This window comes from Carassius carassius, chromosome 11 (genome assembly GCF_963082965.1).
Source record: "Carassius carassius chromosome 11, fCarCar2.1, whole genome shotgun sequence".
Classification (NCBI taxonomy): Eukaryota; Metazoa; Chordata; class Actinopteri; order Cypriniformes; family Cyprinidae; genus Carassius; species Carassius carassius.
This window is the reverse complement of record NC_081765.1, coordinates 6955159-7016106: the sequence shown is the minus strand read 5'-3', so window position 1 is coordinate 7016106 and position 60948 is coordinate 6955159. Positions and strand designations below refer to the sequence as shown.

General features: G+C 44.5%; 23 non-coding genes across 23 annotated transcripts; 7 read left to right on the top strand and 16 right to left on the bottom strand.

The window, feature by feature from the left end:
• Nucleotides 1-318: 318 nt before the first annotated feature.
• trnar-ccu (transfer RNA arginine (anticodon CCU)) lies at nucleotides 319-391 on the bottom strand. The gene has a single exon. It is a non-coding gene; the product is annotated as a tRNA-Arg (tRNA).
• Nucleotides 392-2393: 2002 nt separating this feature from the next.
• On the bottom strand, nucleotides 2394-2466 carry trnak-cuu (transfer RNA lysine (anticodon CUU)). The gene has a single exon. It is a non-coding gene; the product is annotated as a tRNA-Lys (tRNA).
• A 10068-nt stretch (nucleotides 2467-12534) lies between these two features.
• On the top strand, nucleotides 12535-12606 carry trnag-ucc (transfer RNA glycine (anticodon UCC)). Its single transcript has one exon. It is a non-coding gene; the product is annotated as a tRNA-Gly (tRNA).
• A 1405-nt stretch (nucleotides 12607-14011) lies between these two features.
• Nucleotides 14012-14083, top strand: trnag-ucc (transfer RNA glycine (anticodon UCC)). The gene has a single exon. It is a non-coding gene; the product is annotated as a tRNA-Gly (tRNA).
• A 103-nt stretch (nucleotides 14084-14186) lies between these two features.
• Nucleotides 14187-14258, bottom strand: trnad-guc (transfer RNA aspartic acid (anticodon GUC)). The gene has a single exon. It is a non-coding gene; the product is annotated as a tRNA-Asp (tRNA).
• Nucleotides 14259-15469: 1211 nt separating this feature from the next.
• trnag-ucc (transfer RNA glycine (anticodon UCC)) lies at nucleotides 15470-15541 on the top strand. Its single transcript has one exon. It is a non-coding gene; the product is annotated as a tRNA-Gly (tRNA).
• Nucleotides 15542-15644: 103 nt separating this feature from the next.
• trnad-guc (transfer RNA aspartic acid (anticodon GUC)) lies at nucleotides 15645-15716 on the bottom strand. Its single transcript has one exon. It is a non-coding gene; the product is annotated as a tRNA-Asp (tRNA).
• Nucleotides 15717-16934: 1218 nt separating this feature from the next.
• Nucleotides 16935-17006, top strand: trnag-ucc (transfer RNA glycine (anticodon UCC)). The gene has a single exon. It is a non-coding gene; the product is annotated as a tRNA-Gly (tRNA).
• A 103-nt stretch (nucleotides 17007-17109) lies between these two features.
• trnad-guc (transfer RNA aspartic acid (anticodon GUC)) lies at nucleotides 17110-17181 on the bottom strand. Its single transcript has one exon. It is a non-coding gene; the product is annotated as a tRNA-Asp (tRNA).
• Nucleotides 17182-18411: 1230 nt separating this feature from the next.
• On the top strand, nucleotides 18412-18483 carry trnag-ucc (transfer RNA glycine (anticodon UCC)). The gene has a single exon. It is a non-coding gene; the product is annotated as a tRNA-Gly (tRNA).
• A 103-nt stretch (nucleotides 18484-18586) lies between these two features.
• Nucleotides 18587-18658, bottom strand: trnad-guc (transfer RNA aspartic acid (anticodon GUC)). The gene has a single exon. It is a non-coding gene; the product is annotated as a tRNA-Asp (tRNA).
• Nucleotides 18659-20063: 1405 nt separating this feature from the next.
• Nucleotides 20064-20135, bottom strand: trnad-guc (transfer RNA aspartic acid (anticodon GUC)). Its single transcript has one exon. It is a non-coding gene; the product is annotated as a tRNA-Asp (tRNA).
• A 1232-nt stretch (nucleotides 20136-21367) lies between these two features.
• Nucleotides 21368-21439, top strand: trnag-ucc (transfer RNA glycine (anticodon UCC)). Its single transcript has one exon. It is a non-coding gene; the product is annotated as a tRNA-Gly (tRNA).
• Nucleotides 21440-22842: 1403 nt separating this feature from the next.
• On the top strand, nucleotides 22843-22914 carry trnag-ucc (transfer RNA glycine (anticodon UCC)). The gene has a single exon. It is a non-coding gene; the product is annotated as a tRNA-Gly (tRNA).
• Nucleotides 22915-33625: 10711 nt separating this feature from the next.
• On the bottom strand, nucleotides 33626-33698 carry trnar-ccu (transfer RNA arginine (anticodon CCU)). Its single transcript has one exon. It is a non-coding gene; the product is annotated as a tRNA-Arg (tRNA).
• Nucleotides 33699-35037: 1339 nt separating this feature from the next.
• Nucleotides 35038-35110, bottom strand: trnar-ccu (transfer RNA arginine (anticodon CCU)). The gene has a single exon. It is a non-coding gene; the product is annotated as a tRNA-Arg (tRNA).
• An 801-nt stretch (nucleotides 35111-35911) lies between these two features.
• On the bottom strand, nucleotides 35912-35984 carry trnar-ccu (transfer RNA arginine (anticodon CCU)). Its single transcript has one exon. It is a non-coding gene; the product is annotated as a tRNA-Arg (tRNA).
• A 1076-nt stretch (nucleotides 35985-37060) lies between these two features.
• On the bottom strand, nucleotides 37061-37133 carry trnar-ccu (transfer RNA arginine (anticodon CCU)). The gene has a single exon. It is a non-coding gene; the product is annotated as a tRNA-Arg (tRNA).
• A 2619-nt stretch (nucleotides 37134-39752) lies between these two features.
• trnar-ccu (transfer RNA arginine (anticodon CCU)) lies at nucleotides 39753-39825 on the bottom strand. Its single transcript has one exon. It is a non-coding gene; the product is annotated as a tRNA-Arg (tRNA).
• Nucleotides 39826-49276: 9451 nt separating this feature from the next.
• Nucleotides 49277-49349, bottom strand: trnar-ccu (transfer RNA arginine (anticodon CCU)). The gene has a single exon. It is a non-coding gene; the product is annotated as a tRNA-Arg (tRNA).
• A 3764-nt stretch (nucleotides 49350-53113) lies between these two features.
• trnar-ccu (transfer RNA arginine (anticodon CCU)) lies at nucleotides 53114-53186 on the bottom strand. The gene has a single exon. It is a non-coding gene; the product is annotated as a tRNA-Arg (tRNA).
• A 2899-nt stretch (nucleotides 53187-56085) lies between these two features.
• Nucleotides 56086-56158, bottom strand: trnar-ccu (transfer RNA arginine (anticodon CCU)). The gene has a single exon. It is a non-coding gene; the product is annotated as a tRNA-Arg (tRNA).
• Nucleotides 56159-57973: 1815 nt separating this feature from the next.
• trnar-ccu (transfer RNA arginine (anticodon CCU)) lies at nucleotides 57974-58046 on the bottom strand. Its single transcript has one exon. It is a non-coding gene; the product is annotated as a tRNA-Arg (tRNA).
• Between the last annotated feature and the right edge of the window lie 2902 nt (nucleotides 58047-60948).

Below are 60948 nucleotides of genomic sequence, written 5' to 3'. Positions count from 1 at the left end.
GTAAAAGCCTCTTGAATAATATTGAGATTTAAAAAGACTTAGCAGAGGATGGTTTCAATCCATCGACCTCTGGGTTATGGGCCCAGCACGCTTCCGCTGCGCCACTCTGCTGTAATCAATCTTGATAGATCCGAAAACACAATCTCTGTCTGAGGAGTCTAGTGCCTCTGGAGTGTCTATGAGTTAATTCTTTGTAAGTATAGTAAAAGCCTCCTGAATAAGATTGAGATTTAAAAAGACTTAGCGGAGGATGGTTTCGATCCATCGACCTCTGGGTTATGGGCCCAGCACGCTTCCGCTGCGCCACTCTGCTGTTATCACCCCAGATGGGACTCGAACCCACAATCCCTGGCTTAGGAGGCCAGTGCCTTATTCATTAGGCCACTGGGGCATTAATGCAGTTACTAACTTGCCCTTTTAAATCTCAATCTTAATCAGGAGTCCTTTACTATACACAGAAAGAGTCTTCTAGATGAATGAGTATTATGAGAGGTGAAAGTGGCATCAGCTTTTCATGACCAACCTGTGGTTGTTGCCCATTTTTAGGGATTCAAGAGTGTCTTGAAGGTAAAAGGTCTTAGCAGAGGATGGTTTCGATCCATCGACCTCTGGGTTATGGGCCCAGCAAGCTTCTGCTGCGCCACTCTGCTGTAATCAATCTTGACAGGACTTGAAACCACAATCTCTGTCTGAGAAGGCCAGTGCCTCTGGAGTGTCTATGAGGTAATTATTAGTGTTTATAGAAAAAGCCTCCTGAACAAGATTGAGATTTAAAAAGACTTAGCAGAGGATGGTTTTGAGCCATTGACCTCTGGGCACAATGATCCCACTGCACCACTCTGCTGTAAGCACCCCAGATGGGACTCGAGCCCACAATTCCTGGCTTAAGAGACCAGTGCCTTATCCATTAGGCCACTGGGGCTTTAATGCATTTGCTAACTTGCCCTTTTAAATCTCAATCTTAATCAGGAGTCCTTTACAATACACACAAAGAGCCTTCTAGATGAATTACTATTATGAGAGGTGAAAGTGGCCTCAGCTTTTCATGACCATCCTGTGGTTGTTGCCCATTTTTAGGAATTCAAGAGTGTCTAGAAGGTAAAAGGTCTTAGCAGAGGATGGTTTCGATCCATCGACTTCTGGGTTATGGGCCCAGCACGCCTCCACTGCGCCACTCTGCTGTAATCACCCCAGATGGGACTGGAACCCACAATCCCTGGATTAGGAGGCCAGTGCCTCTGGAGTTTCTAGGAGTTAACTCTTTGTGTGTATTGTAAAAGCCTCCTGAATAAGATTGAGATTTAAAAAGACTTTACAGAGGATGGTTTCGATCCATCGACCTCTGGGTTATGGGCCCAGCACGCTTCCGCAGCGCCACTCTGCTGTAATCACCCAAGATGGGAATCGAACCCACAATCCCTGGCTTAGGAGTCCAGTGCCTCTGGAGTTTCTAGGAGTTAACTTTTTGTGTGTATTGTAAAAGCCTCCTCAATAAGATTGAGATTTAAAAAGACTTAGCGGAGGATGGTTTCGATCCATCGACCTCTGGGTTATGGGCCCAGCACGCTTCCGCTGCGCCACTCTGCTGTTATCACCCCAGATGGGACTTGAAACCACAATCTCTGTCTGAGGAGGCCAGTGCCTCTGGAGTGTCTATGAGGTAATTATTAGTGTGTATAGTAAAAGCCTCCTGATCAAGATTGAGATTTAAAAAGACTTAGCAGAGGATGGTTTCGATCCATCGACCTCTGGGTTATGGGCCCAGCACGCTTCCGCTGCGCCACTCTGCTGTAATCTATCTTGATATGATCCGAAACCACAATCTCTGTCTGAGGAGTCTAGTGCCTCTGGAGTGTCTATGAGTTAATTCTTTGTGTGTATAGTAAAAGACTCCTGAATAAGATTGAGATTTAAAAAGACTTAGTAGAGGATGGTTTCGATCCATCGACCTCTGGGTTATGGGCCCAGCACGCTTCCGCTGCTGTAATCAATCTTGACAGGACTTGAAACCACAATCTCTGTCTGAGGAGGCCAGTGCCTCTGGAGTGTCTATGAGGTAATTATTAGTGTGTATAGTAAAAGCCTCTTGAATAATATTGAAATTTAAAAAGACTTAGCAGAGGATGGTTTCAATCCATCGACCTCTGGGTTATGGGCCCAGCACGCTTCCGCTGCGCCACTCTGCTGTAACCAATCTTGATAGATCCGAAAACACAATCTCTGTCTGAGGAGTCTAGTGCCTCTGGAGTGTCTATGAGTTAATTCTTTGTAAGTATAGTAAAAGCCTCCTGAATAAGATTGAGATTTAAAAAGACTTAGCGGAGGATGGTTTCGATCCATCGACCTCTGGGTTATGGGCCCAGCACGCTTCCGCTGCGCCACTCTGCTGTAAGCACCCCAGATGGGACTCGAGCCCACAATCCCTGGATTAAGAGACCAGTGCCTTATCCATTAGGCCACTGGGGCTTTAATGCATTTGCTAACTTGCCCTTTTAAATCTCAATCTTAATCAGGAGTCCTTTACAATACACACAAAGAGCCTTCTAGATGAATTACTATTATGAGAGGTGAAAGTGGCCTCAGCTTTTCATGACCATCCTGTGGTTGTTGCCCATTTTTAGGAATTCAAGAGTGTCTAGAAGGTAAAAGGTCTTAGCAGAGGATGGTTTCGATCCATCGACTTCTGGGTTATGGGCCCAGCAAGCTTCTGCTGCGCCACTCTGCTGTAATCAATCTTGACAGGACTTGAAACCACAATCTCTGTCTGAGGAGGCCAGTGCCTCTGGAGTGTCTATGAGGTAATTATTAGTGTTTATAGAAAAAGCCTCCTGAATAAGATTGAGATTTAAAAAGACTTTACAGAGGATGGTTTCGATCCATCGACCTCTGGGTTATGGGCCCAGCACGCTTCCGCAGCGCCACTCTGCTGTAATCACCCAAGATGGGACTCGAACCCACAATCCCTGGCTTAGGAGTCCAGTGCCTCTGGAGTTTCTAGGAGTTAACTCTTTGTGTGTATTGTAAAAGCCTCCTCAATAAGATTGAGATTTAAAAAGACTTAGCAGAGGATGGTTTCGATCCATCGACCTCTGGGTTATGGGCCCAGCACGCTTCCGCTGGGCCACTCTGCTGTAATCACCCCAGATGGGACTCTAACCCACAATCCCTGGCTTAGGAGTCCAGTGCCTCTGGAGTTTCTAGGAGTTAACTTTTTGTGTGTATTGTAAAAGCCTCCTCAATAAGATTGAGATTTAAAAAGACTTAGCAAAGGAGGGTTTCGATCCATCGACCTCTGGGTTATGGGCCCAGCACGCTTCCGCTGCGCCACTCTGCTGTAATCTATCTTGACAGGGCTTGAAACCACAATCTCTGTCTGAGGAGGCCAGTGCCTCTGGAGTGTCTATGAGGTAATTATTAGTGTGTATAGTAAAAGCCTCTTGAATAATATTGAGATTTAAAAAGACTTAGCAGAGGATGGTTTCAATCCATCGACCTCTGGGTTATGGGCCCAGCACGCTTCCGCTGCGCCACTCTGCTGTAATCAATCTTGATAGATCCGAAAACACAATCTCTGTCTGAGGAGTCTAGTGCCTCTGGAGTGTCTATGAGTTAATTCTTTGTGTGTATAGTAAAAGCCTCCTGAATAAGATTGAGATTTAAAAAGACTTAGCGGAGGATGGTTTCGATCCATCGACCTCTGGGTTATGGGCCCAGCACGCTTCCGCTGCGCCACTCTGCTGTTATCACCCCAGATGGGACTTGAAACCACAATCTCTGTCTGAGGAGGCCAGTGCCTCTGGAGTGTCTATGAGGTAATTATTAGTGTGTATAGTAAAAGCCTCCTGATCAAGATTGAGATTTAAAAAGACTTAGCAGAGGATGGTTTCGATCCATCGACCTCTGGGTTATGGGCCCAGCACGCTTCCGCTGCGCCACTCTGCTGTAATCTATCTTGATATGATCCGAAACCACAATCTCTGTCTGAGGAGTCTAGTGCCTCTGGAGTGTCTATGAGTTAATTCTTTGTGTGTATAGTAAAAGACTCCTGAATAAGATTGAGATTTAAAAAGACTTAGCAGAGGATGGTTTCGATCCATCGACCTCTGGGTTATGGGCCCAGCACGCTTCCGCTGCTGTAATCAATCTTGACAGGACTTGAAACCACAATCTCTGTCTGAGGAGGCCAGTGCCTCTGGAGTGTCTATGAGGTAATTATTAGTGTGTATAGTAAAAGCCTCTTGAATAATATTGAAATTTAAAAAGACTTAGCAGAGGATGGTTTCAATCCATCGACCTCTGGGTTATGGGCCCAGCACGCTTCCGCTGCGCCACTCTGCTGTAACCAATCTTGATAGATCCGAAAACACAATCTCTGTCTGAGGAGTCTAGTGCCTCTGGAGTGTCTATGAGTTAATTCTTTGTAAGTATAGTAAAAGCCTCCTGAATAAGATTGAGATTTAAAAAGACTTAGCGGAGGATGGTTTCGATCCATCGACCTCTGGGTTATGGGCCCAGCACGCTTCCGCTGCGCCACTCTGCTGTAAACACCCCAGATGGGACTCGAGCCCACAATCCCTGGCTTAAGAGACCAGTGCCTTATCCATTAGGCCACTGGGGCTTTAATGCATTTGCTAACTTGCCCTTTTAAATCTCAATCTTAATCAGGAGTCCTTTACAATACACACAAAGAGCCTTCTAGATGAATTACTATTATGAGAGGTGAAAGTGGCCTCAGCTTTTCATGACCATCCTGTGGTTGTTGCCCATTTTTAGGAATTCAAGAGTGTCTAGAAGGTAAAAGGTCTTAGCAGAGGATGGTTTTGATCCATCGACTTCTGGGTTATGGGCCCAGCAAGCTTCTGCTGCGCCACTCTGCTGTAATCAATCTTGACAGGACTTGAAACCACAATCTCTGTCTGAGGAGGCCAGTGCCTCTGGAGTGTCTATGAGGTAATTATTAGTGTTTATAGAAAAAGCCTCCTGAATAAGATTGAGATTTAAAAAGACTTTACAGAGGATGGTTTCGATCCATCGACCTCTGGGTTATGGGCCCAGCACGCTTCCGCAGCGCCACTCTGCTGTAATCACCCAAGATGGGACTCGAACCCACAATCCCTGGCTTAGGAGTCCAGTGCCTCTGGAGTTTCTAGGAGTTAACTCTTTGTGTGTATTGTAAAAGCCTCCTCAATAAGATTGAGATTTAAAAAGACTTAGCAGAGGATGGTTTCGATCCATCGACCTCTGGGTTATGGGCCCAGCACGCTTCCGCTGGGCCACTCTGCTGTAATCACCCCAGATGGGACTCTAACCCACAATCCCTGGCTTAGGAGTCCAGTGCCTCTGGAGTTTCTAGGAGTTAACTTTTTGTGTGTATTGTAAAAGCCTCCTCAATAAGATTGAGATTTAAAAAGACTTAGCAGAGGAGGGTTTCGATCCATCGACCTCTGGGTTATTGGCCCAGCACGCTTCCGCTGCGCCACTCTGCTGTAATCTATCTTGACAGGGCTTGAAACCACAATCTCTGTCTGAGGAGGCCAGTGCCTCTGGAGTGTCTATGAGGTAATTATTAGTGTGTATAGTAAAAGCCTCTTGAATAATATTGAGATTTAAAAAGACTTAGCAGAGGATGGTTTCAATCCATCGACCTCTGGGTTATGGGCCCAGCACGCTTCCGCTGCGCCACTCTGCTGTAATCAATCTTGATATATCCGAAAACACAATCTCTGTCTGAGGAGTCTAGTGCCTCTGGAGTGTCTATGAGTTAATTCTTTGTGTGTATAGTAAAAGCCTCCTGAATAAGATTGAGATTTAAAAAGACTTAGCGGAGGATGGTTTCGATCCATCGACCTCTGGGTTATGGGCCCAGCACGCTTCCGCTGCGCCACTCTGCTGTTATCACCCCAGATGGGACTTGAAACCACAATCTCTGTCTGAGGAGGCCAGTGCCTCTGGAGTGTCTATGAGGTAATTATTAGTGTGTATAGTAAAAGCCTCCTGATCAAGATTGAGATTTAAAAAGACTTAGCAGAGGATGGTTTCGATCCATCGACCTCTGGGTTATGGGCCCAGCACGCTTCCGCTGCGCCACTCTGCTGTAATCTATCTTGATATGATCCGAAACCACAATCTCTGTCTGAGGAGTCTAGTGCCTCTGGAGTGTCTATGAGTTAATTCTTTGTGTGTATAGTAAAAGACTCCTGAATAAGATTGAGATTTAAAAAGACTTAGCAGAGGATGGTTTCGATCCATCGACCTCTGGGTTATGGGCCCAGCACGCTTCCGCTGCTGTAATCAATCTTGACAGGACTTGAAACCACAATCTCTGTCTGAGGAGGCCAGTGCCTCTGGAGTGTCTATGAGGTAATTATTAGTGTGTATAGTAAAAGCCTCTTGAATAATATTGAAATTTAAAAAGACTTAGCAGAGGATGGTTTCAATCCATCGACCTCTGGGTTATGGGCCCAGCACGCTTCCGCTGCGCCACTCTGCTGTAACCAATCTTGATAGATCCGAAAACACAATCTCTGTCTGAGGAGTCTAGTGCCTCTGGAGTGTCTATGAGTTAATTCTTTGTAAGTATAGTAAAAGCCTCCTGAATAAGATTGAGATTTAAAAAGACTTAGCGGAGGATGGTTTCGATCCATCGACCTCTGGGTTATGGGCCCAGCACGCTTCCGCTGCGCCACTCTGCTGTAAACACCCCAGATGGGACTCGAGCCCACAATCCCTGGCTTAAGAGACCAGTGCCTTATCCATTAGGCCACTGGGGCTTTAATGCATTTGCTAACTTGCCCTTTTAAATCTCAATCTTAATCAGGAGTCCTTTACAATACACACAAAGAGCCTTCTAGATGAATTACTATTATGAGAGGTGAAAGTGGCCTCAGCTTTTCATGACCATCCTGTGGTTGTTGCCCATTTTTAGGAATTCAAGAGTGTCTAGAAGGTAAAAGGTCTTAGCAGAGGATGGTTTTGATCCATCGACTTCTGGGTTATGGGCCCAGCAAGCTTCTGCTGCGCCACTCTGCTGTAATCAATCTTGACAGGACTTGAAACCACAATCTCTGTCTGAGGAGGCCAGTGCCTCTGGAGTGTCTATGAGGTAATTATTAGTGTTTATAGAAAAAGCCTCCTGAATAAGATTGAGATTTAAAAAGACTTTACAGAGGATGGTTTCGATCCATCGACCTCTGGGTTATGGGCCCAGCACGCTTCCGCAGCGCCACTCTGCTGTAATCACCCAAGATGGGACTCGAACCCACAATCCCTGGCTTAGGAGTCCAGTGCCTCTGGAGTTTCTAGGAGTTAACTCTTTGTGTGTATTGTAAAAGCCTCCTCAATAAGATTGAGATTTAAAAAGACTTAGCAGAGGATGGTTTCGATCCATCGACCTCTGGGTTATGGGCCCAGCACGCTTCCGCTGGGCCACTCTGCTGTAATCACCCCAGATGGGACTCTAACCCACAATCCCTGGCTTAGGAGTCCAGTGCCTCTGGAGTTTCTAGGAGTTAACTTTTTGTGTGTATTGTAAAAGCCTCCTCAATAAGATTGAGATTTAAAAAGACTTAGCAGAGGAGGGTTTCGATCCATCGACCTCTGGGTTATTGGCCCAGCACGCTTCCGCTGCGCCACTCTGCTGTAATCTATCTTGACAGGGCTTGAAACCACAATCTCTGTCTGAGGAGGCCAGTGCCTCTGGAGTGTCTATGAGGTAATTATTAGTGTGTATAGTAAAAGCCTCTTGAATAATATTGAGATTTAAAAAGACTTAGCAGAGGATGGTTTCAATCCATCGACCTCTGGGTTATGGGCCCAGCACGCTTCCGCTGCGCCACTCTGCTGTAATCAATCTTGATATATCCGAAAACACAATCTCTGTCTGAGGAGTCTAGTGCCTCTGGAGTGTCTATGAGTTAATTCTTTGTGTGTATAGTAAAAGCCTCCTGAATAAGATTGAGATTTAAAAAGACTTAGCGGAGGATGGTTTCGATCCATCGACCTCTGGGTTATGGGCCCAGCACGCTTCCGCTGCGCCACTCTGCTGTTATCACCCCAGATGGGACTTGAAACCACAATCTCTGTCTGAGGAGGCCAGTGCCTCTGGAGTGTCTATGAGGTAATTATTAGTGTGTATAGTAAAAGCCTCCTGATCAAGATTGAGATTTAAAAAGACTTAGCAGAGGATGGTTTCGATCCATCGACCTCTGGGTTATGGGCCCAGCACGCTTCCGCTGCGCCACTCTGCTGTAATCTATCTTGATATGATCCGAAACCACAATCTCTGTCTGAGGAGTCTAGTGCCTCTGGAGTGTCTATGAGTTAATTCTTTGTGTGTATAGTAAAAGACTCCTGAATAAGATTGAGATTTAAAAAGACTTAGCAGAGGATGGTTTCGATCCATCGACCTCTGGGTTATGGGCCCAGCACGCTTCCGCTGCTGTAATCAATCTTGACAGGACTTGAAACCACAATCTCTGTCTGAGGAGGCCAGTGCCTCTGGAGTGTCTATGAGGTAATTATTAGTGTGTATAGTAAAAGCCTCTTGAATAATATTGAAATTTAAAAAGACTTAGCAGAGGATGGTTTCAATCCATCGACCTCTGGGTTATGGGCCCAGCACGCTTCCGCTGCGCCACTCTGCTGTAACCAATCTTGATAGATCCGAAAACACAACCTCTGTCTGAGGAGTCTAGTGCCTCTGGAGTGTCTATGAGTTAATTCTTTGTAAGTATAGTAAAAGCCTCCTGAATAAGATTGAGATTTAAAAAGACTTAGCGGAGGATGGTTTCGATCCATCGACCTCTGGGTTATGGGCCCAGCACGCTTCCGCTGCGCCACTCTGCTGTAAGCACCCCAGATGGGACTCGAGCCCACAATCCCTGGCTTAAGAGACCAGTGCCTTATCCATTAGGCCACTGGGGCTTTAATGCATTTGCTAACTTGCCCTTTTAAATCTCAATCTTAATCAGGAGTCCTTTACAATACACACAAAGAGCCTTCTAGATGAATTACTATTATGAGAGGTGAAAGTGGCCTCAGCTTTTCATGACCATCCTGTGGTTGTTGCCCATTTTTAGGAATTCAAGAGTGTCTAGAAGGTAAAAGGTCTTAGCAGAGGATGGTTTTGATCCATCGACTTCTGGGTTATGGGCCCAGCAAGCTTCTGCTGCGCCACTCTGCTGTAATCAATCTTGACAGGACTTGAAACCACAATCTCTGTCTGAGGAGGCCAGTGCCTCTGGAGTGTCTATGAGGTAATTATTAGTGTTTATAGAAAAAGCCTCCTGAATAAGATTGAGATTTAAAAAGACTTTACAGAGGATGGTTTTGATCCATCGACCTCTGGGTTATGGGCCCAGCACGCTTCCGCAGCGCCACTCTGCTGTAATCACCCAAGATGGGACTCGAACCCACAATCCCTGGCTTAGGAGTCCAGTGCCTCTGGAGTTTCTAGGAGTTAACTCTTTGTGTGTATTGTAAAAGCCTCCTCAATAAGATTGAGATTTAAAAAGACTTAGCAGAGGATGGTTTCGATCCATCGACCTCTGGGTTATGGGCCCAGCACGCTTCCGCTGGGCCACTCTGCTGTAATCACCCCAGATGGGACTCGAACCCACAATCCCTGGCTTAGGAGTCCAGTGCCTCTGGAGTTTCTAGGAGTTAACTTTTTGTTTGTATTGTAAAATCCTCCTGAATAAGATTGAGATTTAAAAAGACTTCGCATAGGATGGTTTCGATCCATCGACCTATGGGTTATGGGCCCAGCACGCTTCCGCTGCGCCACTTTGCTGTAATCAATCTAGGTAGGACTTGAAACCACACTCTCTGTCTGAGGAGGCAGTGCCTCTGGAGTGTCTATGAGTTAATTATTTGTGTGTATAGTAAAAGCCTCCTGAGTAAGATTGAGATTTAAAAAGACTTAGCAGAGGATGGTTTCAATCCATCGACCTCTGGGTTATGGGCTCAGCGCGCTTCCGCTGCGCCACTCTGCTGTAATCAATCTTGATACGATCCGAAAACACAATCTCTGTCCGAGGAGTCTAGTGCCTCTGGAGTGTCTATGAGTTAATTCTTTGTGTGTATAGTAAAAGCCTCCTGAATAAGATTGAGATTTAAAAAGACTTAGCAGAAGATGGTTTCGATTTATCGACCTCTGGGTTATGGGCCCAGCACGCTTCCGCTGCGCCACTCTGCTGTAATCAATCTTGACAGGACTCGAACCCACAATCCCTGTCTGAGGAGGACAGTGGTTCTGGAGTGTCTATGAGGTAATTATTAGTGTGTATAGTAAAAGCCTCCTGAATAATATTGAAATTTAAAACAACTCAGCAGAGGATGGTTTAGATCCATCGACCTCTGGGTTATGGGCCCAGCACTCTTCCGCTGGGCCACTCTGCTGTAATCACCCCAGATAGGACTCAAACCCACAATCCCTGGCTTAGGAGGCCAGTGCCTCTGGAGTATCTAGGAGTTAACTCTTTGTGTGTATTGTAAAAGCCTCCTGAATAAGATTGAGATTTAAAAAGACTTAGCAGAGGATAGTTTCAATCCATCGACCTCTGGGTTATGGGCCCAGCACGCTTCCGCTGTGCCACTCTGCTGTAATCACCCCAGATGGGACTCGAACCCACAATCCCTGGCTTAGGAGTCCAGTGCCTCTGGAGTTTCTAGGAGTTAACTTTTTGTGTGTATTGTAAAAGCCTCCTGAATAAGATTGAGATTTAAAAAGACTTAGCAGAGGATGGCTTCGATCCATTGACCTCTGGGTTATGGGCACAGCACGCTTCCCTGGCCCCCGCGACTATAAATAAAATGAAAAACTTACTTTTTTGTGAGTTTTAGTTATATTTCATATATATGGGTTTTCTGTACAGTTATACACATATAAATAGACGTATCTTTATAAATAAAGGCCTGAAACATTATCAAAGTGTTCTTTTTAATTATTCACATTTTTCTATATTAAAAATAACTATTCCCTATTATAATGTATATGTTTCTTAAGATCTTTGCACATTTTGTACACCATACAAAAGAACAATTATTACAAGATTTATTTTTATCTTTGTTCACAAAGTTCATCTATTATATGTTAATCGTACTTAAAGTGTACCTAGATGAAAAAACGAATACAAACTCATTTTATGGTATTTGTGGCCGAGACGGGATTCGAACCTCTAATTCTGTGTATATTTTTCGTCCCGCCTCCCTGGAATTTCCTTCGTTGCTATTGGCTAGTTAGCGCTCTACACCTATCCGCGACTGGCCTCCGCGTGACAGGCGGAGATACTGTCCACTATACTAACGAGGAGCTGTGCATGTTGCTGTTTCTCCCCCAACCGACGCTACTGCACCGACATAACTGAACAATGCATGGCTTTTTCTGACGCTGACACAGCCCTAGCACCGTCAAATTCCGGATGGACCCATCATTAGCTAAAGTGGCATTACATTTGGAACACTACCCGTTGCAGGGGTCATTGTTTGGACTCTTTTTTTTTTTTTTTTTAAATAGTGCTTTAAACAAAAAGGATTGTGTCAATGCAACTGAACAACATTAATTAGGAACACAGTGCGTCAATAAAGCAAAATGACAGTTAAAGGCATTTCGTCATTGAAATCGATGATGTCATCATTCAGCTAAGTTCAGTTTAAATAGTATCTGTGCAATAATTTTCAATCAAGTCAACGATATCGCTGTACATGAAGTGTCCCCAGCTATGCCTGCCAGAGGCGACAGAGGCAAGGAACCAAAACTCGATCGGTGAAAAAATGGAGAAAAAACCCGGTGAGAAACCAGGCTCAGTCGGGGAGACAGTTCTCCTCTGGTCAGAAGAAACCAGCAAATCAGCTCCAGGCTGCAGAAAAGTCAGACTGTGCAGAAGAATCATCTGTTTCCTGTGGTCTTGTCCTGGTGGTCGTCTAAGACAAGGTCTTTACAGGGGATCTGTATCTGGGGCTCATCTAGTTGTCCCGGTCTCCGCTGTGTTTCAGGGCCATAGAGGTCCTTTGTAGGTGTTGATCCACCATCTTGTCTGGATACTGACTGGATCCGGGTGACTGAAGCGGCCCACTGATCTGGATACAGAATGGATCTGGTGGCTACGGTGACCTCGGAATAAGGGATTTCTTTAAAAGACTCTTTTATTCATATAAGATTTTCTCCAACTTTTCAGATGGAGGCATGAGAAAGAGATTGCCTTGATTGGGCTTGTGGTTATTGGTGGACCGAGGACAGAGCTACAACAAAATGCAATAGCAGAATCAATTTGGCCGTCCGCCAACACGCTGCAGGAGGGCGTGCCACTGGTCATCGTCTGTATTTGCACTCTCTGCGTTTGCGCTGTCAGCACTTAGTGTTTATTTAGCTGGCATGGGAAGGCAGCACTTTCTTGTACGTGACGGGAAGCAAACTCTGGAAGGCTCTCTTTAGTGACGGGTCCAAACAAAGATCTCATCAGCTCCTCTAGCCCTATCGGCGACTCGTGCACTTCGAGCCTTCTTAACGACGGCGCAAGTGGCTGACTGCTGACTGCGTTGGTGGTATAGTGGTGAGCATAGCTGCCTTCCAAGCAGTTGACCCGGGTTCGATTCCCGGCCAACGCATGTCCTTTGGCTCGGGCTGATGTCGAAGCAGACCTCCTTCTGTGACCTGTGGCTCCTCCCAAAACTTTTGGATGGATCGTTCAGAAGCCGAAAAGAGGTAGCTCTCCCCGTCGGGGAATCGAACCCCGGTCTTCCGCGTGACAGGCAGAGATACTGTCCACTATACTAACGAGGAGCTGTGCATGTTGCTGTTTCTCCCCCAACCGACGCTACTGCACCGACATAACTGAACAATGCATGGCTTTTTCTGACGCTGACACAGCCCTAGCACCGTCAAATTCCGGATGGACCCATCATTAGCTAAAGTGGCATTACATTTGGAACACTACCCGTTGCAGGGGTCATTGTTTGGACTCTTTTTTTTTTTTTTTTTTTTTTTAAATAGTGCTTTAAACAAAAAGGATTGTGTCAATGCAACTGAACAACATTAATTAGGAACACAGTGCGTCAATAAAGCAAAATGACAGTTAAAGGCATTTCGTCATTGAAATCGATGATGTCATCATTCAGCTAAGTTCAGTTTAAATAGTATCTTGTGCAATAATTTTCAATCAAGTCAACGATATCGCTGTACATGAAGTGTCCCCAGCTATGCCTGCCAGAGGCGACAGAGGCAAGGAACCAAAACTCGATCGGTGAAAAAATGGAGAAAAAACCCGGTGAGAAACCAGGCTCAGTCGGGGAGACAGTTCTCCTCTGGTCAGAAGAAACCAGCAAATCAGCTCCAGGCTGCAGAAAAGTCAGACTGTGCAGAAGAATCATCTGTTTCCTGTGGTCTTGTCCTGGTGGTCGTCTAAGACAAGGTCTTTACAGGGGATCTGTATCTGGGGCTCATCTAGTTGTCCCGGTCTCCGCTGTGTTTCAGGGCCATAGAGGTCCTTTCTAGGTGTTGATCCACCATCTTGTCTGGATACTGACTGGATCCGGGTGACTGAAGCGGCCCACTGATCTGGATACAGAATGGATCTGGTGGCTACGGTGACCTCGGAATAAGGGATTTCTTTAAAAGACTCTTTTATTCGTATAAGATTTTCTCCAACTTTTCAGATGGAGGCATGAGAAAGAGATTGCCTTGATTGGGCTTGTGGTTATTGGTGGACCGAGGACAGAGCTACAACAAAATGCAATAGCAGAATCAATTTGACCGTCCGCCAACACGCTGCAGGAGGGCGTGCCACTGGTCATCGTCTGTATTTGCACTCTCTGCGTTTGCGCTGTCAGCACTTAGTGTTTATTTAGCTGGCATGGGAAGGCAGCACTTTCTTGTACGTGACGGGAAGCAAACTCTGGAAGGCTCTCTTTAGTGACGGGTCCAAACAAAGATCTCATCAGCTCCTCTAGCCCTATCGGCGACTCGTGCACTTCGAGCCTTCTTAACGACGGTGCAAGTGGCTGACTGCTGACTGCGTTGGTGGTATAGTGGTGAGCATAGCTGCCTTCCAAGCAGTTGACCCGGGTTCGATTCCCGGCCAACGCATGTCCTTTGGCTCGGGCTGATGTCGAAGCAGACCTCCTTCTGTGACCTGTGGCTCCTCCCAAAACTTTTGGATGGATCGTTCAGAAGCCGAAAAGAGGTAGCTCTCCCCGTCGGGGAATCGAACCCCGGTCTTCCGCGTGACAGGCGGAGATACTGTCCACTATACTAACGAGGAGCTGTGCATGTTGCTGTTTTTCCCCCAACCGACATAACTGAACAATGCATGGCTTTTTCTGACGCTGACACAGCCCTAGCACCGTCAAATTCGGGATGGACACATCATTAGCTAAAGTGGCATTACATTTGGAACACTACCCGTTGCAGGGGTCATTGTTTGGACTCTTTTTTTTTTTTTTTTTTTAAATAGTGCTTTAAACAAAAAGGATTGTGTCAATGCAACTGAACAACATTAATTAGGAACACAGTGCGTCAATAAAGCAAAATGACAGTTAAAGGCATTTCGTCATTGAAATCGATGATGTCATCATTCAGCTAAGTTCAGTTTAAATAGTATCTGTGCAATAATTTTCAATCAAGTCAACGATATCGCTGTACATGAAGTGTCCCCAGCTATGCCTGCCAGAGGCGACAGAGGCAAGGAACCAAAACTCGATCGGTGAAAAAATGGAGAAAAAACCCGGTGAGAAACCAGGCTCAGTCGGGGAGACAGTTCTCCTCTGGTCAGAAGAAACCAGCAAATCAGCTCCAGGCTGCAGAAAAGTCAGACTGTGCAGAAGAATCATCTGTTTCCTGTGGTCTTGTCCTGGTGGTCGTCTAAGACAAGGTCTTTACAGGGGATCTGTATCTGGGGCTCATCTAGTTGTGCCGGTCTCCGCTGTGTTTCAGGGCCATAGAGGTCCTTTCTAGGTGTTGATCCACCATCTTGTCTGGATACTGACTGGATCCGGGTGACTGAAGCGGCCCACTGATCTGGATACAGAATGGATCTGGTGGCTACGGTGACCTCGGAATAAGGGATTTCTTTAAAAGACTCTTTTATTCATATAAGATTTTCTCCAACTTTTCAGATGGAGGCATGAGAAAGAGATTGCCTTGATTGGGCTTGTGGTTATTGGTGGACCGAGGACAGAGCTACAACAAAATGCAATAGCAGAATCAATTTGGCCGTCCGCCAACACGCTGCAGGAGGGCGTGCCACTGGTCATCGTCTGTATTTGCACTCTCTGCGTTTGCGCTGTCAGCACTTAGTGTTTATTTAGCTGGCATGGGAAGGCAGCACTTTCTTGTACGTGACGGGAAGCAAACTCTGGAAGGCTCTCTTTAGTGACGGGTCCAAACAAAGATCTCATCAGCTCCTCTAGCCCTATCGGCGACTCGTGCACTTCGAGCCTTCTTAACGACGGCGCAAGTGGCTGACTGCTGACTGCGTTGGTGGTATAGTGGTGAGCATAGCTGCCTTCCAAGCAGTTGACCTGGGTTCGATTCCCGGCCAACGCATGTCCTTTGGCTCGGGCTGATGTCGAAGCAGACCTCCTTCTGTGACCTGTGGCTCCTCCCAAAACTTTTGGATGGATCGTTCAGAAGCCGAAAAGAGGTAGCTCTCCCCGTCGGGGAATCGAACCCCGGTCTTCCGCGTGACAGGCGGAGATACTGTCCACTATACTAACAAGGAGCTGTGCATGTTGCTGTTTCTCCCCCAACCGACGCTACTGCACCGACATAACTGAACAATGCATGGCTTTTTCTGACGCTGACACAGCCCTAGCACCGTCAAATTCCGGATGGACCCATCATTAGCTAAAGTGGCATTACATTTGGAACACTACCCGTTGCAGGGGTCATTGTTTGGACTCTTTTTTTTTTTTTTTTTTTTTTTAAATAGTGCTTTAAACAAAAAGGATTGTGTCAATGCAACTGAACAACATTAATTAGGAACACAGTGCGTCAATAAAGCAAAATGACAGTTAAAGGCATTTCGTCATTGAAATCGATGATGTCATCATTCAGCTAAGTTCAGTTTAAATAGTATCTGTGCAATAATTTTCAATCAAGTCAACGATATCGCTGTACATGAAGTGTCCCCAGCTATGCCTGCCAGAGGCGACAGAGGCAAGGAACCAAAACTCGATCGGTGAAAAAATGGAGAAAAAACCCGGTGTGAAACCAGGCTCAGTCGGGGAGACAGTTCTCCTCTGGTCAGAAGAAACCAGCAAATCAGCTCCAGGCTGCAGAAAAGTCAGACTGTGCAGAAGAATCATCTGTTTCCTGTGGTCTTGTCCTGGTGGTCGTCTAAGACAAGGTCTTTACAGGGGATCTGTATCTGGGGCTCATCTAGTTGTCCCGGTCTCCGCTGTGTTTCAGGGCCATAGAGGTCCTTTCTAGGTGTTGATCCACCATCTTGACTGGATCCGGGTGACTGAAGCGGCCCACTGATCTGGATACAGAATGGATCTGGTGGCTACGGTGACCTCGGAATAAGGGATTTCTTTAAAAGACTCTTTTATTCATATAAGATTTTCTCCAACTTTTCAGATGGAGGCATGAGAAAGAGATTGCCTTGATTGGGCTTGTGGTTATTGGTGGACCGAGGACAGAGCTACAACAAAATGCAATAGCAGAATCAATTTGGCCGTCCGCCAACACGCTGCAGGAGGGCGTGCCACTGGTCATCGCCTGTATTTGCACTCTCTGCGTTTGCGCTGTCAGCACTTAGTGTTTATTTAGCTGGCATGGGAAGGCAGCACTTTCTTGTACGTGACGGGAAGCAAACTCTGGAAGGCTCTCTTTAGTGACGGGTCCAAACAAAGATCTCATCAGCTCCTCTAGCCCTATCGGCGACTCGTGCACTTCGAGCCTTCTTAACGACGGCGCAAGTGGCTGACTGCTGACTGCGTTGGTGGTATAGTGGTGAGCATAGCTGCCTTCCAAGCAGTTGACCCGGGTTCGATTCCCGGCCAACGCATGTCCTTTGGCTCGGGCTGATGTCGAAGCAGACCTCCTTCTGTGACCTGTGGCTCCTCCCAAAACTTTTGGATGGATCGTTCAGAAGCCGAAAAGAGGTAGCTCTCCCCGTCGGGGAATCGAACCCCGGTCTTCCGCGTGACAGGCGGAGATACTGTCCACTATACTAACGAGGAGCTGTGCATGTTGCTGTTTCTCCCCCAACCGACGCTACTGCACCGACATAACTGAACAATGCATGGCTTTTTCTGACGCTGACACAGCCCTAGCACCGTCAAATTCTGGATGGACCCATCATTAGCTAAAGTGGCATTACATTTGGAACACTACCCGTTGCAGGGGTCATTGTTTGGACTCTTTTTTTTTTTTTTTTTTTTTTTTAAATAGTGCTTTAAACAAAAAGGATTGTGTCAATGCAACTGAACAACATTAATTAGGAACACAGTGCGTCAATAAAGCAAAATGACAGTTAAAGGCATTTCGTCATTGAAATCGATGATGTCATCATTCAGCTAAGTTCAGTTTAAATAGTATCTGTGCAATAATTTTCAATCAAGTCAACGATATCGCTGTACATGAAGTGTCCCCAGCTATGCCTGCCAGAGGCGACAGAGGCAAGGAACCAAAACTCGATCGGTGAAAAAATGGAGAAAAAACCCGGTGAGAAACCAGGCTCAGTCGGGGAGACAGTTCTCCTCTGGTCAGAAGAAACCAGCAAATCAGCTCCAGGCTGCAGAAAAGTCAGACTGTGCAGAAGAATCATCTGTTTCCTGTGGTCTTGTCCTGGTGGTCGTCTAAGACAAGGTCTTTACAGGGGATCTGTATCTGGGGCTCATCTAGTTGTCCCGGTCTCCGCTGTGTTTCAGGGCCATAGAGGTCCTTTCTAGGTGTTGATCCACCATCTTGTCTGGATACTGACTGGATCCGGGTGACTGAAGCGGCCCACTGATCTGGATACAGAATGGATCTGGTGGCTACGGTGACCTCGGAATAAGGGATTTCTTTAAAAGACTCTTTTATTCATATAAGATTTTCTCCAACTTTTCAGATGGAGGCATGAGAAAGAGATTGCCTTGATTGGGCTTGTGGTTATTGGTGGACCGAGGACAGAGCTACAACAAAATGCAATAGCAGAATCAATTTGGCCGTCCGCCAACACGCTGCAGGAGGGCGTGCCACTGGTCATCGTCTGTATTTGCACTCTCTGCGTTTGCGCTGTCAGCACTTAGTGTTTATTTAGCTGGCATGGGAAGGCAGCACTTTCTTGTACGTGACGGGAAGCAAACTCTGGAAGGCTCTCTTTAGTGACGGGTCCAAACAAAGATCTCATCAGCTCCTCTAGCCCTATCGGCGACTCGTGCACTTCGAGCCTTCTTAACGACGGCGCAAGTGGCTGACTGCTGACTGCGTTGGTGGTATAGTGGTGAGCATAGCTGCCTTCCAAGCAGTTGACCCGGGTTCGATTCCCGGCCAACGCATGTCCTTTGGCTCGGGCTGATGTCGAAGCAGACCTCCTTCTGTGACCTGTGGCTCCTCCCAAAACTTTTGGATGGATCGTTCAGAAGCCGAAAAGAGGTAGCTCTCCCCGTCGGGGAATCGAACCCCGGTCTTCCGCGTGACAGGCGGAGATACTGTCCACTATACTAACGAGGAGCTGTGCATGTTGCTGTTTCACCCCCAACCGACGCTACTGCACCGACATAACTGAACAATGCATGGCTTTTTCTGACGCTGACACAGCCCTAGCACCGTCAAATTCCGGATGGACCCATCATTAGCTAAAGTGGCATTACATTTGGAACACTACCCGTTGCAGGGGTCATTGTTTGGACTCTTTTTTTTTTTTTTTTTTTTTTTTAAATAGTGCTTTAAACAAAAAGGATTGTGTCAATGCAACTGAACAACATTAATTAGGAACACAGTGCGTCAATAAAGCAAAATGACAGTTAAAGGCATTTCGTCATTGAAATCGATGATGTCATCATTCAGCTAAGTTCAGTTTAAATAGTATCTGTGCAATAATTTTCAATCAAGTCAACGATATCGCTGTACATGAAGTGTCCCCAGCTATGCCTGCCAGAGGCGACAGAGGCAAGGAACCAAAACTCGATCGGTGAAAAAATGGAGAAAAAACCCGGTGAGAAACCAGGCTCAGTCGGGGAGACAGTTCTCCTCTGGTCAGAAGAAACCAGCAAATCAGCTCCAGGCTGCAGAAAAGTCAGACTGTGCAGAAGAATCATCTGTTTCCTGTGGTCTTGTCCTGGTGGTCGTCTAAGACAAGGTCTTTACAGGGGATCTGTATCTGGGGCTCATCTAGTTGTCCCGGTCTCCGCTGTGTTTCAGGGCCATAGAGGTCCTTTCTAGGTGTTGATCCACCATCTTGTCTGGATACTGACTGGATCCGGGTGACTGAAGCGGCCCACTGATCTGGATACAGAATGGATCTGGTGGCTACGGTGACCTCGGAATAAGGGATTTCTTTAAAAGACTCTTTTATTCATATAAGATTTTCTCCAACTTTTCAGATGGAGGCATGAGAAAGAGATTGCCTTGATTGGGCTTGTGGTTATTGGTGGACCCAGGACAGAGCTACAACAAAATGCAATAGCAGAATCAATTTGGCCGTCCGCCAACACGCTGCAGGAGGGCGTGCCACTGGTCATCGTCTGTATTTGCACTCTCTGCGTTTGCGCTGTCAGCACTTAGTGTTTATTTAGCTGGCATGGGAAGGCAGCACTTTCTTGTACGTGACGGGAAGCAAACTCTGGAAGGCTCTCTTTAGTGACGGGTCCAAACAAAGATCTCATCAGCTCCTCTAGCCCTATCGGCGACTCGTGCACTTCGAGCCTTCTTAACGACGGCGCAAGTGGCTGACTGCTGACTGTGTTGGTGGTATAGTGGTGAGCATAGCTGCCTTCCAAGCAGTTGACCCGGGTTCGATTCCCGGCCAACGCATGTCCTTTGGCTCGGGCTGATGTCGAAGCAGACCTCCTTCTGTGACCTGTGGCTCCTCCCAAAACTTTTGGATGGATCGTTCAGAAGCCGAAAAGAGGTAGCTCTCCCCGTCGGGGAATCGAACCCCGGTCTTCCGCGTGACAGGCGGAGATACTGTCCACTATACTAACGAGGAGCTGTGCATGTTGCTGTTTCTCCCCCAACCGACGCTACTGCACCGACATAACTGAACAATGCATGGCTTTTTCTGACGCTGACACAGCCCTAGCACCGTCAAATTCCGGATGGACCCATCATTAGCTAAAGTGGCATTACATTTGGAACACTACCCGTTGCAGGGGTCATTGTTTGGACTCTTTTTTTTTTTTTTTTTTTTTTTTTTAAATAGTGCTTTAAACAAAAAGGATTGTGTCAATGCAACTGAACAACATTAATTAGGAACACAGTGCGTCAATAAAGCAAAATGACAGTTAAAGGCATTTCGTCATTGAAATCGATGATGTCATCATTCAGCTAAGTTCAGTTTAAATAGTATCTGTGCAATAATTTTCAATCAAGTCAACGATATCGCTGTACATGAAGTGTCCCCAGCTATGCCTGCCAGAGGCGACAGAGGCAAGGAACCAAAACTCGATCGGTGAAAAAATGGAGAAAAAACCCGGTGAGAAACCAGGCTCAGTCGGGGAGACAGTTCTCCTCTGGTCAGAAGAAACCAGCAAATCAGCTCCAGGCTGCAGAAAAGTCAGACTGTGCAGAAGAATCATCTGTTTCCTGTGGTCTTGTCCTGGTGGTCGTCTAAGACAAGGTCTTTACAGGGGATCTGTATCTGGGGCTCATCTAGTTGTCCCGGTCTCCGCTGTGTTTCAGGGCCATAGAGGTCCTTTCTACGTGTTGATCCACCATCTTGTCTGGATACTGACTGGATCCGGGTGACTGAAGCGGCCCACTGATCTGGATACAGAATGGATCTGGTGGCTACGGTGACCTCGGAATAAGGGATTTCTTTAAAAGACTCTTTTATTCATATAAGATTTTCTCCAACTTTTCAGATGGAGGCATGAGAAAGAGATTGCCTTGATTGGGCTTGTGGTTATTGGTGGACCGAGGACAGAGCTACAACAAAATGCAATAGCAGAATCAATTTGGCCGTCCGCCAACACGCTGCAGGAGGGCGTGCCACTGGTCATCGTCTGTATTTGCACTCTCTGCGTTTGCGCTGTCAGCACTTAGTGTTTATTTAGCTGGCATGGGAAGGCAGCACTTTCTTGTACGTGACGGGAAGCAAACTCTGGAAGGCTCTCTTTAGTGACGGGTCCAAACAAAGATCTCATCAGCTCCTCTAGCCCTATCGGCGACTCGTGCACTTCGAGCCTTCTTAACGACGGCGCAAGTGGCTGACTGCTGACTGCGTTGGTGGTATAGTGGTGAGCATAGCTGCCTTCCAAGCAGTTGACCCGGGTTCGATTCCCGGCCAACGCATGTCCTTTGGCTCGGGCTGATGTCGAAGCAGACCTCCTTCTGTGACCTGTGGCTCCTCCCAAAACTTTTGGATGGATCGTTCAGAAGCCGAAAAGAGGTAGCTCTCCCCGTCGGGGAATCGAACCCCGGTCTTCCGCGTGACAGGCAGAGATACTGTCCACTATACTAACGAGGAGCTGTGCATGTTGCTGTTTCTCCCCCAACCGACGCTACTGCACCGACATAACTGAACAATGCATGGCTTTTTCTGACGCTGACACAGCCCTAGCACCGTCAAATTCCGGATGGACCCATCATTAGCTAAAGTGGCATTACATTTGGAACACTACCCGTTGCAGGGGTCATTGTTTGGACTCTTTTTTTTTTTTTTTTTTTTTTAAATAGTGCTTTAAACAAAAAGGATTGTGTCAATGCAACTGAACAACATTAATTAGGAACACAGTGCGTCAATAAAGCAAAATGACAGTTAAAGGCATTTCGTCATTGAAATCGATGATGTCATCATTCAGCTAAGTTCAGTTTAAATAGTATCTGTGCAATAATTTTCAATCAAGTCAACGATATCGCTGTACATGAAGTGTCCCCAGCTATGCCTGCCAGAGGCGACAGAGGCAAGGAACCAAAACTCGATCGGTGAAAAAATGGAGAAAAAACCCGGTGAGAAACCAGGCTCAGTCGGGGAGACAGTTCTCCTCTGGTCAGAAGAAACCAGCAAATCAGCTCCAGGCTGCAGAAAAGTCAGACTGTGCAGAAGAATCATCTGTTTCCTGTGGTCTTGTCCTGGTGGTCGTCTAAGACAAGGTCTTTACAGGGGATCTGTATCTGGGGCTCATCTAGTTGTCCCGGTCTCCGCTGTGTTTCAGGGCCATAGAGGTCCTTTCTAGGTGTTGATCCACCATCTTGTCTGGATACTGACTGGATCCGGGTGACTGAAGCGGCCCACTGATCTGGATACAGAATGGATCTGGTGGCTACGGTGACCTCGGAATAAGGGATTTCTTTAAAAGACTCTTTTATTCATATAAGATTTTCTCCAACTTTTCAGATGGAGGCATGAGAAAGAGATTGCCTTGATTGGGCTTGTGGTTATTGGTGGACCGAGGACAGAGCTACAACAAAATGCAATAGCAGAATCAATTTGGCCGTCCGCCAACACGCTGCAGGAGGGCGTGCCACTGGTCATCGTCTGTATTTGCACTCTCTGCGTTTGCGCTGTCAGCACTTAGTGTTTATTTAGCTGGCATGGGAAGGCAGCACTTTCTTGTACGTGACGGGAAGCAAACTCTGGAAGGCTCTCTTTAGTGACGGGTCCAAACAAAGATCTCATCAGCTCCTCTAGCCCTATCGGCGACTCGTGCACTTCGAGCCTTCTTAACGACGGCGCAAGTGGCTGACTGCTGACTGCGTTGGTGGTATAGTGGTGAGCATAGCTGCCTTCCAAGCAGTTGACCCGGGTTCGATTCCCGGCCAATGCATGTCCTTTGGCTCGGGCTGATGTCGAAGCAGAACTCCTTCTGTGACCTGTGGCTCCTCCCAAAACTTTTGGATGGATCGTTCAGAAGCCGAAAAGAGGTAGCTCTCCCCGTCGGGGAATCGAACCCCGGTCTTCCGCGCGGGAGCCGAAAATAGTTAAGCTTAACTTCTCTTAACTTTTCCCATTCATTCTCTATGGTAGTGCTTAACACTACGGATGCAATATATTTGTGGCCACACGTAGATTTCCTGGCGCTGTTTCGCCTCTTCCATGGCGGGGAATTTAAGAAGCCTGGTGTCATCTGTCAATCATTCGTAGTGAGTGGAGGAGGGGAGGAGACCAGTTTCACGATCGGAGAGATATCTGTTTACCGAATTGTTGTACAAAACAAAACAAGTTTGCTGGCAAGCATTTACTGTCTAAACTACCGTCGCAAAAGTTTTACCTCAGGTGACCGCTGTTTTTACGTAAGAGTTCGAGATCAACGCAATTAACGTTAAGCGAGAAGGTAAGTTAAGTTAAATGCTACGTTACTTTAGCAATATTAACTTTCTGTATTGTAAATACATTATCATATAAATGACATGTATATTCTCATGTAATGGTATTGTTAATTGTGTTGAATGGTTTGTGATGTTAGGAAATATTAAACCAAACTCATAGTTGAACATACAGCAGTTATTTTATATAATTGTTATAGTTTCTTTGTAAGAGTGAAGGTTTCATAATTGATCTCTAAGTACTTAAAAATGTTTTTTTGAAAATGTTAACAATGCAATATGATACTCATAATGTAATTAATATGTATTACACACATATTACATTTATTACATATATATTCTATATTATTATATATATATATTACATTGTACTTGTGCAATTTAATGGTATAATTTAAACTGTGTGTATATAAAACAACATTTTTAATTAGTTAAACTTGTTTTAATATATACATGTATACATTTTCATAATAAATATTTTATATACGTACTCATATATTGAGTGGATTAAATAAATATTAAATAACACAAATTTATAAGTCTCTTATGCTCTAAGGCTGCATTTATTAAGCTAAAAAACTGTAATATTATGAAATATTATGGCAAGTTAAAATAACTTATATATAATAATATATATATATATATATATATATATATATATATATATATATATATATATATATATATATATATATATATATATAACTGCTGCTGATAACTGTCTTATTTCACTATATTAAGTATTTTTATGTGGCCATGATTTCAGAACTGCAACATGAAGAAAACAGTTTTTTTCCCCGGGAGATACAAGGTGTCTTTCAGGAAAGGCCCATCAGGCCATTTACGCCGGGACCCATCAGAAGAGGCAAAAAAAATTAAAGACAACCCTTCACTGCAGAACAAGTCAACACCTCAAAGAGAAGATCTGGTCAGGATGAATGCCCGTTCTGTTGTCTTACAGAGAGGAGGGGATGTCTCTGACAAGCAAGAGGTGTTGGGAGAATACATTCTACAGTTTGGCAAATACAAGGGCCAGTCTTTCAGGTGGTTACTAGAGAATGATGTCGGCTATGCTTTGTACCTGTCCAATAAGGTTGAGGAAGAAGAACAGGCTGGGCAGTTCAACCCAGAGGGTCCTTGCAAAGATAGTCTAATTTCCTTTATTGAATACTCAAGAAGCTTTAAGGAAATTGATGATCTTAAACGCTATCTGTCTCAAAGGCCAGATCCATTGCCAGTTTTGATAGAGGAAGACAATACTGTTGGATTTGGAACAAGAGCTCAAAACACTTGGAGACAAATTTGGAATACCAGGGCAGATGGATATGCTTTCTTTATAATGAAGCAGAAGTGTGTTCCAGGCAGCAAAATGTACAACTTGCAGCAGTATCTTTTAAAACAGCAGCAACAACAGCTGACAATAAACACTCCTCCGTTGCCCTCACCATCAGCTTCCACTGCAAGACCACTTGTTCCTTCCAGTACTGCTTCTGATCAGCCTGGTAAGTTAATAAAATTCATGCAAATTTGCTTATATTGTTACTTAAAGCCTACTGATCCATTGATTTTGTTTTATAGTGATGGAGGAGGATGAAGAACTGGAGAGGATAATGCTGAGTCTGTCTCCAACAAAGTATCTCACAAAGCTGAGTAAGTGAATCAAGAGTCACGTCATGTGTGTTATACAGAGCCATTTCAAGTTCAGCATGTTTTTGACACATGCAATTGCACATACTGGAGCAAAAATGTTCAAATTATGCTTAATTTTCAGGATCATCTGCAGCCACGGAATCCACACACTTGTCTACAGCAGGTTACTTTCCAAATCAGATTCAGAGGCTTATTCTGTTACATACAGACTTATCCTCTATTTCTGAATTTAATTATCTTATTTGTTGCTTTGGCAGTGTTCTTGCCTGTTCTAAAAAACATGTTTTTTTTTGTTCTAACTATAATTAAGGGTTGAACATACCAGTGGTGAGGGTGAGTGCACTTCATGAATTGTATGCATGGTATTTAAAGTGTCATTTGTTGTTATAAGTGGAATGTTTACTTACAGACTTTTGAACATTATTAGAATTTGCATTCCTAGAATAAATAGAATGATAGAATAAACAATGATTCATGCATTACATTAAATGAGTCATTTAATGTAGTCAAGACAATTAAATACACATCATGTACATTCAGTGTTTTAATATATTTTTTATTTCCTCCTTGTGCTGTTCCATGCAGGTCTGCCACAGCCTCCATCAACATCAGTTCCTGTGTGTAGGCCTTCTTCACGGGGTGAAGGCTCTGTACCACCTGCAGCAACACAATCAACACCGGCACCAATGCCATCTGCACTGACTGAAGCCCCTGTTCTCAGCTACAAAAAAGGTAAAGACAGTTAAATACACATCATGTGCAATCATTGTTAATACACACACACACACACACATATATATATATATATATATATATATATTTTTTTTTTTTTGTGTTCCATCCAGTTCTGTCGACATCACATGCAGTCTCTAGTTCTCCCAGTCCCAGTATGCCTTCTTCACAGACTGATGGGCCTGTACCACCTCCTGCTGCACAATCAGCACCTACAGCTCCTGCATCAATGCCTTCTGTACAGAAAGAAGCACCTGTTCCTAGCTACTTGCAAGATATCAGCCGCTGGAACTGCTCTCTTCATCAAAGAATTTGGATGAAGACAGAGATGGAATCCATGGGGCTCTGGCCAGGATCACACCCAGTAAGACACCTCATGAATATGGTCTCCTTGTGGCGCTATCCACCTCAGCCTGAGCTTATAGAGACAAACACTGGCCTTCCATCACCCAAATACTTCCAACTCCATCCATTTTTCATTTGGAAACCTGAGCACAGTATAATGGAAAGGCTTAGGAACAATTACATCCTGCCTTGTCTTTACAGATGTCAAAATCCAAATGTTGTGTCCTCTGGTGTGGGAAGACCCAGAGTGATCCTTGGTACTACTGGGCAATTTTACATCCTTGCTTCACGTCTGTGTTGTAAGGCATGCAAAAGATACTGGTTTGCTGATAAACCTCAGTGGCTGGACATTCTACCACAGCGATTCAGAAACGTCTTGCCAGCCTTCCTCACCCATAAGAAGGCAATCTGTAAAACAGTGATGGATGAACTGAGGCGCTCTGGAAAATCCCCTAATGACATGGCCAACCAGCTGTCTGAGGTGCTTCACCTTAAATTTGAAAGAGCACATCTGGCTTACCTTCTCAGTGTGCAGAATGTCAGGGATGCTGAAGCAGGGATGTATGGTCAGAAAACCATCACTGGGGCACTGAGGAAGGATGACACACCTGCACCGTTTGGGGATTACGGAGACACTGATGGGTGGAATGGGGTGTCTGTCTCTGCACACTATTTAATAGAGTGCCTCCTTCATGAATATCAGCGGCAGGAAGCAGCTCTCACTCAGCTCCTACAAGGCACTTTTGGACAGGTGTTCAGGTCAGATCACACACGCAAAGTTGCTAGAAAAGTGACCCTCTTATCTGGCACAATGTCATCCTATGCTGTGATGAACGAGAACTGGATGATTCTGTCCTGTGTGATGCTGCAGAGTGAAAGTGAGCAGTCATTGGAGTCAATGTACTGTGGGCTATCCAATCGCTACAGTGCTGCTGGTATTCCCAAGGCCAAGTACCAGTGGGTGGACAGGTATAAATCATCACATCTAACCAAACATTACATCAAGTGGTGTAAGCAAAGGTTATGAATACATTAAAATGTATTTTTCTTTCTCCTTTATGTACTTAGGGACTGCTGTGCCGCTTTCAGAGTGATGGACCCAGGACCTTATGAGCACCAGCAGTGGGAAGCCTGGAGGACCACAGAAGCTATTGTGGCAGAGGTTACATCAGGAAACCTCAAGAATTTACATGCCGCTTGCAGGAAGTTCAACGAGGACATGGTTGTTAAACTGGACTTGTTTCACTGTATGCGGCGGTTCACCAGGGAGTGTGTTTCGGAGCACCATCCTCTGTATGGCTCCTTCTGCCAGTTCCTCTCTTCTGCCTTCTCTGTAGTTGATCAGAGTGACCTGGAGAAACTGAAGAACGCATACAGATTCTGTGGTATCGAGCCTGCTAATCCCACCAAGCTGCACATCAGAGAGCACTGCAGGACAAAAGTGCCACATCCCAGAGAGCTGGTTCAAAGGGTGGAAGAAGTGTTACACCATTTCTATCTGGCAAAGGATCCCAACAACATCTTCCTTTTCAAACCCTCAATGTTAAAATTATGGTGGATTCAGCGTATCCACATCCTTAGAGGCTGCCTGAGTGATCCTGAGGTGGAGGAAGGAATCCTCTACAGATATGGTGGAACCCTACAGCTGAATCATGTCAAGGGTGATGGAGCTGCTGTGCCGATTTGGATCCCTGTGAGAGGCACTTCACAGCAGGAGGGGTTTCATTTCCACCAGGCTCAGTGGGTAACAGGCAATTGTGTCTCTCCTGAGTTGTTCCAAGCACAGGGTATGACTGGTGTGGCACGCTGGAATTATCAGCGGCTGGTGGACCTGAAGCAGCCTGGGGTTGTCTTACCTGGAGTGTTTGACCCTGTTTTGATGATGGAGTTAAACAGGGCATCTATAAGAGTGACAGGGCAACCCAAATATCCAGCCTTGCACATCTCCAGCAGGGACACAGGAGAGAGGTTTGGCCTGCAATACGTGGAGCCAGGTTGTCGACCTGTGCCTCTTGACTTTGACAAGCACAAAAGCAGGAAGACAGACCTAGGAGATGTGGAGATGCAAGAGGAGTCTTCATCTGGCGTTCCGTTTCCATTCCCATCTCAGGTAAGCCTTTAAAAAAATTGATAACAGTTTTTTTTAATAAAAATAATACATTTATAATTCTCACTTGCATATTGCACTCATTTTTTTAGGAATGCTTAAAGGATACCTCTTCTGCCGAGACCCCTCTTGCTGCAGAACCAGAGGCTACCTCACAGCCTGTCATTTTTCACCAGTTTCCTACACCAAGTGCTGTGACAGTGAAGGAACAAACATCTGAGGAGTGTCTTTTATTTGGAGGTAACTATATAATACATACAGGCGTCAATGTGTGTAATCTGTCTGCCTCATCTATGGACACAAAAAACAAATACTTAAGTTAGTAATTTTGTGAATCTCTTTTAGAACTCCCAAGCACATCACCACTGCCTGTAGCTGCTTCTCCCTGTGCTGCTCGCACTGGACCTATTAAGACCGGTGGCCGAGTTTTTGTGTTGGACCATAACAGATGGACGGATCCAATGAGAAATGCAATTGATGGTTTGCTGGCCAAGCATCATGGGAGCAAGGATCTCCTTACAAAGGTGGATGCTGAATATGCTGCTATGGTACAGAGTGCCTGTACTGACCCCAACAGCCTTCTGCATTCCACCACAAAGCAGCACATAAAACACCTTGCTAAAAAAAAGAACACTAATGCTTCTCTCAACACCAGCCCAGAAAAGCTCTTGGAGACACAGCAGTTATGGAAGCGTCTTCACTCAGGCAGTGAAACAATCAGAGTCCCAGTGACAGTACTGCCACCTGCCCCAGTCAATCCACCTGCAAAGGCTGTTCCTGAGGCTGTCCCTCTGGACCAGACAGCGTTCGAGAAGATGGTGAAGGACATCATAGAGAAGCAGCAGGCAGTTCAGCAGCAACAACAATTGCAGGCGCTGCAAAAAAAGCAAACCAGATCCTGTTTAGCCTGTGGCCAGCCTAAGTCTCGATACATGGGTGATGGCTCCTCAATACATTTCTTCTATCAAGGTAGTGATGTTAAATACTTCTACTGCTCCAAGAAAGTATTTGACACATATTCAGCAGAGGGCCTGACCAACCCCAGAATGCCTTTTGAAGACTTTGCAGAGACTCCTTTTTTTCAGCGGGAACTGGAGGCCTCTAAGCAGAGAGGGGCAGCTAGGAAGAGGGTCACTGATGAGAGAAGCAAGCGGAAGTCAGCAGTAGAGCATCCTACTGGTCGTCTGTGCAGATTCTGCCACCTGCCACTGAAACAAGGACCCAACAGTCCTCATATTCACACTGGTTTACCTGGAGTGGCAGGCAAATACATTTACTGTCCTGCTAAAGTGTTTTCTCTTTATCAGGCTCAGGGAATGAGTGCAGAAATGTCATGGAGAGACTTTCAGCAGTCTCCATTCTATGAGACTGAGAAGCAGAGGTGGATAAAGGAAAAGAAAAAATGACTTCACTGTGCTACAAAACAGTATTTGAGATCTGGGCATGTCATTTGACAAAGACATTCCTTGCACAAGGTTGTGTATATATGTATATATATTTTGTTGCACTTGTAAAAAATTTTTATTAAAATTTGTTTGTTTTTTTAATTATTTCATTTATTTCCTTTTGTTCAATAAAATACCGAAATGATTATTTTATTATATTGCATTGTATTTTAGTGGGGTTTTTATATTGTTGACTTGCATTGTTAATAACTGTTATAACTAAACTGTCTACATAATTATTTCATTTCTTGCCCCCCCCCCCCCCCCCCCCCGTTATCCACAACTTTAGATTATATTATCATTATTGTTGTTGTTGTTATTTAATCTATAATTGTAAATTATTTAATTTATTTCTGTTTTCTATTTCTGTTCATTAAAATACCAAAAGTAATATATTTTATTGTATTGCCTTGTATTTTAGTGTTTTTATTTTTATTTTATTGACTTGCATTATTTTATCTTGCCTCATAAACACTATATGTTAATAACTGTTGCTATTAAACTCTTTTTTAATTTAAAATATGTGTTTCTTGTATTTTCTCCCCCGTGTTATCCACAACTGTAGATTTTATTATTATTACTGTTGTTTAATCTGTAATTTTAAATTATTTATTCCCATTTGTGATCTTTAAAATACCTGAAACATTGGCCTTATTTGCATTGTTAGTGTTTTTTTTATAAGTAAATTTTATAGACTTGCGTTGTTATTATCTTGCTCAGATTTGAAAACACTAAATGTTAATCACTGTTACTATTAAATATACATAATTGTTCATAATTATTTAATTTAAAACACAATTTAATTGTTTTTCCTGTGTTCTCTCTTTTTATTATTATTGTTGTTTAATATATAATTATTTAATGTTTATTTATTTAACTATTAAATATTTTGGTAAGTACTGTACTTTAATAATTAAATTTTTCAGTTTTATATAATATATGTATTACTGACCTATAGATAAAAATTAGAAACTTACTTTTTTGCTGTTATTGGTTATATTTCATATATATATATATATGGGTTTTCTGTACATAGTTATACAAATATAAAATGAATTTCTCTTTAAAAATAAAGGCCTGAAACATTACCAAATGTTCTTTTTTAATTATTCTAATTGTTCTATATTAAAAATAACTATTCCCTATTATAATGTAAATATTTATTAAGATTTATTAATAATTATATTTAATAATTATAATAATTATAATAATTATAATAATTATAATAATTATAATAATTATATTAATTATATTTATTATAATTATATTATAATTATTTATTTAAACATTATATATTTTGGTTAGTTTTTCTTATCATTTTTATAATAAGTATATAAGTAATTACTTTACTATAAATAAAATGGAAAACTTACTTTTTTGTGAGTGTTAGTTATATTACATATATATGGGTTTTCTGTACACAGTTATACAAATATAAATAGATGTCTCTTTAAAAATAAAGGCCTGAAACATTATCAAAATATTCTTTTTAATAATTCACAATTTTCTATATTAAAAATAAATTTGTTTCTTAAGATCGTTGCACATTTTTTACATCCTACAAAACAACAATTATTACAATATTTATTTTATCTTTGTTCACAAAGTTCGTTTATTATATGTTAATCGTACCTACAGTGTATCTAATAGAAAAAACGAATACAAACTAATTTAATGGTATTTGTGGCCGAGACGGGATTCGAACCTCTAATTCTGTGTATTTTTTTCGTCCCGCCTCCCTGGAATTGCCTTTGTTCCTATTGGCTAGTCAGTGCTCTACACCTATCCGCGACTGGCCCCCGCGCCACTCTGCTGTAATCACCCCAGATGGGACTCATACCCACAATCCCTGGCTTAGGAGTCCAGTGCCTCTGGAGTTTCTAGGAGTTAACTTTTTGTGTGTATTGTAAAAGCCTCCTGAATAAGATTGAGATTTAAAAAGACTTAGCAGAGGATGGTTTCGATCCATTGACCTCTGGGTTATGGGCCCAGCACGCTTCCGCTGCGCGACTCTGCTGTAATCAATCTTGACAGGACTTGAAACCACAATCTCTGTCTGAGGAGGCAGTGCCTCTGGAGTGTCTATGAGCTAATTATTTGTTTGTATAGTAAAAGCCTCCTGAATAAGATTGAGATTTAAAAAGACTTAGCAGAGGATGGTTTCGATCCATCACCCTCTGGGTCATGGGCCCAGCACGCTTCCACTGCGCCAATCTGGTGTAATCACCTCAGATGGGACTCGAACCCACAATCTCTGTCTGCAGAGGCCAGTGCTTCTGGAGTGTCTATGAGGTAATTATTAGTGTGTATAGTAAAAGCCTCCTGAATAATATTGAGATTTAAAACAACTTAGTAGAGGATGGTTACGATCCATTGACCTCTGGGTTATGGGTACGGTCCCACTGCACCACTCTGCTGTAATCACCCTAGATGGGACTCAAACCCACAATCCCTGGCTTAGGAGGCCAGTACCTTATCCATTAGGCCACTGGGGGTTTAATGCATTTACTAACTTGCCCTTTTAAATCTCAATCCTAATCAGGAGTCCTTTCCAATACACAGAAAGAGTCTTGTAGATGAATGACTATTATGAGAGGTGAAAGTGGTCTCAGCTTTTCATGACCAACCTGTGGTTGTTGCCATTTTTAGGGATTCAAGACTGTCTAGAAGGTAAAACGTCTTAGCAGAGGATGGTTTCAATCCTTCGACCTCTGCGTTATGGGCCAAGCATGCTTCCGCTGCGCCACTCTGCTGTAATCACCCTAGATGAGACTCGAACCCACAATCCCTGGCTTAGGAGGCCAGTGCCTTATCCATTAGGCCACTGGGGCTTTAACACATTTGCTAACTTGCCCTTTTAAATCTCAATCTTAATCAGGAGTCCTTTACAATACACACAAAGAGTTTTCTAGATGAATGACTATTATGAGAGGTGAAAGTGGCTTCAGCTTTTCAAGACCAACCTGTGGTTGTTGTCCATTTTTAGGGATTCAAGAGTGTCTAGAATGTAAAAGGTCTTAGCAGAGGATGGTTTCAATCCATTGACCTCTGGGTTATGGGCCCAGCACGCTTCCGCTGCACGACTCTGCTGTAATCAATCTTGACAGGACTTGAAACCACAATCTCTGTCTGAGGAGGCCAGTGCCTCTGGAGTTTGCGCAGCGGAAGCGTGCTGGGCCAATCTGCTGTAATCACCTCAGATGGGACTCGAACCCACAATCCCTGGCTTAGGAGTCCAGTGCCTCTGGAGTGTCTATGAGTTAATTCTTTGTGTGTATAGCAAAAGTCTCCTGAATAAGATTGAGATTTAAAAAGACTTAGCAGAGGATGGTTTCGATCTATCGACCTCTGGGTTATGGGCACAGCACGGTCCCACTGCACCACTCTTCTGTAATCACCCCAGATGGGACTCGTACCCACAATCCCTGGCTGAGGAGGCCAGTGCCTTATCCATTAGGCCACTGGGGCTTTAATGCAGTTACTAACTTGCCCTTTTAAATCTCAATCTTAATCAGGAGTCCTTTACAATACACAGAAAGAGTCTTGTAGATGAATGACTATTATGAGAGGTAAAAGTGGCCTCAGCTTTTCATGACCAACCTGTGGTTGTTGCCCATTTTTAGGGATTCAAGAGTGTCTAGAAGGTAAAATGTCTTAGCAGAGGATGGTTTCGATCCATTGACCTCTGGGTTATGGGCCCAGCACGCTTCCGCTGCGCCACTCTGCTGTAATCAATCTTGACAGGACTTGAAACCACAATCTCTGTCTGAGGAGGACAGTGCCTCTGGAGTTTCTAGGAGTTAACTCTTTGTGTTTTGTAAAAGCCTCCTGAATAAGATTGAGATTTAAAAAGACTTAGCAGAGGATGGCTTCGATCCATCGACCTCTGGGTTATGGGCCCAGTACACTTCCGCTGCGCCACTCTGCTGTAATCACCCCAGATGGGACTCGAACCCACAATCCCTGGCTTAGGAGGCCAGTGCCTTATCCATTAGGCCACTGGGGCTTTAACGCATTTGCTAACTTGCCCTTTTAAATCTCAATCTTAATCAGGAGTCCTTTACAATACACACAAAGAGTCTTCTAGATGAATGACTATTATGAGAGGGGAAAGTGGCCTCAGCTTTTCATGACCAACCTGTGGTTGTTGCCCATTTTTAGGGATTCAAGAGTGTCTAGAAGGTAAAATGTCTTAGCAGAGGATGGTTTCGATCCATTGACCTCTGGGTTATGGGCCCAGCACGCTTCCGCTGCGCCACTCTGCTGTAATCACCCTAGATGGAACTCGAACCCACAATCCCTGGCTTAGGAGGCCAGTGCCTTATCCATTAGGCCACTGGGGCTTTAACACATTTGCTAACTTGCCCTTTTAAATCTCAATCTTAATCAGGAGTCCTTTACAATACACACAAAGAGTCTTCTAGATGAATGACTATTATGAGAGGTGAAAGTGGCCTCAGCTTTTCATGACCAACCTGTGGTTGTTGCCCATTTTTAGGGATTCAAGAGTGTTTAGAAGGTAAAAGGTCTTAGCAGAGGATGGTTTCGATCCATCGACCTCTGGGTTATGGGCCCAGCACACTACGCTGCGCGACTCTGCTGTAATCAATCTTGACAGGACTTGAAACCACAATCTCTGTCTGAGGAGGCCAGTGCCTCTGGAGTTTATAGGAGTTTACTCATTGTGTATTGTAAAAGCCTCCTGAATAAGATTGAGATTTAAAAAGACTTAGCAGAGGATGGTTTCGATCTATCGACCTCTGGGTTATGGGCACAGCACGGTCCCACTGCACCACTCTTCTGTAATCACCCCAGATGGGACTCGTACCCACAATCCCTGGCTGAGGAGGCCAGTGCCTTATCCATTAGGCCACTGGGGCTTTAATGCAGTTACTAACTTGCCCTTTTAAATCTCAATCTTAATCAGGAGTCCTTTACAATACACAGAAAGAGTCTTGTAGATGAATGACTATTATGAGAGGTGAAAGTGGCCTCAGCTTTTCATGACCAACCTGTGGTTGTTGCCCATTTTTAGGGATTCAAGAGTGTCTAGAAGGTAAAATGTCTTAGCAGAGGATGGTTTCGATCCATTGACCTCTGGGTTATGGGCCCAGCACGCTTCCGCTGCGCCACTCTGCTGTAATCAATCTTGACAGGACTTGAAACCACAATCTCTGTCTGAGGAGGACAGTGCCTCTGGAGTTTCTAGGAGTTAACTCTTTGTGTTTTGTAAAAGCCTCCTGAATAAGATTGAGATTTAACAAGACTTAGCAGAGGATGGCTTCGATCCATCGACCTCTGGGTTATGGGCCCAGCACACTTCCGCTGCGCCACTCTGCTGTAATCACCCCAGATGGGACTCGAACCCACAATCCCTGGCTTAGGAGGCCAGTGCCTTATCCATTAGGCCACTGGGGCTTTAACGTATTTGCTAACTTGCCCTTTTAAATCTCAATCTTAATCAGGAGTCCTTTACAATACACACAAAGAGTCTTCTAGATGAATGACTATTATGAGAGGTGAAAGTGGCCTCAGCTTTTCATGACCAACCTGTGGTTGTTGCCCATTTTTAGGGATTCAAGAGTGTCTAGAAGGTAAAGTGTCTTAGCAGAGGATGGTTTCGATCCATTGACCTCTGGGTTATGGGCCCAGCACGCTTCCGCTGCGCCACTCTGCTGTAATCACCCTAGATGGAACTCGAACCCACAATCCCTGGCTTAGGAGGCCAGTGCCTTACCCATTAGGCCACTGGGGCTTTAACACATTTGCTAACTTGCCCTTTTAAATCTCAATCTTAATCAGGAGTCCTTTACAATACACACAAAGAGTATTCTAGATGAATGACTATTATGAGAGGTGAAAGTGGCCTCAGCTTTTCATGACCAACCTGTGGTTGTTGCCCATTTTTAGGGATTCAAGAGTGTTTAGAAGGTAAAAGGTCTTAGCAGAGGATGGTTTCGATCCATCGACCTCTGGGTTATGGGCCCAGCACACTACGCTGCGCGACTCTGCTGTAATCAATCTTGACAGGACTTGAAACCACAATCTCTGTCTGAGGAGGCCAGTGCCTCTGGAGTTTATAGGAGTTTACTCATTGTGTATTGTAAAAGCCTCCTGAATAAGATTGAGATTTAAAAAGACTTAGCAGAGGATGGTTTCGATACATCGACCTCTGGGTTATGGGCCCAGCACGCTTCCACTGCACCACTCTGCTGTAATCACCCCAGATGGGACTCGAACCCACAATCCCTGGCTTAGGAGGCCAGTGCCTTATCCATTAGGCCACTGGGGCTTTAATGTAGTTACTAACTTGCCCTTTTAAATCTCAATCTTAATCAGGAGTCCTTTACAATAAACAGAAAGAGTCTTGCAGATGAATGACTATTATGAGAGGTGAAAGTGGCCTCAGCTTTTCATGACCAACCTGTGGTTGTTGCCCATTTTTAGGGATTCAAGAGTGTCTAGAAGGTAAAAGGTCTTAGCAGAGGATGGTTTCGATCCATCGACCTCTGGGTTATGGGCCCAGCACGCTTCCGCTGCGCCACTCTGCTGTAATCACCCCAGATGGGACTCGAACCCACAATCCCAGGCTTAGGAGTCCAGTGCCTCTGGAGTTTCTAGGAGTTAACTTTTTGTGTGTATTGTAAAAGCCTCCTGAATAAGATTGAGATTTAAAAAGACTTAGCAGAGGATGGTTTCGATCCATTGACCTCTGGGTTATGGGCCCAGCACGCTTCCGCTGCGCGACTCTGCTGTAATCAATCTTGACAGGACTTGAAACCACAATCTCTGTCTGAGGAGGCAGTGCCTCTGAAGTGTCTATGAGCTAATTATTTGTGTGTATAGTAAAAGCCTCCTGAATAAGATTGAGATTTAAAAAGACTTAGCAGAGGATGGTTTCGATCCATCGACCTCTGGGTCATGGGCCCAGCACGCTTCCACTGCGCCAATCTGCTGTAATCACCTCAGATGGGACTCGAACCCACAATCCCTGGCTTAGGAGTCCAGTGCCTCTGGAGTGTCTATGAGTTAATTCTTTGTGTGTATAGCAAAAGCCTCCTGAATAAGATTGAGATTTAAAAAGACTTAGCAGAGGATGGTTTCGATCCATTGACCTCTGGGTTATGGGCCCAGCACGCTTCCGCTGCGCCACTCTGCTGTAATCAATCTTGACAGGACTTGAAACCACAATCTCTGTCTGCAGAGGCCAGTGCTTCTGGAGTGTCTTTGAGGTAATTATTAGAGTGTATAGTAAAAGCCTCCTGAATAATATTGAGATTTAAAACAACTTAGTAGAGGATGGTTACGATTCCATTGACCTCTGGGTTATGGGCAAAGCACGGTCCCACTGCAACACTCTGCTGTAATCACCCTAGATGGGACTTGAACCCACAATCCCTGGCTTAGGAGGCCAGTACCTTATCCATTAGGCCACTGGGGCTTTAATGCATTTACTAACTTGCCCTTTTAAATCTCAATCCTAATCAGGAGTCCTTTCCAATACACAGAAAGAGTCTTGTAGATGAATGACTATTATGAGAGGTGAAAGTGGCCTCAGCTTTTCATGACCAACCTGTGGTTGTTGCCCATTTTTAGGGATTCAAGAGTGTCTAGAAGGTAAAAACTCTTAGCAGAGGATGGTTTCGATCCATCGACCTCTGGGTTATGGGCCCAGTACGCTTCCGCTGCGCCACTCTGCTGTAATCAATCTTGACAGGACTTGAAACCACAATCTCTGTCTGAGGAGGACAGTGCCTCTGGAGTTTCTAGGAGTTAACTCTTTGTGTATTGTAAAAGCCTCCTGAATAAGATTGAGATTTAAAAAGACTTAGCAGAGGATGGCTTCGATCCATCGACCTCTGGGTTATGGGCCCAGCACACTTCCGCTGCGCCACTCTGCTGTAATCACCCCAGATGGGACTCGAACCCACAATCCCTGGCTTAGGAGTCCAGTGCCTCTGGAGTTTCTAGGAGTTAATTATTTGTGTGTATAGTAAAAGCCTCCTGAATAAGATTGAGATTTAAAAAGACTTAGCAGAGGATGGTTTCGATTCATCGACCTCTGGGTTATGGGCCCAGCACGCTTCCGCTGGGCCACTCTGCTGTAATCAATCTTGATACGATCCGAAACCACAATCTCTGTCTAAGGAGGCCAGTGCCTCTGGAGTGTCTATGAGGTAATTATTTGTGTGTATAGTAAAAGCCTCTTGCATAATATTGAGATTTAAAACAACTTAGTAGAGGATGGTTACAATCCATTGACCTCTAGGTTATGGGCACAGCACGGTCCCACTGCACCACTCTGCTGTAATCAATCTTGACAGGACTTGAAACCACAATCTCTGTCTGAGGAAGCCAGTGCCTCTGGAGTTTATAGGAGTTAACTCTTTGTGTATTGTAAAAGCCTCCTGAATAATATTGAGATTTAAAAAGACTTAGCAGAGGATGGTTTCGATCCATCGACCTATGGGTTATGGGCCCAGCACGCTTCCGCTGCGCCACTCTGCTGTAATCAATCTTGATACGATCCGAAACCACAATCTCTGTCCGAGGAGTCTAGTGCCTCTGGAGTGTCTATGAGTTAATTCTTTGTGTGTATAGCAAAAGCCTCCTGAATAAGATTGAGATTTAAAAAGACTTAGCAGAGGATGGTTTCGATCCATCGACCTCTGGGTTATGGGGGCAGCACGCTTCCGCTGCACCACTCTGCTGTAATCAATCTTGACAGGACTTGAAACCACAATCTCAGTCTGCGGAGGCCAGTGCTTCTGGAGTGTCTATGAGGTAATTATTAGTGTGTATAGTAAAAGCCTCCTGAATAATATTGAGATTTAAAACAACTTAGTAGAGGATGGTTACGATCTATTGACCTTTTGGGCACAGCACGGTCCCACTGCACCACTCTGCTGTAATCAACCCAGATGGGACTCGAACCCACAATCCCTGGCTTAGGAGGCCAGTGCCTTATCCATTAGGCAACTCGGGCTTTAATACAGTTACTAACTTGCCCTTTTAAATCTCAATCTTAATCAGGAGTCCTTTACAATACACAGAAAGAGTCTTGTAGATGAATGACTATTATGAGAGGTGAAAGTGGCCTCAGCTTTTCATGACCAACCTGTGGTTGTTGCCCATTTTTAGGGATTCAAGAGTGTCTAGAAGGTAAAATGTCTTAGCAAAGGATGGTTACGATCCATTGACCTCTGGGTTATGGGCACAGCACGGACCCACTGCGCCACTCTGCTGTAATCACCCCAGATGGGAATCGAACCCACAATCCCTGGCTTAGGAGTCCAGTGCCTCTGGAGTTTCTAGGAGTTAACTTTTTGTGTGTATTGTAAAAGCCTTCTGAATAAGATTGAGATTTAAAAAGACTTAGCAGAGGATGGTTTCGATCCATCAACCTATGGGTTATGGACCCAGCACACTTCCGCTGCGCCACTCTGCTGTAATCAAGCTTGGCAGGACTTGAAACCACAATCTCTGTCTGAGGAGGAAGTGCCTCTGGAGTGTCTATGAGGTAATTATTTGTCTGTATAGTAAAAGCCTCCTGAATATGATTGAGATTTAAAAAGACTTAGCAGAGGATGGTTTCGATTCATCGACCTCTGTGTTATGGACCCAGCACGCTTCCGCTGCGCCACTCTGCTGTAATCACCTCAGATGGGACTCGAACCCACAATCCCTGTCTTAGGAGTCCAGTGCCTCTGGGGTTTCTAGGAGTTAATTCTTTGTGGTATTGTAAAAGCCTCCTGAATAAGATTGAGATTTAAAAAGACTTAGCAGAGGATGGTTTCGATCCATTGACCTCTGGGTTATGGGCCCAGCACGCTTCCGCTGCGCCACTCTGCTGTAATCAATCTTGACAGGACTTGAAACCACAATCTCTGTCTGAGGATGCCAGTGCTTCTGGAGTGTCTATGAGGTAATTATTAGTGTGTATAGTAAAAGCATCCTGAATAATATTGAGATTTAAAACAACTTAGTAGAGGATGGTTACGATGCATTGACCTCTGGGTTATGGGCACAGCACAGTCCCACTGCACCACTCTGCTGTAATCACCCCAGATGGGACTCGAACCTACAATCCCTGGCTTAGGAGGCCAGTGCCTTATCCATTAGGCCACTGGGGCTTTAATGCAGTTACTAACTTGCCCTTTTAAATCTCAATCTTAATCAGGAGTCCTTTCCAATACACAGAAAGAGTCTTCTCGATGAATAACTATTATGAGAGGTGAAAGTGGCCTTAGCTTTTCATGACCAACCTGTTGTTGTTGCCCATTTTTAGGGATTCAAGAGTGTCTAGAAGGTAAAATGGCTTAGCAGAGGATGGTTTCGATCCATCGACCTCTGGGTTATGGGCCCAGGACGCTTCCGCTGCGCCACTCTGCTGTAATCACCCTAGATGGGAGTCGAACCCACAATACCTGGCTTAGGAGGCCAGTGCCTTATCCATTAGGCCACTGGGGCTTTAACGCATTTTCTAACTTGCCCTTTTAAATCTAAATCTTAATCAGGAGTCCTTTACAATACACACAAAGAGTCTTCTAGATGAATGACTATTATGAGAGGTGAAAGTGGCCTCAGCTTTTCATGACCAACCTGTGGATGTTGCCCATTTTTAGGGATTCAAGAGTGTCTAGAAGGTAAAAGGTCTTAGCAGAGGATGGTTTCGATCCATCGATTTCTGGGTTATGGGCCCAGCACGCTTCCGCTGCGCCACTCTGCTGTAATGAATCTTGGCAGGACTTGAAACCACAATCTCTGTCTGAGGAGGCAGTGCCTCTGGAGTGTCTATGAGTTAATTATTTGTGTGTATAGTAAAAGCCTCCTGAATAAGATTGAGATTTAAAAAGACTTAGCAGAGGATGGTTTCGATTCATCGACCTCTGGGTTATGGGCCCAGCACGCTTCCGCTGGGCCACTCTGCTGTAATCAATCTTGATGCGATCCGAAACCACAATCTCTGTCTGAGGAGGCCAGTGCCTCTGGAGTGTCTATGAGGTAATTATTTATGTGTATAGTAAAAGCCTCCTGCATAACATTGAGATTTAAAACAACTTAGTAGAGGATGGTTACAATCCATTGACCTCTAGGGAATGGGCACAGCACGGTCCCACTGCACCACTCTGCTGTAATCAATCTTGACAGGACTTGAAACCACAATCTCTGTCTGAGGAGACCAGTGCCTCTGGAGTTTATAGGAGTTAACTCTTTGTGTATTGTAAAAGCCTCCTGAATAATATTGAGATTTAAAACAACTTACTACAGGATGGTTACGATCCATTGAACTCTAAGTTATGAGCACAGCACGGTCCCACTGCACCACTCTGCTGTAATCAGCCCAGATGGGACTCAAACCCACAATCCCTGGCTTAGGAGGCCAGTGCCTCACAGTAAGAGTCTTGTAGATGAATGACTATTATGAGAGGTGAAAGTGGCCTCAGCTTTTCATGACCAACCTGTGGTTGTTGCCCATTTTTAGGGATTCAAGAGTGTCTAGAAGGTAAAAGGTCTTAGCAGAGGATGGTTTCGATCCATGGACCTCTGGGTTATGGGCCCAGCACGCTTCCGCTGCGCCACTCTGCTGTAATCACCCCAGATGGGACTCGAACCCACAATCCCTGGCTTAGGAATTCAGTGCCTCTGGAGTTTCTAGGAGTTAACTTTTTGTGTGTATTGTAAAAGCCTCCTGAATAAGATTGAGATTTAAAAAGACTTAGCAGAGGATGGCTTCGATCCATTGACCTCTGGGTTATGGGCCCAGCACGCTTCCGCTGCACCACTCTGCTGTAATCACCCCAGAAGGGACTCGAACCCACAATCCCTGGCTTAGGAGTCCAGTGCCTCTGGAGTTTCTAGGATTTAACTTTTTTGTGTGTATTGTAAAAGCCTCCTGAATAAGATTGAGATTTAAAAAGACTTAGCAGAGGATGGTTTCGATCCATCGACCTCTGGGTTATGGGCCCAGCACGCTTCCGCTGCGCCACTCTGCTGTAATCAATCTTGACAGGACTTGAAACCACAATCTCTGTCTGAGGAGGCCAGTGCTTCTGGAGTGTCTATGAGGTAATTATTTGTGTGTATAGTAAAAGCTTCCTGAATAATATTGGCTATCCCTGGCTTAGGAGTCCAGTGCCTCTGGAGTATCTAGGAGTTAATTATTTGTGTGTATAGTAAAAGCCTCCTGAATAAGATTGAGATTTAAAAAGACTTAGCAGAGGATGGTTTCGATCCATCGACCTCTGGGTTATGGGCCCAGCACGCTTCCGCTGCGCCATTCTGCTGTAATCACCCCAGATGGGACTCGAACCCACAATCCCTGGCTTAGGAGTCCAGTGCCTCTGGAGTTTCTAGGAGTTAACTTTTTGTTTGTATTGTAAAATCCTCCTGAATAAGATTGAGATTTAAAAAGACTTAGCATAGGATGGTTTCGATCCATCGACCTATGGGTTATGGGCCCAGCAAGCTTCCGCTGCGCCACTCTGCTGTAATCAATCTTGGCAGGACTTGAAACCACAATCTCTGTCTGAGGAGGCAGTGCCTCTGGAGTGTCTATGAGTTACAGTTTTTTACAATCACTTTGTTACTATTTTCAGAACCTTGATGTCATTTTTCACAACTCTAGACACAAAACTCACTACTAATGATCAAAATGCACATTTTTCAAAACTCTAACCCTTTTCTCAATTGCTTGGATACAATACACATAAAACTTAGATCATTTGTTCATTCAACAAAAATCACCTGTTCAATATGACACAACTTAACATCAAAGTGCTACTATTTCAAAAGGCAATCCACACATTACATTTCAAATGAGTGTCTATTCATTTCCTTACAATGATCTAACTATCAATTGATACAACTGCTCAAAATGATAAGTAACTGTTGCATTACTCTTAGTATGGAAACACACAAGCAATCTTCCATGTTTACTGTAAATCATGAACGTTTCAAGATAACGAGATTCATTGTCACCAATTAGCGCGGAGCATGAACCAATTAGACTACAATATCCATGGATGTAGCCTAATATTTTATCATAATGCTTCAACAGACACTGTGTCTATGGCCCCAAATAGTGTACCACCTTTTCAGACTATTTACAGTATTGACAGTACTGCACTGTATAGATGCAGGCCCTTGTAATTGCTTGTCCAATTCTGCCAGCTCATTACTGATGATTGAGTGCACATTGTGAAAGAATTGATTGGGATCCAATTGCAAGAGCATAGTGATACGTAACATGGAGCCAGCAGGTGATCCAGGTCACAATGGAGGTCAAGCAGTGGTGAGAGGAAGACGAGGAAGACATGTTGGTCAAAGGAATGGCAGGGGACAGGCACCACTTCTGAGAGGTGGTTGTGGGCCTCGTTTGAGAGGTGTGGGGGAACGTGGCAGAGGACAAGGCCACGGACCAAGACAACGGCAGCAACAGCATAGAGTAACCAATGAAATTCGGGCAATAGTTGTAGACCATGTCATAAATCATGGCATGACAATGACTGAGGCAGCTACAATGATACAACCAAACCTCAGAAGGTCAACCGTGGCCTCAATTATCAGAACTTTCCGCAATGAGAACCGGTAAGTTATCAGCATGCACTAAACATTATGCTACTCTCAATGTTAAATGACTGCATACCAATGTGTATCACAGAATAGGTGATGTTTCAAAAATTCTACATTGTACAGTAATCTCTAAATCTCTTTCTAAAATGTATTTTTAGAGGGTGATGGAGCTGGATGCAGATGTTGACTATCACAAATTCATATATTTGGATGAGGCAGGTTTTAATCTGGCCAAGACAAGGAGGAGAGGTCGGAATTTCATTGGCCAGCGGGAAACCATCCAAGTACCTGGACAACGTGCGGCCAACATTACCATGTGTGCGGCTATATCAGAAGATGGTGTGGTGGGTTTCAATTTCATAGCTAATTATTTTTGCTTTGATTCAAATAAACCTATGTTGTAATTGTACAGTACTGTAGTGTTTTGCATCAATATATTACAAACTTTGTTCAATGATTCCACTGTGTCTGTAGTATTCTCTCTACTACTGCAGTACTTTTACAGAGATGCATTTACTGTACATGTAGTACCATAATGAAACCTGTATCACCTATTTTGTTCTACAATATTTAATGATTGTACGAACAATGACACAGTGAAACTATCATTTGCTTGTGTGTGGGTGATCTATAGTTATGTTTCAATGGTATTTCACAATAAAGTTGTGTTTTGAACCAATGATTGTGCAAGTGCAAGATTTCTTTAAAGATGTGAATCCACAAGGCAATGTTTTGAACATTAGACAGCCTGTGTTACAAGTGATAACCGTTTTGAGTTTTGTGTCTAGAGTTGTGAAAAATGACATCAAGGTTCTGAAAATAGTAGCAAAGTGATTGTAAAAAACTGTAATTATTTGTGTGTATAGTAAAAGCCTCCTGAATAAGATTGAGATTTAAAAAGACTTAGCAGAGGATGGTTTCGATCCATCAACCTCTGGGTTATGAGCCCAGCATGCTTCCGCTGCACCACTCTGCTGTAATCAATCTTGATACGATCCGAAACCACAATCTCTGTCCGAGGAGTCTAGTGCCTCTGGAGTGTCTATGAGTTAATTCTTTGTGTGTATAGCAAAAGCCTCCTGAATAAGATTGAGATTTAAAAAGACTTAGCAGAGGATGGTTTCGATCCATCAACCTCTGGGTTATGGGCCCAGCATGCTTCCGCTGTGCCACTCTGCTGTAATCAATCTTGACAGGACTTGAAACCACAATCTCTGACTGCGGAGGCCAGTGCTTCTGGAGTGTCTATGAGGTAAGTATTAGTGTGTGTAGTAAAAGCCTCCTGAATAATATTGAGATTTAAAACAACTTAGTAGAGGATGGTTACGATCCATTGACCTCTGGGTTATGGGCACAGCACGGTCCCACTGCACCACTCTGCTGTAATCACCCCAGATGGGACTCGAACCCACAATCCCTGGCTTAGGAGGCCAGTGCCACTGGGGCTTTAATGTAGTTACTAACTTGCCCTTTTAAATCTCAATCTTAATCAGGAGTCCTTTACAATACACAGAAAGAGTCTTGCAGATGAATGACTATTATGAGAGGTGAAAGTGGCCTCAGCTTTTCATGACCAACCTGTGGTTGTTGCCCATTTTTAGGGATTCAAGAGTGTCTAGAAGGTAAAAGGTCTTAGCAGAGGATGGTTGCGATCCATCGACCTCTGGGTTATGGGCCCAGCACGCTTCAGCTGCGCCACTCTGCTGTAATCACCCCAGATGGGACTCGAACCCACAATCCCTGGCTTAGGAATTCAGTGCCTCTAGAGTTTCTAGGAGTTAACTTTTTGTGTGTATTCTAAAAGCCTCCTGAATAAGATTGAGATTTAAAAAGACTTAGCAGAGGATGGCTTCTATCCATTGACCTCTGGGTTATGGGCCCAGCACTCTTCCGCTGCGCCACTCTGCTGTAATCACCCCAGATGGGACTCGAACCCACAATCCCTGGCTTAGGAGTCCAGTGCCTCTGGAGTTTCTAGGAGTTAACTTTTTGTGTGTATTGTAAAAGCCTCCTGAATAAGATTGAGATTTAAAAAGACTTAGCAGAGGATGGTTTCGATCCATCGACCTCTGGGTTATGGGCCCAGCACGCTTCCGCTGCGCGACTCTGCTGTAATCAATCTTGACAGGACTTGAAACCACAATCTCTGTCTGCGGAGGCCAGTGCTTCTGGAGTGTCTATGAGGTAATTATTAGTGTGTATAGTAAAAGCTTCCTGAATAATATTGGCTATCCCTGGCTTAGGAGTCCAGTGCCTCTGGAGTATCTAGGAGTTAATTATTTGTGTGTATAGTAAAAGCCTCCTGAATAAGATTGAGATTTAAAAAGACTTAGCAGAGGATGGTTTCGATCCATCGACCTCTGGGTTATGGGCCCAGCACGCTTCCGCTGCGCCATTCTGCTGTAATCACCCCAGATGGGACTCGAACCCACAATCCCTGGCTTAGGAGTCCAGTGCCTCTGGAGTTTCTAGGAGTTAACTTTTTGTTTGTATTGTAAAATCCTCCTGAATAAGATTGAGATTTAAAAAGACTAAGCATAGGATGGTTTCGATCCATCGACCTATGGGTTATGGGCCCAGCAAGCTTCCGCTGCGCCACTCTGCTGTAATCAATCTTGGCAGGACTTGAAACCACAATCTCTGTCTGAGGAGGCAGTGCCTCTGGAGTGTCTATGAGTTACAGTTTTTTACAATCACTTTGTTACTATTTTCAGAACCTTGATGTCATTTTTCACAACTCTAGACACAAAACTCACTACTAATGATCAAAATGCACATTTTTCAAAACTCTAACCCTTTTCTCAATTGCTTGGATACAATACACATAAAACTTAGATCATTTGTTCATTCAACAAAAATCACCTGTTCAATATGACACAACTTAACATCAAAGTGCTACTATTTCAAAAGGCAATCCACACATTACATTTCAAATGAGTGTCTATTCATTTCCTTACAATGATCTAACTATCAATTGATACAACTGCTCAAAATGATAAGTAACTGTTGCATTACTCTTAGTATGGAAACACACAAGCAATCTTCCATGTTTACTGTAAATCATGAACGTTTCAAGATAACGAGATTCATTGTCACCAATTAGCGCGGAGCATGAACCAATTAGACTACAATATCCATGGATGTAGCCTAATATTTTATCATAATGCTTCAACAGACACTGTGTCTATGGCCCCAAATAGTGTACCACCTTTTCAGACTATTTACAGTATTGACAGTACTGCACTGTATAGATGCAGGCCCTTGTAATTGCTTGTCCAATTCTGCCAGCTCATTACTGATGATTGAGTGCACATTGTGAAAGAATTGATTGGGATCCAATTGCAAGAGCATAGTGATACGTAACATGGAGCCAGCAGGTGATCCAGGTCACAATGGAGGTCAAGCAGTGGTGAGAGGAAGACGAGGAAGACATGTTGGTCAAAGGAATGGCAGGGGACAGGCACCACTTCTGAGAGGTGGTTGTGGGCCTCGTTTGAGAGGTGTGGGGGAACGTGGCAGAGGACAAGGCCACGGACCAAGACAACGGCAGCAACAGCATAGAGTAACCAATGAAATTCGGGCAATAGTTGTAGACCATGTCATAAATCATGGCATGACAATGACTGAGGCAGCTACAATGATACAACCAAACCTCAGAAGGTCAACCGTGGCCTCAATTATCAGAACTTTCCGCAATGAGAACCGGTAAGTTATCAGCATGCACTAAACATTATGCTACTCTCAATGTTAAATGACTGCATACCAATGTGTATCACAGAATAGGTGATGTTTCAAAAATTCTGCATTGTACAGTAATCTCTAAATCTCTTTCTAAAATGTATTTTTAGAGGGTGATGGAGCTGGATGCAGATGTTGACTATCACAAATTCATATATTTGGATGAGGCAGGTTTTAATCTGGCCAAGACAAGGAGGAGAGGTCGGAATTTCATTGGCCAGCGGGAAACCATCCAAGTACCTGGACAACGTGCGGCCAACATTACCATGTGTGCGGCTATATCAGAAGATGGTGTGGTGGGTTTCAATTTCATAGCTAATTATTTTTGCTTTGATTCAAATAAACCTATGTTGTAATTGTACAGTACTGTAGTGTTTTGCATCAATATATTACAAACTTTGTTCAATGATTCCACTGTGTCTGTAGTATTCTCTCTACTACTGCAGTACTTTTACAGAGATGCATTTACTGTACATGTAGTACCATAATGAAACCTGTATCACCTATTTTGTTCTACAATATTTAATGATTGTACGAACAATGACACAGTGAAACTATCATTTGCTTGTGTGTGGGTGATCTATAGTTATGTTTCAATGGTATTTCACAATAAAGTTGTGTTTTGAACCAATGATTGTGCAAGTGCAAGATTTCTTTAAAGATGTGAATCCACAAGGCAATGTTTTGAACATTAGACAGCCTGTGTTACAAGTGATAACCGTTTTGAGTTTTGTGTCTAGAGTTGTGAAAAATGACATCAAGGTTCTGAAAATAGTAGCAAAGTGATTGTAAAAAACTGTAATTATTTGTGTGTATAGTAAAAGCCTCCTGAATAAGATTGAGATTTAAAAAGACTTAGCAGAGGATGGTTTCGATCCATCAACCTCTGGGTTATGAGCCCAGCATGCTTCCGCTGCACCACTCTGCTGTAATCAATCTTGATACGATCCGAAACCACAATCTCTGTCCGAGGAGTCTAGTGCCTCTGGAGTGTCTATGAGTTAATTCTTTGTGTGTATAGCAAAAGCCTCCTGAATAAGATTGAGATTTAAAAAGACTTAGCAGAGGATGGTTTCGATCCATCAACCTCTGGGTTATGGGCCCAGCATGCTTCCGCTGTGCCACTCTGCTGTAATCAATCTTGACAGGACTTGAAACCACAATCTCTGACTGCGGAGGCCAGTGCTTCTGGAGTGTCTATGAGGTAAGTATTAGTGTGTGTAGTAAAAGCCTCCTGAATAATATTGAGATTTAAAACAACTTAGTAGAGGATGGTTACGATCCATTGACCTCTGGGTTATGGGCACAGCACGGTCCCACTGCACCACTCTGCTGTAATCACCCCAGATGGGACTCGAACCCACAATCCCTGGCTTAGGAGGCCAGTGCCACTGGGGCTTTAATGTAGTTACTAACTTGCCCTTTTAAATCTCAATCTTAATCAGGAGTCCTTTACAATACACAGAAAGAGTCTTGCAGATGAATGACTATTATGAGAGGTGAAAGTGGCCTCAGCTTTTCATGACCAACCTGTGGTTGTTGCCCATTTTTAGGGATTCAAGAGTGTCTAGAAGGTAAAAGGTCTTAGCAGAGGATGGTTGCGATCCATCGACCTCTGGGTTATGGGCCCAGCACGCTTCAGCTGCGCCACTCTGCTGTAATCACCCCAGATGGGACTCGAACCCACAATCCCTGGCTTAGGAATTCAGTGCCTCTGGAGTTTCTAGGAGTTAACTTTTTGTGTGTATTCTAAAAGCCTCCTGAATAAGATTGAGATTTAAAAAGACTTAGCAGAGGATGGCTTCTATCCATTGACCTCTGGGTTATGGGCCCAGCACTCTTCCGCTGCGCCACTCTGCTGTAATCACCCCAGATGGGACTCGAACCCACAATCCCTGGCTTAGGAGTCCAGTGCCTCTGGAGTTTCTAGGAGTTAACTTTTTGTGTGTATTGTAAAAGCCTCCTGAATAAGATTGAGATTTAAAAAGACTTAGCAGAGGATGGTTTCGATCCATCGACCTCTGGGTTATGGGCCCAGCACGCTTCCGCTGCGCGACTCTGCTGTAATCAATCTTGACAGGACTTGAAACCACAATCTCTGTCTGCGGAGGCCAGTGCTTCTGGAGTGTCTATGAGGTAATTATTAGTGTGTATAGTAAAAGCCTCCTGAGTAATATTGAGATTTAAAACAACTTAGTAGAGGATGGTTACGATCCATTGACCTCTGGGTTATGGGCACAGCACGGTCCCACTGCACCACTCTGCTGTAATCACCCCAGATGGGACTCGAACCCACAATCCCTGGCTTAGGAGGCCAGTGCCTTATCCATTAGGCCACTGGGACTTTAATTCAGTTACTAACTTGCCCTTTTAAATCTCAATCTTAATCAGGAGTCCTTTAAAATACACAGAAAGAGTCTTGTAGATGAATGACTATTATGAGAGGTGAAAGTGGCCTCAGCTTTTCATGACCAACCTGTGGTTGTTGCCCATTTTTAGGGATTCAAGAGTGTCTAGAAGGTAAAAGGTCTTAGCAGAGGATGGTTTCGATCCATCGACCTCTGGGTTATGGGCCCAGCACGCTTAAGCTGCGCCACTCTGCTGTAATCACCCCAGATGGGACTCGAACCCACAATCCCTGGCTTAGGAATTCAGTGCCTCTGGAGTTTCTAGGAGTTAACTTTTTGTGTGTATTGTAAAAGCCTCCTGAATAAGATTGAGATTTAAAAAGACTTAGCAGAGGATGGCTTCGATCCATTGACCTCTGGGTTATGGGCCCAGCACGCTTCCGCTGCGCCACTCTGCTGTAAACACCCCAGATGGGACTCGAACCCACAATCCCTGGCTTAGGAGTCCAGTGCCTCTGGAGTTTCTAGGAGTTAACTTTTTGTGTGTATTGTAAAAGCCTCCTGAATAAGATTGAGATTTAAAAAGACTTAGCAGAGGATGGTTTCTATCCATCAACCTATGGGTTATGGACCAAACATGCTTTCCACTGCGCCACTCTGCTGTAATCAATCTTGGCAGGACTTGACACCACAATCTCTGTCTGAGGAGGCAGTGCCTCTGGAGTGTCTATGAGTTAATTATTTGTGTGTATAGTAAAAGCCTCCTGAATAAGATTGAGATTTAAAAAGACTTAGCAGAGGATGGTTTCGATCCATCGACCTCTGGGTTATGGGCCCAGCACGCTTCCGCTGCGCCACTCTGCTGTAATCACCCTAGATGGGACTTGAACCCACAATCCCTAGCTTAGGAGGCCAGTGCCTTATCCATTAGGCCACTGGGGCATTAACGCATTTGTTTACTTGCCCTTTTAAATCTCAATCTTAATCAGGAGTCCTTTACAATACACCCAAAGAGTCTTCTAGATGAATGACTATTATGAGAGGTGAAAGTGGCCTCAGCTTTTCATTACCAACCTGTGGTTGTTGCCCATTTTTAGGGATTCAAGAGTGTTTAGAAGGTAAAAGGTCTTAGCAGAGGATGGTTTCGATCCATCGACCTCTGGGTTATGGGCCCAGCACGCTTCCGCTGCGCGACTCTGCTGTAATCAATCTTGACAGGACTTGAAACCACAATCTCTGTCTGAGGAGGCCAGTGCCTCTGGAGTTTATAGGAGTTAACTCTTTGTGTGTATAGTAAAAGCTTCCTGAATAAGATTGAAATTTAAAAAGACTTAGCAGAGGATGGTTTCGATCCATCGACCTCTGGGTTATTGGCCCAGCACGCTTCCCCTGCGCCATTCTGCTGTAATCACCCCAGATGGGACTCGAACCCACAATCCCTGGCTTAGGAGTCCAGTGCCTCTGGAGTTTCTAGGAGTTAACTTTTTGTTTGTATTGTAAAATCCTCCTGAATAAGATTGAGATTTAAAAAGACTTAGCATAGGATGGTTTCGATCCATGGGTTATGGGCCCAGCACGCTTCCGCTGCGCCACTCTGCTGTAATCAATCTTGGCAGGACTTGAAACCACAATCTCTGTCTGAGGAGGCAGTGCCTCTGGAGTGTCTTTTGAGTTAATTATTTGTGTGTATAGTAAAAGCCTCCTGAATAAGATTGAGATTTAAAAAGACTTAGAAGAGTATGGTTTCGATTCATCGACCTCTGGGTTATGGGCCCAGCACGCTTCCGCTGCGCCACTCTGCTGTAATCAATCTTAATATGATCCGAAACCACAATCTCTGTCCGAGGAGTCTAGTGCCTCTGGAGTGTCTATGAGTTAATTCTTTGTGTGTATAGCAAAAGCCTCCTGAATAAGATTGAGATTTAAAAAGACGTAGCAGAGGATAGTTTCGATCCATCGACCTCTGGGTTATGGGCCCAGCACGCTTCCGCTGCGCCACTCTGCTGTAATCACCCCAGATGGGACTCGAACCCACAATCCCTGGCTTAGGAGTCCAGTGCCTCTGGAGTTTCTAGGAGTTACCTTTTTGTGTGTATTGTAAAAGCCTCCTGAATAAGATTGAGATTTAAAAAGACATAGCAGAGGATGGTTTCTATCCATCAACCTATGGGTTATGGACCAAACATGCTTTCCACTGCGCCACTCTGCTGTAATCAATCTTGGCAGGACTTGACACAACAATCTCTGTCTGAGGAGGCAGTGCCTCTGGAGTGTCTATTAGTTAATTATTTGTGTGTATAGTAAAAGCCTCCTGAATAAGATTGAGATTTAAAAAGACTTAGCAGAGGATGGTTTCAATCCATCGACCTCTGGGTTATGGGCCCAGCACGCTTCCGCTGCACCACTCTGCTGTAATCACCCTAGATGGGACTCGAACCCACAATCCCTAGCTTAGGAGGCCAGTGCCTTATCCATTAGGCCACTGGGGCATTAACGCATTTGTTTACTTGCCCTTTTAAATCTCAATCTTAATCAGGAGTCCTTTACAATACACCCAAAGAGTCTTCTAGATGAATGACTATTATGAGAGGTGAAAGTGGCCTCAGCTTTTCATGACCAACCTGTGGTTGTTGCCCATTTTTAGGGATTCAAGAGTGTTTAGAAGGTAAAAGGTCTTAGCAGAGGATGGTTTCGATCCATCGACCTCTGGGTTATGGGCCCAGCACGCATCCGCTGCGCGACTCTGCTGTAATCAATCTTGACAGGACTTGAAACCACAATCTCTGTCTGAGGAGGCCAGTGCCTCTGGAGTTTATAGGAGTTAACTCTTTGTGTGTATAGTAAAAGCTTCCTGAATAAGATTGAAATTTAAAAAGACTTAGCAGAGGATGGTTTCGATCCATCGACCTCTGGGTTATTGGCCCAGCACGCTTCCGCTGCGCCATTCTGCTGTAATCACCCCAGATGGGACTCGAACCCACAATCCCTGGCTTAGGAGTCCAGTGCCTCTGGAGTTTCTAGGAGTTAACTTTTTGTTTGTATTGTAAAATCCTCCTGAATAAGATTGAGATTTAAAAAGACTTCGCATAGGATGGTTTCGATCCATGGGTTATGGGCCCAGCACGCTTCCGCTGCGCCACTCTGCTGTAATCAATCTTGGCAGGACTTGAAACCACAATCTCTGTCTGAGGAGGCAGTGCCTCTGCAGTGTCTTTTGAGTTAATTATTTGTGTGTATAGTAAAAGCCTCCTGAATAAGATTGAGATTTAATAAGACTTAGAAGAGTATGGTTTCGATCCATCGACCTCTGGGTTATGGGCCCAGCACGCTTCCGCTGCGCCACTCTGCTGTAATCACCCCAGATGGGACTCGAACCCACAATCCCTGGCTTAGGAGTCCAGTGCCTCTGGAGTTTCTAGGAGTTACCTTTTTGTGTGTATTGTAAAAGCCTCCTGAATAAGATTGAGATTTAAAAAGACATAGCAGAGAATGGTTTCGATCCATCGACCTCTGGGTTATGGGCCCAGCACACTTCCGCTGCACCACTCTGCTGTAATCAATCTTGACAGGACTTGAAACCACAATCTCTGTCTAAGGAGGCCAGTGCTTCTGGAGTGTCTACGAGGTAATTATTTGTGTGTATAGTAAAAGCCTCCTGAATAATATTGAGATTTAAAACAACTTAGTAGAGGATGGTTACGATCCATTGACCTCTGGGTTATGGGCACAGCACGGTCCCACTGCACCACTCTGCTGTAATCACCCCAGATGGGACTCGAACCCACAATCCCTGGCTTAGGAGGCCAGTGCCTTATCCATTAGGCCACTGGGGCTTGAATGCAGGTACTTACTTTCCCTTTTAAATCTCAATCTTAATCAGGAGTCCTTTACAATACACAGAAAGAGTCTTGTAGATGAATGACTATTATGAGAGGTGAAAGTGGCCTCAGCTTTTCATGACCAACCTGTGGTTGTTGCCCATTTTTCGGGATTCAAGAGTGTCTAGAGGGTAAAAGGTCTTAGCAGAGGATGGTTTCGATCCATCGACCTCTGGGTTATGGGCCCAGCACGCTTCCGCTGCGCCACTCTGCTGTAATCACCCCAGATGGGACTCGAACCCACAATCCCTGGCTTAGGAGTCCAGTGCCTCTGGAGTTTCTAGGAGTTAACTTTTTGTGTGTATTGTAAAAGCCTCCTGAATAAGATTGAGATTTAAAAAGACTTAGCACGGGATGGTTTCGATCCATCGACCTATGGGTTATGGGCCCAGCACGCTTCCGCTGCGCCACTCTGCTGTAATCAATCTTGGCAGGACTTGAAACCACAGTCTCTGTCTGAGGAGGCAGTGCCTCTGGAGAGTCTATGAGTTAATTATTTGTGTGTATAGTAAAAGCCTCCTGAACAATATTGAGATTTAAAACAACTTAGTAGAGGATGGTTACGATCAATTGACCTCTGGGTTATGGGCACAGCACGGTCCCACTGCGCCACTCTGCTGTAATCACCCCAGATGGGACTCGAACCTACAATCCCTGGCTTAGGAGGCCAGTGCCTTATCCATTAGGCCACTTGGGCTTTAATGCAGTTACTAACTTGCCCTTTTAAATCTCAATCTTAATCAGGAGTCCTTTCCAACACACAGAAAGAGTCTTCTCGATGAATGACTATTATGAGAGGTGAAAGTGGCCTCAGCTTTTCATGACCAACCTGTGGTTGTTGCCCATTTTTAGGGATTCAAGAGTGTCTAGAAGGTAATAGGCCTTTGCAGAGGATGGTTTCAATCCATCGACCTCTGGGTTATGGGCCCCGCACGCTTCCGCTGCGCCACTCTGCAGTAATCACCCTAGATGGGATTCGAACCCACAATCCCTGGCTTATGAGGCCAGTGCCTTGTCCATTAGGCCACTGGGGCTTTAACGCATTTGCTAACTTGCCCTTTTAAATCTCAATCTTAATCAGGAATCCTTTACAATACACACAAAGAGTCTTCTAGATGAATGACTCTTATGAGAGGTGAAAGTGGCCTCAGCTTTTCATGACCAACCTGTGGTTGTTGCCCATTTTTAGGGATTCAAGAGTGTCTAGAAGGAAAAAGGTCTTTGCAGAGGATGGTTTCGATCCATCGACCTCTGGGTTATGGGCCCAGCACGCTTCCGCTGCTCCACTCTGCTTTAATCGATCTTGACAGGACTTGAAACAACAATCTCTGTCTGAGGAGGCCAGTGCCTCTGGAGTTTCTAGGAGTTAACTTTTTGTGTGTATTGTAAAAGCCTCCTGAATAAGATTGAGATTTAAAAAGTTTTAGCAGAGGATGGTTTCGATCTATCGACCTCTAGGTTATGGGCCCAGCATGCTTCCGCTGCGCCACTCTGCTGTAATCAATCTTGATACGATCCGAAACCACAATCTCTGTCCGAGGAGTCTAGTGCCTCTGGAGTGTCTATGAGTTAATTCTTTGTGTGTATAGCAAAAGCCTCCTGAATAAGATTGAGATTTAAAAAGACTTAGCAGAGGATGGTTTCGATCCATCGACCTCTGGGTTATGGGGCCAGCATGCTTCCGCTGCAACACTCTGCTGTAATCAATCTTGACAGGACTTGAAACCACAATCTCTGTCTGCGGAGGCCAGTGCTTCTGGAGTGTCTATGAGGTAATTATTAGTGTGTATAGTAAAAGCCTCCTGAATAATATTGAGATTTAAAAAAGACTTAGTAGAGGATGGTTACGATCTATTGACCTTTTGGTTTATGGGCACAGCACGGTCCCACTGCACCACTCTGCTGTAATCACCCCAGATTGGACTCAAACCCACAATCCCTGGCTTAGGAGGACAGTGCCTTATCCATTAGGCCACTGGGGCTTTAACGCATTTGCTAACTTGCCCTTTTAAATCTCAATCTTAATCAGGAGTCCTTTACAATACACACAAAGAGTCTTCTAGATGAATGACTATTATGAGAGGTGAAAGTGGCCTCAGCTTTTCATGACCAACCTGTGGTTGTTGCCCATTTTTAGGGATTCAAGAGTGTCTAGAAAGTAAAATGTCTTAGCAGAGGATGGTTTCGATCCATCGACCTCTGGGATATGGGCCCAGCACGCTTCCACTGCGCCACTCTGCTGTAATCACCCTACATAGGACTCTAACCCACAATCCCTGGCTTAGGAGGCCAGTGCCTCTGGAGTATCTAGGAGTTAACTCTTTGTGTGTATTGTAAAAGCCTCCTGAATAAGATTGAGATTTAAAAAGACTTAGCAGAGGATGGTTTCGATCCATCGACCTCTGGGTTATGGGCTCAGCACGCTTCCGCTGCGCCATTCTGCTGTAATCACCCCAGATGGGACTCGAACCCACAATCCCTGGCTTAGCAGTCCAGTGCCTCTGGAGTTTCAAGGAGTTAACTTTTTGTTTGTATTTTAAAATCCTCCTAAATAAGATTGAGATTTAAACAGACTTAGCAGAGGATGGTTTCGATCCATCGACCTATGGGTTATGGGCCCAGCACGCTTCCGCTGCGCCACTCTGCTGTAATCAATCTTGGCAGGACTTGAAACCACAATCTCTGTCTGAGGAGGCAGTGCCTCTGGAGTGTCTATGAGTTAATTATTTGTGTGTATAGTAAAAGCCTCCTGAATAATATTGAGATTTAAAACGACTTAGTAGAGGATGGTTACGATCCATTGACCTCTGGGTTATGGGCACAGCACGGTCCCACTGAGCCACTCTGCTGTAATCACCCCAGATGGGACTCGAACCCACAATCCCTGGCTTAGGAGGCCAGTGCCTTATCCGTTAGGCCACTGGGGCTTTAATGCATTTACTAACTTGCCCTTTTAAATCTCAATCTTAATCAGGAGTCCTTTCCAATACACTTAAAGAGTCTTCTCGATGAATGACTGTTATGAGAGGTGAAAGTGGCCTCAGCTTTTCATGACCAACCTGTGGTTGTTGCCCATTTTTAGGGATTCAAGAGTGTCTAGAAGGTAAAATGTCTTAGCAGAGGATGTTACGATCCATTGACCTCTGGGTTATGGGCACAGCACGGTCCCACTGCACCACTCTGCTGTAATCACCCCAGATGGGACTCGAACCCACAATCCCTGGCTTAGGAGTCCAGTGCCTCTGGGGTTTCTAGGAGTTAACTTTTTGTGTGTATTGTAAAAGCCTCCTGAATAAGATTGAGATTTAAAAAGACTTAGCAGAGGATGGTTTCGATCCATCAACCTATGGGTTACGGACCAAGCACACTTCCGCTGCGCCACTCTGCTGTAATCACTCTTGGCAGGACTTGAAACCACAATCTCTGTCTGAGGAGGCAGTGCCTCTGGAGTGTCTATGAGGTAATTATTTGTGTGTATAGTAAAAGCCTCCTGAATAAGATTGAGATTTAAAAAGACTTAGCAGAGGATGGTTTTGATCCATCGACCTCTGGGTTATGGGCCCAGCACGCTTCCGCTGCGCCACTCTGCTGTAATCACCTCAGATGGGACTCGAACCCACAATCCCTGTCTTAGGAGTCCAGTGCCTCTGGAGTTTCTAGGAGTTAATTCTTTGTGTGTATTGTAAAAGCCTCCTGAATAAGATTGAGATTTAAAAAGACTTAGCAGAGGACGGTTTCGATCAATCGACGTCTAGGTTATGGGCCCAGCACGCTTCCGCTGCGCAAGCTGCTGTAATCTATCTTGACAGGACTTAAAACCACAATCTCTGTCTGAGGAGGCCAGTGCTTCTGGAGTGTCTATGAGGTAATTATTTGTGTGTATAGTAAAAGCCTCCTGAATAATATTGAGATTTAAAACAACTTAGTAGAGGATGGTTACGATCCATTGACCTCTGGGTTATGGGCACAGCACTGTCCCACTGCACCACTCTGCTGTAATCACCCTAGATGGGACTCGAACCTACAATCCCTGACTTAGGAGGCCAGTGCCTTGTCCATTAGGCCACTGGGGCTTTAACGCATTTGCTAACTTGCCCTTTTAAATCTCAATCTTAATCAGGAATCCTTTACAATACACACAAAGAGTCTTCTCGATGAATGACTCTTATGAGAGGTGAAAGTGGCCTCAGCTTTTCATGACCAACCTGTGGTTGTTGCCCATTTTTAGGGATTCAAGAGTGTCTAGAAGGTAAAAAGTCTTTGCAGAGGATGGTTTCGATCCATCGACCTCTGGGTTATGGGCCCAGCACGCTTCCGCTGCTCCACTCTGCTTTAATCGATCTTGACAGGACTTGAAACCACAATCTCTGTCTGAGGAGGCCAGTGCCTCTGGAGTTTCTAGGAGTTAACTTTTTGTGTGTATTGTAAAAGCCTCCTGAATAAGATTGAGATTTAAAAAGACTTAGCAGCGGATGGTTTCGATCTATCGACCTCTAGGTTATGGGCCCAGCATGCTTCCGCTGCGCCACTCTGCTGTAATCAGTCTCGGCAGGACTTGAAACCACAATCTCTGTCTGAGGAGGCAGTGCCTCTGGAGAGTCTATGAGTTAATTATTTGTGTGTATAGTAAAAGCCTCCTGAATAAGATTGAGATTCAAAACGACTTAGCAGAGGATGGTTACGATCCATTGACCTCTGGGTTATGGGCACAGCACGGTCCCACTGCGCCACTCTGCTGTAATCACCCCAGACGGGACTCGAACCCACAATCCCTGGCTTAGGAGGCCAGTGCCTTATCCATTAGGACACTGGGGCTTTAATGCATTTACTAGCTTGCCCTTTTAAATCTCAATCTTAATCAGGAATCCTTTACAATACACACAAAGAGTCTTCTAGATCAATGACTCTTATGAGAGGTGAAAGTGGCCTCAGCTTTTCATGACCAACCTGTGGTTGTTGCCCATTTTTAGGGATTCAAGAATGTCTAGAAGGTAAAAGGTCTTAGCAGAAGATGGTTTCGGTCCATCGACCTCTGGGTTATGGGGCCAGAACGCTTCCGCTGCGCCACTCTGCTGTAATCACCCCAGATGGGACTCAAACCCACAATCCCTGGCTTAGGAGTCCAGTGCCTCTGGAGTTTCTAGGAGTTAACTTTTTGTTTGTATTGTAAAATCCTCCTGAATAAGATTGAGATTTAAAAAGACTTAGCAGAGGATGGTTTCGATCCATCGACCTCTGGGTTATGGGCCCAGCACGCTTCCGCTGCGCCACTCTGCTGTAATCAATCTTGATACGATCCGAAACCACAATCTCTGTCCGAGGAGTCTAGTGCCTCTGGAGTGTCTATGAGTTAATTCTTTGTGTGTATAGCAAAAGCCTCCTGAATAAGATTGAGATTTAAAAAGACTTAGCAGAGGATGGTTTCGATCTATCGACCTCTGGGTTATGGGGCCAGCATGCTTCCGCTGCACAACTCTGCTGTAATCAATCTTGACAGGACTTGAAACCACAATCTCTGTCTGCGGAGGCCAGTGCTTCTGGAGTGTCTATGAGGTAATTATTAGTGTGTATAGTAAAAGCCTCCTGAATAATATTGAGATTTAAAAAAAACTTAGTAGAGGATGGTTACGATCTATTGACCTTTTGGTTTATGGGCCCAGCACGCTTCCACTGCGCCACTCTGCTGTAATCACCCCAGATGGGACTCAAACCCACAATCCCTGGCTTAGGAGGCCAGTGCCTCTGGAGTATATAGGAGTTAACTCTTTGTGTGTATTGTAAAAGCCTCCTGAATAAGATTGAGATTTAAAAAGACTTAGCAGAGGATAGTTTCAATCCATCGACCTCTGGATTATGGGCCCAGCACACTTCCGCTGTGCCACTCTGCTGTAATCAATCTGGACAGGACTTGAAACCACAATCTCTGTCTGAGGGGGCCAGTGCCTCTGGAGTGTCTATGAGTTAATTCTTTGTGTGTATAGTAAAAGACACCTGAATAAGATTGAGATTTAAAAAACCCTAGCAGAGGATGGTTTCGATCCATTGACCTCTGGGTTATGGGCACAGCACCGTCCCACTGCACCACTCTGCTGTAATCACCCCAGATGAGACTTGCACTCACAATCCCTGGCTTAGGAGGCCAGTGCCTTATCCATTAGGCCACTGGGGCTTTAATGCAGTTACTAACTTGCCCTTTTAAATCTCAATCTTAATCAGGAGTCCTTTACAATACACAGAAAGAGTCTTGTAGATGAATGACTATTATGAGAGGTGAAAGTGGCCTCAGCTTTTCATGACCAACCTGTGGTTGTTGCCCATTTTTAGGGATTCAAGAGTGTCTAGAAGGTAAGAGGTCTTAGCAGAGGATGGTTTCGATCCATTGACCTCTGGGTTATGGGCCCAGCACGCTTCCGCTGCGCGACTCTGCTGTAATCAATCTTGACAGGACTTGAAACCACAATCTCTGTCTGAGGAGGCAAGTGCCTCTGGAGTTTCTAGGAGTTAACTCTTTGTGTATTGTAAAAGCCTCCTGAATAAGATTGAGATTTAAAAAGACTTCGCAGAGGATGGTTTCGATCCATCGAACTCTAGGTTATGGGCCCAGCACGCTTCCGCTGCGCCACTCTGCAGTAATCAACCTAGATGGGATTCGAACCCACAATCCCTGGCTTAGGAGGCCAGTGCCTTGTCCATTAGGCCACTGGGGCTTTAACGCATTTGCTAACTTGCCCTTTTAAATTTCAATCTTAATCAGGAATCCTTTACAATAGACACAAAAGTCTTCTAGATGAATGACTATTATGAGAGGTGAAAATGGCCTCAGCTTTTCATGACCAATCTGTGGTTGTTGCCCATTTTTACGGATTCAAGAGTGTCTAGAAGGTAAAAGGTCTTAGCAGAGGATGGTTTCGATCCATCGACCTCTGGGTTATGGGCCCAGCACGCTTCCGCTGCGCCACTCTGCTGTAATCGATCTTGACAGGACTTGAAACCACAATCTCTGTCTGAGGAGGCCAGTGCCTCTGGAGTTTCTAGGAGTTAACTCTTTGTGTATTGTAAAAGCCTCCTGAATAAGATTGAGATTTAAAAAGACTTAGCAGAGGATGGTTTCGATCCATCGACCTCTAGGTTATGGGCCCAGCATGCTTGCGCTGCGCCACTCTGCTGTAATCAATCTTGACAGGACTTGAAACCACAATCTCTGTCTGAGGAGGCCAGTGCCTCTGGAGTTTCTAGGAGTTAACTCTTTGTGTATTGTAAAAGCCTCCTGAATAAGATTGAGATTTAAAAAGACTTCGCAGAGGATGGTTTCGATCCATCGAACTCTAGGTTATGGGCCCAGCACGCTTCCGCAGCGCCACTCTGCAGTAATCAACCTAGATGGGATTCGAACCCACAATCCCTGGCTCAGGAGGCCAGTGCCTTGTCCATTAGGCCACTGGGGCTTTAACGCATTTGCTAACTTGCCCTTTTAAATCTCAATCTTAATCAGGAATCCTTTACAATAGACACAAAAGTCTTCTAGATGAATGACTATTATGAGAGGTGAAAATGGCCTCAGCTTTTCATGACCAACCTGTGGTTGTTGCCCATTTTTACGGATTCAAGAGTGTCTAGAAGGTAAAAGGTCTTAGCAGAGGATGGTTTCGATCCATCGACCTCTGGGTTATGGGCCCAGCACGCTTCCGCTGCACCACTCTGCTGTAATTGATCTTGA